The sequence below is a fragment of the Sarcophilus harrisii genome, chromosome 6 (genome assembly GCF_902635505.1).
Source record: "Sarcophilus harrisii chromosome 6, mSarHar1.11, whole genome shotgun sequence".
NCBI lineage: Eukaryota > Metazoa > Chordata > Mammalia > Dasyuromorphia > Dasyuridae > Sarcophilus > Sarcophilus harrisii.
This window is the reverse complement of record NC_045431.1, coordinates 144655006-144717489: the sequence shown is the minus strand read 5'-3', so window position 1 is coordinate 144717489 and position 62484 is coordinate 144655006. Positions and strand designations below refer to the sequence as shown.

General features: G+C 35.9%; 1 protein-coding gene and 1 pseudogene across 1 annotated transcript; both read left to right on the top strand.

Annotated features, from left to right (window-relative positions):
• Positions 1 to 13910: 13910 nt before the first annotated feature.
• LOC100927969 (all-trans-retinol dehydrogenase [NAD(+)] ADH7-like) lies at positions 13911 to 27493 on the top strand. Its single transcript, XM_031941906.1, is given in 8 exon segments — positions 13911 to 14159; positions 15595 to 15682; positions 15781 to 15997; positions 18937 to 19197; positions 22220 to 22289; positions 22292 to 22354; positions 25031 to 25169; positions 27299 to 27493. Coding segments are annotated over 8 exon segments (999 nt in total). The 5' UTR covers positions 13911 to 14023; the 3' UTR covers positions 27324 to 27493.
• Positions 27494 to 52097: 24604 nt separating this feature from the next.
• Positions 52098 to 53477, top strand: LOC100926337 (annotated as a pseudogene).
• Positions 53478 to 62484: the final 9007 nt, after the last annotated feature.

Here is a 62484-nt window from a genome sequence, read left to right as displayed (position 1 = left end):
TCTCATTCTCAGTTTTTCATCTGCATCAATCTTACTTCCCTTTGTGATTTCCTCCAAAACTAATTTTTGTTATGAAATACCTATGATAAATTTAATATTATTTTCCACAAACACCTATGTGTTATTAAGTGTCTTTGTGTTTTTATCTTTAGAACTCAAGTGGGAACTAAAGGAACCCATTCCTAGCATAAGGCTGTACTCCACCCACCATCCCTCTTTCTCTTCTCCCAACATATCATTAAAGAATTTTTCCAGTAGTCCTGAAGTCAGGAGGACCTGAGTTCAAATCTAGCCTCATACACTTAACACTTTCTAGCTGTGTGACCCTGGGCAAGTCACTTAACCCCACATGCCTCAGCAAAAAAAAAAAAAAAATTCTCCTCAGCTGGGAGACATTAATATCTTTTCACAACTACCCTTCTAAGTGCAGACTCACTATAAAAGCAGGCTCTATATAATCTACTTTGTAGACATGAGTCAAGGATAAACTATGATATTCTATGATTTCTAAGATTCTACATCTTAAAATCAAAGGTTCTTCTAAATCTGAATAATGTAATTTAGTCCAAACCACTCTCTTTACACATGAAAAAAACTAAGGGCCCTTAAAAGGGAAATTTGCTTTTAAAAGTCCATAATGTTGTTTTTTTAATCAGCCAAGCAAAAAACTGTTATTTCCTTTGGGATTATCTTATAAGAGAAATCCCTGTATTTAAGTTACTTGCTTCAATTTCATTATGTACTTTTTGAGGGAGACATTAAGTGATTAGCTTAGCATCACATAGTAGGGTAAGCTATTGAGGCCACATTTGAGCTCAGATATTCCTGACTTCAGGGCCCTTGCTCTATCCACTGCCCCATCTAGCTGCCCCACCGTGGACTTTAGAAAAATGCATTCTAACTAGTCATTTTGATTTGGAGACTATTAATTTAGCAGGGAAAGTTTCTGGCTAAGTAAACCTTTTCAGAATAGCCTCATCAGACTCTATTTATTCCAGTATTTCCTTCTATTGACTCTAGTCTTATCTATTTTGGCATTCCTTGAAATTCCTAAGAGTAATGTGGAGATCTTCATAGAACCTTAATAATGTAGAGGCATTAAACAAAAAGCCCATGGCCCACTCAGGCCTATAATATTCCTTACTGAACCAGATTAAAATGTAATTGGGAAATATTTTACAAAATAAAATATAATAAAAACAGATATAATATTAATATAATCAGTGTTTAATTTTTGGAAGGCACTGTTCCTAGAAAATAGTGAAAAAGTTAAAAAAAAATGTGAATTCTGGAAAATAATACTAAACTGTAATCTTTCTCTAGAAAATACATTTTTTAGTATACAATCCTTTATAACAAAACACTAATTCTTATAATATGCACTTTTCATAAGATAGTAACTATGAAGTAATTTATTTAATGTAGGGGAAAGGAGAAGCATTGGAGGATAGGACATGATATAGAAGTGGTGATGTCAGAAGAACCCCAAGATAAAAAAGGGGGAAAAAAGGGAACTCTCTTGGTTCTGTGTTTAAATTTAAATGAGTTGGGGTGAGTCCCTAGCCCAGGTCCAAGCGGGGACTTCTTATAGGGCAGTTAGTGGGGTATCACTGGGCAGACTTCATGTAGCCAGATGGCACAAGCAGCAGGATAGGTAAGCTCAGGCAAAAAAGCAGAGGTGAAAAGCATTTCATTTATCCACAGACTTAGCTGCTTTTCCCTTTTCCCCTCAATTCCCCCATCACACACTTGAAAAAGTTTAGCACTTTCTAGAGTGAATTCAGGAACACTTTATAAATATTTTCCTCCTTTTTGCAGATATAACCGTTAAAACAAATCACTGATTAGTTAACACCCAATTCTCAGCCAACACTAGGTGCAGACATTCAAGCACAAAGTGGATTTATTATCTTTATTTTTCTCATAAAGGCATATCACTGACTTTGCACCCTTGGGCTTTGAACTCAAAGTTTTACACTAGATTTTGGGGGCGTAATACAATACTAACTTGGAATTTTAAAAAGCAAACAATGACAACATGCAAAGAACACATGAGGCACTCACTCTTGGCAACGGTTAAGGCAAACAAGACCTATGGGAGTGCCTAGAATGATATGAGACCCTTCACAAACTTGCACACATCAGACGTCTTATTCTTTTCTTTCCTGTACATAACCACAAATTGCCAAAGTGAAAGAGAAATGAAGTTACCAATAAATCCTTCCAATGTTTGAAGTGAGGAAAGTTAGCTGGGTGGAAACATTCACCCAAGATTGACTGTGGTTGGTTCTCTGCTGTTTGTGCTTCCTTCTCAAAGGGAACCAGGACATCAGGGAGGTGTGCCATGACATGCAGGTGAATTGTTTTTAAGAGAAGGAGGGCTGGGCAAGGTCACCAGCTCTTGCCAACTAAGGCTGTGGCCCTGTTAAATGGTACAATGGAAAGTGATGAGAGTATGAACGAGGAGACATCGCCAAATGCTTCATTTCTACACTCTAAGGACCATGGGATATTTCCTTCTGACTTGCACCTGAAACCTCTCACCTAGTTGTCTCCCCTTTAGAAAGTGATATCAACTCTGTGGCTCTTTTCAACAATGAAGAGACTCAGGTCAATAGACATGATTGAGAAAACCATCTACATCCAGAGACAGGACTATGGGGATTGAATGTGGATAACAACATAGTATTATCACCTTTTTTTGTTATTGTTTGCCTGGTTTTTTTTCTCATTTTTTCCCTATTTGATCTGATTTTCCTTGTGCAGAATGATAAATGTAGAAATATGTATAGAAGAATTGCACAGGTTTAACATTTACCTGCTGTCTATAGAAGAGGGTAAAGAGAAGGGAAGAAGAAAAATTTGGAACAGAAGGTTTTGCAAGGGTAAATGTTGAAAACTCTTTGTATATATTTTGAAAATAAAAAGTTATTTTAAAAAGTTTCTTTCTCTAAGACTATGGATTGTTGGATTATTCTTTTCATTTTCCTAGTATTTAGTACAACTGTTCTTACATACCAAGGTCTTAATTTTTGTTTTACTGATTAATTCATTCTCCTGATTATGAACTCTTCTTTAGAAGAGTATAAATTATTACAATATAGAATTATTCAGCAGAAAGGCTAAATATTGTCTTTGTAGCATTCATCCATCCTTTCCCATTTTTGTATTGGACCTAAAGTGTCCATTGTACTCGTTAGCTTTGTCAGTTTGTCAACAGAAAATATCTCAATTAAATCTTGCTTTGTTTGTTCAACACCACCCATGCTGATACTAACCTTTGCTCATGAACAAACAACTTTCAGTTGCTAGGATTAATTTGTATATCCAGGTTCATAAAGTGATCCCTACCTCTTTGTATTTATTTCTCTGACTCTCTCTTTCTCTGAATCTCTGTCTCTCTGTCTCTGTCTGTGTGTCTCTCTCTGTGTCTCTCCCTGCAAGAAACTTTGGGCTTGGAGTGCCTTTATTTTAAAAACATAGTTGCTCACACATAAAAGCAGCTAGTTTATTTTGACCATGTAGCTTGGCTTATACATTAGTATGATCGCAATATGTCACATAAATATGTGTGACATTGAATATGTAATGAAATAGTACAAGTTTCCTAAAACTTAAGTTAGTGGAGGTGGTCTGAGCTACTATTTTTCAGACATTTTCAGACATAGTAGATTCTTGGTGACCCCATTTGGGATTTTCTTGGCAAAAAATACTGGAGTTGTTTGTCATTTCCTTCTCTGGTTCTTTTTACTGGTGAGGAAACTAAGGCATACTGGGTTAAGTGATTTGTATAAGGTCACAAAGCTAGTAAATGTCTGAGGTCAAATTTGAATTCAGGAAAATGGGTCTTCTGGACTTCAAGTATGGTATTCCATCTACTGCACCAGCTAGTTGCCTGAGCTAGATCAAACTTATCTAAATTCCAGATGAGCCTCCATAATATCCCATCTTTCCCCAACCTTAATGAAATTGGTTTCCGGTAGCACAATAGAAATACCACCTGAATCTGATAGATGAGTTCAAATCTAGCTATAATATCCTGACCAAGTCATTTAATCCTGTTTACCTCAGTTTCCTCACATGTAAAGTGGGAATAATAATAGCATCTACCCACCCAGGGTTGTTGTGAGGATCAAATGAGATAATCACCTCAAACACTTAGCACAGTGCAGTGCACGGAGTAAATGCTAGATAAATATTAGGTATTTTTGTTTTTGTTATTAACCAGGTTCAAATGTGGAGACTTTTAATAGTATTTTATCTTTTTGGCTGACTCACCAGTTTTAAAAACTTGAGAGGATCTAAAGTTATATCATGTCTCATTGAGAGTTGTCATGTCAAAAGTCACAGACTCAGAAGAATACTGAAATGGTCAAATAGCTAATCAAGGTAGAAATTGTTTATAAAGTTACAGGAAGAACAGAATTGGCAACAACACATTCCTGAGTTAAGTACAATCTCAACTCCATTCCCCCTTCCCAGAGAATAGTGAACATACTCATCGAGAACCAGAATAGGGGAATTGGTCTAAGGAATTCTGAAAATATGGTCAAAAGAAATCCACCATCTCCAGACACAGCAGATCCATTCTGAAGATAATCATGCTCATATTTTCCTCATTTTAATAATCCTTTGTTGAGCAGGATTTCCCTACATGATCCCCTTTTCCTATTTGGTAAATAAATGTTATAATCTTATGTTCATATATATGTATATATGTATATATATATATATATATATATATATATATGTGTGTGTGTGTGTGTGTGTGTGTGAATGTATGTATGTATGTCACACAGTCTGTATATTATAGTCAGTGGGAGCTTGAGGTGAATGACTGCAATAGAACAAGAGGAAACTTCTCTCAACATTTGATACTCTTAAAAACAAACTGTTGAAGAAAATCCCAACACAAGTTCTCAGAGTGTGCTCTGAACTGTTTTGGCTTATTCTTCAACACTATAACTAAAGTTTTAGTTCCCTTAGATGCATTAAATCTTGATTATTGTTTTTTTTTCTTTCTTTGCAAAATTTCAATATTTCATGGGGTGGGACTAGATATTGAGAGAAAAGGCTTGAGGGCTGTGAGTCATATTTTTGAAGACGTTGCTTTGAAATAGAATATTTTTCTAAAGACATGCTAGTTCACACACAAGGGAGTAGAGACATTGGTCAGAGGACTACTGAAAGCCAGAGCTAACAAAGAAGCAGAATGAGCACTGCAGGAAAAGTAAGCAAAGTTTTTCTGTATCTTCATCACAAACTAGAAAGAAGAGTAACTGCAGCCTTCTAGTATCTGAATTATTTATTTAGGGAAGTAAAATTTCAGGAGAGGTTTGCCTACGCAGACAAGTATTTAATTGCTACAGGATGAAAATGGGAACTATAAGTGGAATGATCATGGAGAAATGGGTCCTTTCTGACTTTGGCAGTCACTGAAGGAATATATTTTAAGTTGTTATTACTAGAATGTTAACACCTTCTGCTCTGACTGTTGTATTCTGATAGTTAAGTGATGTTATGCAAAATATAGAAATTAAATCTATAACAGCATCAAAAGACTGGGTGTGGCCATGAGATTACTTAAAGATATGATTTTTATCAATTACCTATGTGAGGATAAAAAGTAAGGATGGTTCTCATTAAAGACTTGTTTATGTGAACAAAAAAAAAAAATAACCGAGCATGTGAGAGAAGAGGTTTTTAATCTTTTTGGGATGTATGGTAGACTTTAGGAGTCTATGAAGCTCATGGACTTCTCAGAATGGTGTTTTTAAATTCATACATAAAAATACAAAGAATAAAAATATAATTATATTGAAATGAAGTTATTGAAATGTAAAAAAAAAAATACCAAGTTGAAAACCATTGATAGAGTTTTAAAGTTTACAAAGCTTTCTCAGCCATTAAATATAATTCTAAAAACAACCAGGTAAAACCAGTAGACATTCTATTTATCTCACTTCAGAAGTTAGCAACTTAAGGAGTTTAAGTGATTTGTCTAAGAGCAGGCCAATGCTTTTTCTAAACTGAAATAAGGTTTTTCTGTCATTCTATGCTGTTTCTTGCACGTTTGTATAATTGAAAAGAAAAAGGTGCTCAAATATCAGAGACTGGGTCCAATTCAAAAAGATTTTCCTTATTTGCTTCTTTTGGCAGAATGGACTAAAGAGATCTAGAGGGACAAAAACACAAGAATACCTCAAAGGACCAAATAATTTTTTATGCATCAGTTAAAATACTCATTTATAGGACCAGAGTTGTAACTGAAGTACAAGCAATTTAGCAAGCCAATTATTTTCTCATTTTGACATGGATCTATTATTTGAAAAACTAACTTATTTTTTCTTCATAAATTCTTTTTATTCCTTGCAGATATATTAGCTAACATATACTGAACATTAGTGTTTGAAATGTTGAGAATGAGTTTGATGGGAGGATGGTTTCCATTATTCTTCACCATTTATTACTAAAGTCTTAGTTCCCTTAGATGTACTTGGTTAATTTTGAGACTAGCTGATTAATGTAAAGATTAGATGAATCTGGTAACTGCACCCTTACCTCCTATGCTAGTTTTCATGAATTAATTTAAGCTCTTCTGAATTCCATCTTTTTTGAATGAATTACTAACCTAAATAAAGTCTATAATTTTATGAGCAGATCTCCTGATGACCCTTAAATCTCACCTAATCTTAAACTTTGTCTACCCAAGGTTACATACAAGCCAATGAGACATTTTTCCAGGGCACAGGCATCAAGGCTTGTCACCTTTCAGGAAAGGAACTATGGGATTAACCCCCTTGGGACCAGCATGGAAAGCAAGCCATAGTGGCTGCTCTGACACTTTCTTCCATGAGGAATGTTTATGCAGATCCTCCATAAGCCTGACTTTTCCAAATTTTCCCACCTGTTGCTAAGGTGGATTTAGCATGGATGTCTCATCCCTTCTGCCTTCTCCTTCCACTCTTTTATTTTTGGGGAAATCTCTCGCTTTGGATTTTGAAGGGGTGTTTTTCATTTATTTTTGTTCATTTCTTTCCCTTTACAGCCCAGAATTTCTTGGTAGCTCCCATCTATGTGAAAACTAATTCTGAAGGCCCTAAAACCAGACCTAAGCATCCCGTAGTACACCTGCCATTTTCCCCTAATTCTTTTCTTCCAGGAATGCACCGTCTTGTAGTTCACTCAGCACAACTTGTGCCTTAATGCACCACATAATCTTCATGGGCACAAATATCACTAAGACCAGGGGCAAATAGGAGAAGTCCTTATTGAAGTGGCTGAGGAGACAGAAGGACTAGAAAAAACGGCTGAAGATGATGAGCAGGGATTCAGACATCTACCAGCAGCACATACCCCAGCACCTCAAGGATTAGGAAGAATGAACACTAAGTGACTGACTGTTGACTCTGACATCAGCCAGCTTACTTGCTTCAAATAGTGTGATACCCATCACTTTCCTGAGAGCTTATGCCAGGGTCTTTTCCATACCCCAAAAGATAGGGCTGGCTTTGGTTCCAAAGTAGGTAAAGCTTCTTCCTGCCTCAGTTTCAGACTCCTTCTTTCTCCTAAATCACCTCTCAGTAAGACTTCAGTCACCAATTCTCTCACACCACTGCCCTTGTGTCTCCCACATAGTAACCCACCTGGACCACCCTTTACTACAAAAGGTGCCAGGGTGCAAAAATAGCTGTTAACATTCTGCAAGCAAAAGCCCAGTTCCTCCAAGGGTGCTGACCTTTGCTGGAAGCTAGGAGGCAAGAAAGCTGATTGAGGGAATTCACCTTACTGCACTGTCTTGGGGCTTCTCTGACTTTTGCCCAGGAAGATCATAGGGGAAAATCTCATTATGCAAGATCCCATCTGCCTTGGGGTTCCACCCCACCATCATTCTCTGTCCCTCCTATTGTGGAATGGAACTATAAACTTTTAACCTTCCATTTAAACAGGGGGAAAAGTTCAGGACTTATTTCTCACATGGCAGCATTATGCTTGAACTTTTCTGACTTTTTTCACCACACACCAGTGATGGGTATTTTCTGTTTTCTCCTTGTAAAGGGCAGAGACTGACTTTTTTCCCCCTTATTTCTATCTCTAGCCTTAACACAGCATGTAGCACATGATAGGCACTTAATAAATGTTTGTTGATTAAACAACTTTAATATATTAATGATTGACAGTATTTGCATTTTAAAAAGAAGTTTTCCTTAACCCAACTGAATCCCTAATTGTTGAAATACTGTGTCAGCTAATGGGACACAAAGAAGGGAGGAAATGCCCTGTGGGGACATGAATGGGGTGAATGCTTTGTACCTAGAAACTGCCACCTGGTAAACTAGTCCTTTCAGGGAGATAGCTCCATATTCTAAGCTGTTTCTGATTTTCAGCCTCTTTCTTTCTTCTACTTCTGAGCCCATGATTATACTGAAAGTTATGAGGAAAATTTTCCTTTCTTCCAATGCTTTCCATGCCAATGTTTCCAGCCTTCAAACAGATATGTAATTCTACAAATGTAGTTATTCTGTAACTCAAACTTGCCAATGATGGGAAAAGTTCCAGTCTTGAGGAAGGGTATGCTGGACAGCTCACCTTGATTGAATGTTTCTTTTTCTTTTTTAAAATTTTTATTTTCTCCATTTACATGTAAAACTTTTTTTTTTGGTTATACACGTACATTCATCTTTTACATATTTCCATGTGAATCATGTTGGGAAAGAAAAATCAGAATAAAAGGGAAAAACCAAGAGGAAAAAAACAGAAAGAAAAAAAAAGTGAACATACCATGTATTGATTTACATTCAGTCTTCATAGTTCTCTCTGGTTGCGGATGGTTTTTTCCATCCAAAATTTATTTGGGATTGCCTTGGATCACTGAATTACTGAGAAGAACCACAACTATCATAGTTGATCATTGTACAATCTTGCTGATGTTGTGTATGTTTTCCTGGTTCTAAAATCAGCCTGTTTAACATTTTTTAATAGAACAATAATATTCCATAACTTTTATATCCCATAATTTATTCAGCCATTCCAAAATTGATAGGCATCTTCTCATTTTCCAATTTTTTTGTTACCACAAAAAAGAGCTTAGAATGCTTTAAAAAAGAAATTATTTATTTATGGAATAAAATAAGCCCTTCCATAAAACAGTGTTATAATAATAAAAAGATGATTGCATATAACATCCAAATATATTACTTACAACTTGATATTCCTTTTAAATATATAATAAAGTTACCATGTAAATTTATTTTTTTCCCTTTTTTCTTCCCTCTTCCCCACTCTAGAGATGGCTACATAAGACACAAATATGTGTGTATGTATATGTGTATGTGTATAACTATATTCACACAGAGAGACATATTCACCTATGTGTGTGTGTGTGTGTGTGTGTGTGTGTATATATATATATATATATATATATATATATAAATACATATGAAAAAAATCCTATACATCTATTTATCAGTATTTTTTCTGAAGGTAGATAATATCTTCCTTCACACGTCCTTTGTAATTAATTTGGGTATTGATAATAGTCAAAATGACTTAGTTCCTCAAAGCTATTAAAACAATATTACTATTACTGTATACAATGATGTCTTTTCATTATTTAATGCAATTCTATCCATGTTTTGCTAAGATCATTGAGCTCATTTCTTATAGCACCATATGGTTCCATCACAGTCACATACCATAAGTTGTTTAGTCATTCCCTTCTTGCAATGGAGTTTCCCATGCTTACATTAGATGCCGATGTTTATGGGTATATAGAAATATGTCACGTGGACATGTTCTTGCTATTTTTCCTAGGTGATTAAATGCAAAGCTGCTGTGTTATGGGGCCCGAGGCAACCCTTTTCTATTGAGGAAGTGGAAGTTGCCCCACCAAAAGCCGGTGAAGTTCGAATTAAGGTACACACACTGCTAACTTGGACTTTTTTTTCCTTAAGAGAAGGCCTGAGATTTCTTTATGGAGAATTGTCAAAAATCCAAAGCAGATCAGCAACCTCCCCTCCCCTCCCTTTTCCTCCCCTCTCCTCTCCTTTCCCTTCTTCTCTCCTTTGCCCTCTCTTCCTTTCCCTTCCCTCCCCTTCTCTCTCCTCTCCCTCCCTTCCTCTCCCCTCTTCTTCCCTTCCCCTCTCTTCCCTCCCTTTCCTTCCTTCTTCTCTTCCTTTCCCTTCCCTTCTCTTCCCCTCCCCTCCCTTCTCTGCCCTGCTCTTGATCCATGAAACACTTTGTGCTGGACCAAGGCATCTTTCTTTCTCTTAATAAATATTTATTGAACAAGCACCCTAATAATACTGAAAAGTAATGGTTTTGTTGTTGTTATTGTTTTTTGCAAAATGTCCTCAGATTCAACTAGCCATAAAATATTTCCTATTGATTGACATTAGAAACATAACTGCACTGCCCTCTATACTTGAATTTCTTGCCCCATTATCCTATCATTCCTCATCCTTTTAGCTGATGTTTACAAACATTCCCACTTTTAGTGCTTTAAAAGTTAAAACTAGACCATGCTATTCCCCAAGCTCTTTTTATTTCTCCTCCCTCGAACAGCCAAGCTGTTAGTAAATTGTTGATACTTTCCCCCTCATTTCCTGTCTATTTCAGCACCCCTTACTCTGACCCCAGCACAGTACAGTTTTCTTAAAAAAGAAACCGTCTAGCTTTTTCATTATTGTTCCGTTTTCAAATGATTTTAATTACCCTTTTTCTTTCTAAAATACCTTGCTTTCTCCTGTATCCTTTTCCTCATCTTTCGAGAGAGCTTTCTTATTACAAAGAATTCTTCAAAAGAAAAATAGCAAGAGAAAATAAAATATTTAACAAAACAGACCCATGTATGAAAAAAAATTCAATCTTACATGCAATGCTCAACTGTCAGAGGGCCCCCAACTCTGCAAAGGAGTTGAGGGTAGGAGGAATTTATTTTTTCATATCTCTTGTCACTAATATGGTAAGATTTTGTAATATTAATTTTCTATTGTTCAGAGGTGATTATTCTCTTTACCAATAAATCTAAGAGTCATTTCTGCTCCCTAGCTTTCCTGACTTCTCAATAGCATTTGACACTGCTGACCACGTGCACATTCTGGATACATTCTCTTTTTCTAGTGTTAGAAATACATTCTTGACACTGAAAAATCAGAAACGGAGGAAAATTCATTAAAAAAGAATTATAAGAAGTCATCTTAACCCTCCTGGCCCGAAGCAGGTTCTGCGCCTCTTCAGAAAGAAGAAGCCCTGAACGCAGAATCGGAAGAAGCTTTATACTTGCTAAGGTGGCGCAGCCCCTCCCTTCAGAGAGCAGATTGGTCCATTCCTTCCAGATTACAGGCTTTCTGATGCTTCCACCACTTGTTTTCCTGAAATACGTTCTCCTCCCCACCCCCATTATCCCAGTTCAGAAATAGCGGAAAACTCCTCCTATGGGGTGTGTTGTTTACTAATCAATTAGCCTATTAATCCGGCACAGTAATGATTTGGTCAAGTCAGGTCATTGATCCCAACTAGTTTGGGCTGGATCAGTTATTATCTTAAATTTGTGGTTTTCTCAAAACCACAAGAGTCTTTTTGATTGGCTGAATCCACCTGTACCTTCCTAGCTCCCTAATTCCTTATTTGCTGATCTATTTATCTATTGATCACTCAATTCTTCTGTGGTACCTTAACCTTTGTTAAACTCTCACATTCTGTCAGGGGTACCTACTATCCCACACAACCTCGAGGCTTTCAACACTGTGGAAACCCAGCTTTTCAGCACCTCTCACACTGGTTTTTCCTAATTATGGCTTTCATCTGATTCTCCTCTTCTCTCTCTGATTGCTCCTGTTCAGTCTTTTGTGTATGTTCATTATCCATTTCTATGGATGGCTCTGATCTGGGCTTTTTCCTCCCTTCTCACTGTAACCTCCTCCTCCCATGTGTCAATTTGTATTCAAATCTGTATGCAAATTATGTGAAAATTCATTTACTCTGTTAACTCTCACTTTGCATTTGAGTGCTATTCCTGTAATATCCACGGAACTCTTATTTTGTGTATCAAATCAACCTCTTGTCCAAATCTGAACTTATCTCCCCCTGTTCTAATACCATCCTTCCTCTTCATGCTTCTATTTCTGTCTTAATTCTCTCTCAATAACTTTCCACAAAATTGTTCCCTTTGCTCCATTTGCATATACCACATAATTATTCAGACTTTCTTCATCTACTTCTTTGACAATTACTAGAGTCCCATTATTGAGATAGTTTCTCCATTATCTAGTTCATCCCCCAAGGAACTGCTGAATTTACATTTCTAAAAACTCAGTCTGATCATGTCACTGTCCTGAAAAAGTTTTAGCCTCTATGATAAAATACAACATTCTTCTCCTTGACATTTGAATTGTTTCACAATCTGGCTCCAAATAATCAAGCCAGAATGATTTCACATTGTTGCCTTGAATGTATGCTATGTTTTGTAATGCCAGAGAAAGTGAAGCAAGCAGGAGATTGTTTTTTAATCTTTAATTTAAGCTATCTGACCACATGGGACTCTTGTCCAAAGCAAATCAGTCCAGATAAACTAAGGCAGGAAACTTATATAGGGTTTTAGCTAACTAGGGTTTACAAACAGAATACATAACCTGTGTATGCAATCTTATAGGGGAAACAGGCAGATAAGGGGAGCAGGGACACTGGGAAGACCGAGAAGTCATAATTCCAGGAAAGGATCATAACTTAATCATGACAGGATGAGGGTCAAAATAAGAAGTTCTAGGGCAGGAGACAGCAAGAAGTAGGGGCAATACAAAAAGGGGGCACCTGGAGTTTATGATCCAATGGTATGTAAAGGGGGTCGGAGCTTCAAGATTTTTCCTGGCCTCTTTTTAAAACTCAATTTCCACTCCTAATGGCAAGGAAGAGAACACAGTGGCAGTTTCAGTCAAACTGACCTAGTTTTCATTTTCTTTACATAATGTTACATCTCCTACCTCCTTGCATTTGTAGAGGACCTGTATCTGTAACGCCCTCCTTCCCCATCTTCTCTTAGGATTGTGACGACCCCTAAAGACTTAGTTCAAATACTACCTTTCTTGATCACCTTTTATATCTCCCTCTCACTTCAAAGCAATTTATATTCACCTACTCTTTTGTATTTACTCATTTATATTTATTCATTTCCTCTCAGTGGAATGTAAGCTCCTTGAGAACTGAGATAGTTTGCATTAGCACTGAGCATTTTATCTTGGATATCTTAGCAAATTCTTATTTAGTTGAATTGGAATTTATAAAATAATAAGACATATCTTTACATTTACATTTTATAGTAAAAATAAATTGAAATACAATCATATGGATTTATATTATCTTGCTTATTTAAAAAATATTTAGGAATTCTGTGGGCTTTGAGTAAAGACCAATTTCCTAAAACCATTCTTATTTCTTTTCCTGGCTACTTTCTGTGGTTCATTCTTCAGTTATCTAATCCATAGCCTTGGCACTGTGTTTGAGGTCAAACAATCTTTTGCAGCTTGCCGTCCTTGTGACAAACAGTTCCTTATGCCTATCAATGGGATGATTAGCACAGGTAAAAGCTTCAAAAAGAGCTCACTTTTGTGTGACCTTGAGATCATCCCAGGGGAAAATGTTATGTGAGATAAATCTAAAAAAAAATCCAAATTATGTAGATCTTTAATGAGATGATCACACCTTGGCTGGTTCCTCCATTTGAGCATGTCATGTCATGTCATATACCATATTCCCACCCTGTTGGGTCATATTCCTTCATGATGAAAGCACCCTCAGGACAAGAACTTTAGAGTTGGCAAAGCACCCAACTCAATGGAAAGCACTGACATGTGTGTGTGTGTGTGTGTGTGTGTGTGTGTGTGTGTTGTGTGTGTGTACACAAGAGGATTGTCTTTAAATATAAACTGTATTTCACTTTAAAATGATCTAAGTAACTCCTCTCCTGCTCTGCCCAGGATGTCCTGTTACCTACAGGTTCAGTCATCTTTCTCTTTCCTTGCAGATCATGGCCACAGGGATCTGTCATATAGATGACCACGCGATCACTGGAGCGATGCCTGCTAGATTTCCAGTATTTGTGGGACATGAAGCAGCTGGGATTGTAGAGAGTATTGGAGAAGGGGTTACCACTGTGAAACCAGGTGAGCAGAGGTTTTTAACTCTGGTACTATGAGTTTCTTTTTTCCAAAAACAATTTTTAATGACTATTTCTTTTTTTCTTTATTAAATTGTGGAACAAAACAAGAATTTCCATAACATAATAAAATAAAAAAGATTGCTCATGAAATTGTATTTCAATATAATTGGTTTCCTTTGTAATCCTATATATATTTTCTTTTATGCATTTAAAAACCTTATCCTGTGTTATAATGTCATGAATTTACATTCTGCCATTAGTATATATTTGCTATGTGACTCTATGCAGGTAATTAATCCTCTAAAACTCTCTAAAAAATGTAAGTTGTAAAATAGTTTTCTTGAGACTTACTTGAATTGATGCTGAGTGAAATGAGTAGAACAAGGAGATCATTGTACACATCAACAACAAGATTATACAATTATCAATTCTGATGGATGGGCTCTTTTCAACAATGAGGTGATTGAGGACAGTTCTAATGATCTTGTGATGAAGAGAACCATCTACACCCAGAGAGAGAACTGTGAGAACTGAGTCTGAATCACAACATACCATTTTCATTCTTTTTGTTGTTGTTCGCTAGGATTTTGTTTTCTTTCTCATTTTTTTCCCTTTTTGATCTGATTTTTCTTGTGCAACAAGATAATTGTATGAACACCAATACATACATATATTGAATTTAACATATATTTTTAACATGTTTAACATATATTGGATTGCTTACCATCTAGGGGAAGGGGTGGGAGAAGAAATTTGGAACACAAGGATTTGCAAGGGTCAATGTTGAAAAATTATTCATGCATATGTTTTGAAAATAAAAAGCTTTAATAAAAAATTAGTTTTCTCTAATGGTTGAAGCTATTCTCCCAACTTATGTTAAATTGTAATTTCAGGTGCTCAGAGTATGGTTTCTTTTCTAAAAATTTATCCATATTTATCTATCAATATATCTACTTGAATATATTTTATTACTTTGGTGATTAAGCTATTAAAGCATTATTTAGTTATTAAAGCATTGTTTAGAAAATATTGCCATTTTAATAAATTCATATATATGCATATACATCAACACCATACACAAATACACACGAATACAAACACAGAGAGATCATTTTAGGTAATTGGTATTTATGCATTTGTTTATTTGCTTTGTTCTACTGAATAAACAGGGCCATGTCATTCAGAGGATTAAATTTAGAGTCAGTGAGCCTGAATATTAAATACCAATTCTGCTGCTTACCTAAATTTTATTTATTTTATTCCAAACTTAAAGAAACATAGCCTACATTATATACTTCTTCATATCAGCCCAAACATACATGCAATCCTCAAACACCTAAGATGGATGCCAGGCATATGGTAAATGCCCCCAAAATCTTAATTAATTTGGCTATTTTTAAAGGCGGTTCTTAAGCAATGTTTCATATAATCTTTTCCAGGAGATAAAGTCATTCCACTCTGTCTGCCACAGTGTGGAAAATGTTCCACATGCATGCATCCTAAGGGCAATTGGTGTGTGAAGACTGAGTGAGTATCATTTCTACTGAGATTTCATTTTAATTTTTCTATTACTAATGAACATTTAAGCTGCATTTACTTACTGTAGTCTTTAATGTATTGAATAGTGTAACCGGTAAGGGAGTATTGTCTGATGGCACAAGCAAATTTACCTGCAAAGGGAAGCCCGTATACCACTACTTGAGCACCAGTACCTTCTCTGAATACACAGTGGTGGAGGAAAGTTCAGTGGCTAAAATCGATGCTGCTGCTCCCCTGGAGAAGGTGTGTTTAATTGGCTGTGGATTCTCCACCGGCTACGGGGCTGCAATGAAAACTGCCCAGGTAAGAATGTTCATGATGTAGTTCATGGAAGATGCTTTCTTTGGCATAATAAACTTTTGCGTAGATGCTAAAAGTTTCAAAACACAAGGCTTTTTATCATTTTGTTACTATCTGTACAGTATTAGACACCTGAACATTGAAATATCCAGCTAATCATCCAAATGCCTTTGTTTCCACAAATACAAACATATAGAGACAAAAACATTTAGACAATTGGAATTGTTATTCTTCAATGGGAGATAATTTTGGCTTTAGGAATGGTTTCTAATACATTATATCAACGATTTGGATGCATTTCTATTGTCAAATGAATAAGTGAGTGAATGAATAGATTAAAAAACATTTATTAAACAGTCACTATGAGCAAAATATAAGGTAAATATATAGAAAAGAATGCTAATCACTGCCCTACAGGTGCTCATATTTTAATGGGGAAATCAAAACCTATAACAGGTTTCTATTACAAATCAAAAATGTGCATTAGGAAATGAAAATAATACATAGTGAAATTTCCTCTGTTTGGATGTCACAAAGTTGCATTTTCTATCGATTGAACACAATGGGCCTGATTTTTTTAAGCTAAAAATTTCCTCCATTCAATCTATTCCAAGAACTCTCCCTAATTTGAGGTAGGCTTTTAAGAACTATACCAACAGAACTGAAGGTCTGATAGGTTGTACCATGGAAGAAACATTTCTACTACAGTTCTGTCAACATACAGACTATCTTTTCCAAAGACCTGCCTATCTAAGTACGGAAAATCTCATCACGAGTAGGCAGACCATTTGATGATGAATTATTTTGCCACCGAAAATAATTTTTGAAAGCACAAAATAGTGGCTATTGTAGTATAGAAGCTATCTCTTTCTAGTGACAGTATGAGAATGGTGAACACTGGGGCACAGGGTGCTAAGCAACACAGTTTTTAGAAACTCTATAGATCATATATGACATCCGAATACAATGATGAATAAGAAAAAAGGAAATAAGCATTTGTGAAGTACCTACTACGTGCTAGGCATTATGTTAAACACTTTATAATATTTAATCCTTATGACAACTCTGCAAGGTAAGTGCTATTATGATATCCATTTTACAGTTGAGGAAACTGAGGCAGATAGCAGGTAAATGACTTGCCTACCTCACACAGCTAGTGAGTGTCTGAGACCAGATTTGAGCTCACATTTTCTTGACTCCAGGCCCAGTATTCTGTGTATTATACCACCTATTTGTCTTAGATAGGATATATTAATAGACTTATTGAATCTGAAAATTTTCAGTTTCAAAAGAATTTCACATTCTCCTTGGAGAAAAAAATGAAGAAGTTTGTGGATTCAAGTTTGTTTGATTCAAGAGTGAATCTAAAGGCATCAAGAAACATCACTTTGGGGGTGTCTTCATTATACAAATACTTCTGTGTTTGTTTTTGTGCAGCATCAGTGGGTATTCATAGTTTAATTAGGAAATGGCAGCAAGAAGCATACCTCCTTACTAGGAAGTATGAAATGAGAGGAATGATGTCTTCTCTTCCCCAATACCTTTAAAATAATAATGTTATATTGCACCTGTGAAGCATATTAGTGAAGTAGAACATTGAAGTGAATGATAGTAGGCAGTATATAATCCACTGAACTGGGGTCTTGACCTGGTTGCTCTTTGGGAAGGAGGTCTAAAAGAACTGTATTTGGTGGGTATCTCAGCACATTTTCTATAGTTAATGATCCAGTTAATGATCCAGACAATGCCAGCAAAAAATTATTTCTGAGGTATGATTGTGTTTCAAAATGTCCTCAAGGTATATTCTAAAAAATAAGATATGATTAAGTTTTTTTTTAATACAATTAACAAATTCCCCCGAAGGTGTTTTCAAAATTTTTGGTTCTACATCTACACTAATTACTTCTTTCAGAACTATCTTTTATGGATGATCTGATGTTAATGGCCAGTCACTTCTTAACAGGTTTCAACATCATCTTAGAATAACTCAAGAATAATCTATTCTAGTTTTAAAATGAACACAATTCCTTTGCTTTCTATTTTCCTAAATTCTTGCTGCTTTCCATGCAGTTGATGTTTAATTAATCTTGGCTATATTTGAATTTTTTGTTCACTTGTGTTCAATACCATATAAAAAGATATCACTGAGAAAATGTATGATTGGTAAAGAAAGTAGGCTGGTTACATGGTGAGAAATGTTGATTACAGATAGCTGAAGGGATGTATTGGTCTCCACTGAATGTAAAGAGACCCAGATAAAGTCCTTTGGGGCATTGGATAGATTTTTCCATACAGATTCAATCATAAGATATGGGCAAGAATCTGCTAGAATAATCAATTATAGTTATGCTGTGATTTAACACCATAGTATTACCATTATTGTTGCTTTCATAGCTTCAGTGAAACATGGTTGATAAGCAGAAGTCAACCAATTAATCAACAAGCATCTGTTAAAGGTCTACTGTGTTCCAGGCACTGAGCTAGATCCTGGGGGTATAAAAAGAACAATTGAAACATCCCTGTCCCAAACAAGTTTACCTTCTCTAAAAGGAAATAATATATTCAGAGTAAGCAAAAATACTTGGGTGGAGCAGAATAAAGGAGACACTGGGATAGAAGAATCAAGGAATATCTGATGGAGATTTAAGTAAGGTTCTTGTGGTAATGATATGGTTATAAATTCTTCTTCCTCCATAAGTACCTACATGTGTTCCTTTCATGACAATTTTTAAGGTGGCAGATAGAATGTAGATTGCTCCATCTCTAATATCTGAATTGTCTATGTTTTTAATCCTGTGAAAATATCACTATCAGAATCAGTTTACTACTTGCTATAAGCTGGTTTGCTCTAGGTTTCATGTTTCTCAATATTTTCAGTACAACCTTGTTATTACTGATACAATCATTAATTTCTAAAGTTTTATCTTTTTTCATGACCATAGGTGACTCCTGGATCTACTTGTGCTGTTTTTGGGCTGGGAGGAGTTGATCTCTCAGTTATTATGGGCTGTAAAGCAGCTGGTGCTTCCAGGATCATTGGAATTGACCTTAACAAAGACAAATTTGATAAAGCCAAATCTGTAGGAGCCACTGAGTGCATCAGTCCTAAGGACTACACAAAGCCCATCAATGAAGTACTGAATGAAATGACTAACAATTCTGTCGGGTATACCTTTGAAGTTGTTGGGCGCCTTGAAACCATGGTAAGTCAGCAAGAATGGAGGATTTGGAGGGGCTCAGCTAAATGGTCAACCTCAGGTCAAAGTTAAGCAATAATAGACTTTACCTTCCAATAATTTGATTTATTTAAAAGGATCCTTAGGACACAGATCTTATCCAGACAAAAACTGAGTTTGTAGAAACAAGTTTTAATCAGCCAATAAGAATTAAAGAAGCATGTGCAAGTATTGGGCTAGTTTCTGGACTTCCAAATCCAAAAGTGAGTCAGTGTTTGTCTTCAAGGAACTTATATTATACTAGAAGGAGATAACAGCTATATCAGAGTGAGAGAAGGGAGTATTGACTCATATGGATTAAGGATGGAGGCTAGATTGTCATGTCATTTCTAGGGGGAATGGTAGTATTGCTATGATTGCTGTTCTTACAACAGGAGCAAGACACATAAGGTTGGAGATGTGGGTTCAATCATATTGGTATTGGGCCAGATACAATTTGGAGTGTTATCTGACTAGATATGATAATTGAGGGTAGTTCTCATTTGTTTAACCACTGACCAGTATATTTAGAAATTGACCAATTATATTTGAAGTATAAGATCAGGCTTTCATTATTGAAGTCAAGTAGAGAACTGCATTATCTTCTTTTAAAAATTTTAATTTTGATGTGAATACTCTTTTTCTCCAATGCATGTAAAATAGTTTTTCACATTTTTTATAAAAGTTGCAAATTTTTTCTCTTCCTCTCTTCTCTCAAAGAAATTCCAAAAATATACATATTTTCCTAAATAATGATAATACTTAATAGTTGCATACTGTTTTACTTTCTTTTAGGTACTATGTTAAATACTTAACAATTATTATGTCATTTAATCCTCACAACACCCCTAGGAAGTAGATGCTATTTCATACCTGTTTTATAGATGAGGAAACTGAGGCAAACAGGTTAAGTGATTTGTTTAATAAATGTCAGAGGCTGACTCAAGGCCCAGCACAAATAATTTTCAAAAGACTTCATCCTATCAGGAAGGTGCTATTCTCACTCACATTTGACAGATGAGAATTTTCCCTGGATCACACGGCTAGTAAGCATTTTAGTCCAGATTTGAAATCAAATCTTCTGCACTTCAGGCCCAGCAATTTATCCATTGTCCCATGCAGCTGTCTAATGAGGAGAAAAGAAGTCCATTCATTTGACTTGAAAGAGTTTAACCTGCCCCACTGATCTCCCTGAAAGGCACAGGAAAGGAAAGATGGAGCCAGGGGCCATCTTGGTGGTTATATGTTCCCAAGGAATCCTTGCCCTTTCACTCCTCACTCTCCCCATCTGGGATTTCTGCTTGTTGATGTGTAAATCAGCCTTGGCAAAGGGACTTTCAGATTAGCTCATGGACCCTGACCTCAGATTACCAAGCAAGGACTGAAACCCCAGTCTCAGTAAGTATGTTTGTTCCCAGATTCAATTAAGGGGCTTTAATGATGGCCCAAGGGTGGTTTGTAGGAAAGAGAGGAATTTAGAGGGGTTGAGCTAAAGTCCCTGGCAATCACTGTTGGACAGGAAAATTTTTTTTACAATCCCACTGTTGATGCTCTTCAGTGACTTAGTGTATGTAACTCCTAATTAATGATGGTTGCCTGTCCTTAATGGACTTTGCTTCAATTCTTACCTAATACCATTTAAATTTATTATGAGGATAATTGATAGCATGCCTAATTAAACTTTTACAGTAGTAATATATTTGCACTAGGTATTATTAGGAGTCGAAATAAATTTAAACAACTTCTGCATGATCTCTAGGGAATGCTGAGAACAATTGCATTAGTAAGATCAGTGATTAAGTTTTGGCAAATACCTTGGAGAGAGAGGGATGAGAGAGAGAGGCAGAAAGAAAGACAGACAGACAGACAGAGACAGAGTGAGAGAGAGAGACAGAGAGAGAAAAAGAGAGAGAGGAAGAAGAAAGTAGAGGAGGGAAGGAGGGAAGAAAGAAGAGAAGGAGGGAAGAAGGAAAGGAAGGAGGAAGAAAAAAGGAAGGGAGGGAGGAAGGAAGGGAGGAAGAGAAAAGGAGCGAATACTCATAAATGCCCTATATTAATCTCAGTTTATAAGAAACAGGAAATTTCTTCTCCAGTGCACATATGTTTCCTATTTCTTTTTAAATCTTTCATGAAAAATCAACAGAGAGAATGCCTCAAAGATTTTCAGTACTGTTTTATTATTCATTCATCTTAGGCTGTGTGATTCATGGAACTTGTTTGAGAAGTACTGGAACCACTAAGAAGAGAAATGAAAAAAAAAAAACCCACAAATTCCCAACTCAGAAAAACCATCAAAGTTTCCATACCTGAGTTTAAATCCTGGCTCTGCCACATGTTCCCTTGAGACCTTAGGAGAGCTGCTTACCTCTCTAACCATCAGTCTCTTCATCTTTAAAATGAGGGGCATTTTCTCAAAGAATCCTAAAGTCTTTTCTAGCTCTAAATCTGTGATCCTATGACTCTTAACTTCTGTTTCCTACCTTGAGGGAGAAAATGTTTATAGCAGGAAGACCACAAACTTCAGGGCCTATGCAATATTTAAAATGGGTTTCATTTTATAAGAAATTAAAATTATGTAAGCATGTGGAGGCATGCTTTAATTTTTAAACAAATGATTCCTCATGCCTGGAATGGGCTCCCTCTTGGTTTCTACTTCATAGAAATGCAAATTCTCCTAAAATCTCAACTTAAATGCATCATTTTTCATGTTACCCCAGCTGCTAGCACCTCTTCCACACCACAAAATTAACATTTTTCTTCAATTATTGGCTCTCTACATCTTCTCATACTTTAAGCGAACATGTCATCTCCCCTCTACACATATACTAAAGTAAGATCCTAAAAAGCAGGAATCATTTCACCTACTATCTGACAAACAGTAAGCCCCAAAAAGAAATTTGATTCCCTTATTTAGGAGACTACTCATTGATGGCGATGGATAAGGCATAGATCCTTTTCCATTCTGATAGACACTATAAGGAATACATTTTTCTCTTTCACTGTACATCAGATTGATGCCCTGACTTCCTGCCATATGAGCTACGGGACGAGTGTGGTGGTAGGAGCTCCTCCATCATCTAAATGCTCACCTACGATCCCATGCTGCTATTCACTGGGCGCACCTGGAAAGGATGTGCTTTTGGAGGTATGTGCACAAGAAATGGGAGGTATTCATTCAGATATGTGTGAGAAATTGTACTGAGCATTGGCCATATAAATACAAGAAGGAAAGGGAAGATAATAAGATGGAACAGAACAGAAGGGGAAAGAAAGTCCTTTCTCTCAAGTAGCTTCTATCCTAATGGGGAATAATAGCACATAAAAGAAAACTGGAGAAGTGGGAAGTGCAGGGGTAAAGGATAGTTCCTAGTCAGAAGAGAAATGAGCGTGGATGGCATTGGCTCCTTTTTAATAGTGGTCTTGAGCAAGGAACTCAAAACAGAAGAGGGGTCACAGATATGGTGACAGCTTTAGAATGAGAAGAATATTGGAAATAGAAGAGACTTGACATTTCCATATGTCCCTTGCCAAGTGAGAGAAAGCCTATAATGTCATAATATTTTAACAAGCATGTCATTGCCAAAAAAAGGAAAATCTTTGAGATATTTAGAGAACTCTTTCTATAGAGATACATATATATATATATATTTAGAGCAGGAAAAGCAGGGAGAGAAATAGCTAATTCTTCCACTGATTGTCTCAATACCATCACTCAATTCAAATTTTCAAAATGTTTAATTCATTTTGAGTTAGTTCATAGACATATTTTCCCTAGAAAATGTTTTTGTGGCTATAATTAATGTTTAGGCTAATTTTTATTTGATTTCTTTTATCTCAATTTCACTTCTAACACACCTAGAACAAGAGAGCTACCTCCTGTAACAAAGAAGAAAAAAATAAAGGGAGTTGGGAAGTTCACCAAATTAACATATTAAAAAGTTTGACACTATAGGAAAAGCTCTGCACCTGACTCTTTGTGATCTCAGGTCCATGGAGTTTTCTTTGTTCACCATATTCCACAAAAAGTCTTAAACTTTGACTTAAAAGCTTCAAAAACTTTTATCCTCTCATTATTTTTAAGTTTTCATTTTTTACATAGTTCCCACATTGACAAACTTCACATAAGGGGGCTCTGGTGATTATAACATATATAAAAACCCTTTATTCTTTGGTTTCATGAATGATTCTCTGCCTTCAACTTTCAGCTAGGCTGTCAGTTACAGTTACAATCACAGTTACAGTTACTGGACAATCACTTCATTTCTATTTACCTCAATTTCTCAACTCTAAAATAGAGATCACAATAGCACTTACCTCACATGATTATTGAAGGATCAAATGAAATAACATTTAGAAAAAGCACTTAGCCACAAAGTCTGGCACATAGTGGGTGCTGTATAAATGTTTAATCACCTCCCCTTCTCTCTCCTAATTGTTCAAATTATCTAAGAATACTTTCTAAAATAGCTATTTAAAAGACATGAAAAAAACTCCTAGTGATCAAACTAGAATGAGAGATTGAGTTGTAGAATCTGTTTCTTGACCTGGATGAGGAGAAAAGAAAAAGGCTAATTTTCATTTCTAATAAATGGTGATGATATTGCACTAACTTATTGTTGGGAAGATGAAATGAGACAGTTTACATAGAGCATTTTGTAAATTAAAATGCATAGAGACAAAACCCATCAAAATCATGTCAATTCATCAGAATCTGGTGTGATTAAAATGGATATAGGAGGAAGTCCTGATTCTGATATTAACTAGTTAGGTGACTGAGAAGACATTTATCTTTCCTGAACCTTAGTTTCTCAATATTAAAATAGTTGAAGAAGAAATCAGTCAGTCAGTCAGTCTTAGTGCTAAGAGCTGAGGTTACAGTCTAATGAAGATATTGGGAAAAACCTGTCTATATAAACAAGATGTATGCAGAATAAATGAGAGATAGTCAATAGAGAGAAGGAAGTAGCATTAAGCACAGCATGAAGAGGAATCAGGAAAGACTACTCATAGAATGAGATCTTAGCTGAGAAATTAAGAAGCCAGGAAACAGAGGGGAGGAGGAAGAGTATTTTAGGTGTGGAAAAAGACCAGTGGAAAATACCCAGATGGAGTGTCTCCTGTGAGAAACACTAAATAGGAAAATGTTATTGGATCACAAAATGAGAGTATGTGGGCAAGGAGGTGTAATAACTAAATATTTTACCAAGTTGTTTTAATATAAGAATTTTGCAAATTATAAAGATCTATATAGATATGAACTATTTTTCCATTACTTAAGTTCCCTAAGGACATGATCAGTATAAGGAGGATTCATGATGGCATAAAACTTTTGTTAGTTGGTAAAGGATATGATAGTAAAAAGCTTGGGCTGCCCTCGCCCCCAATTTACTCTTTTCTTGCAAAAAAAAATGTTTTATAGAATCCAAGAATGTCATTAGAAGTTTTTTATTCAAAAAGATATCATTCAAAGGTTAAGTCTAGGGAAATATACTTAAATGATCAATGGATTGTTAATTCTATTTATTTAGGTTTGAAACTAGTACAGATGGCAACTTTCCTCCTACTCCTGCACCCTCACACATACACAATTTCTCATCCTGGGTAGTTTTTATCCATTTAGTCCTGTAAATCCTAACTAGGCAAGCCCATCCACATTGTGTTTTGAAGGACTATGGAAATGTTTAATCTTTTTGAAGAGATCCTTTGCTTTCTATTGTGCCCCATCACCATGCCTGGAACATACTAAGCACTTGATTAATGTTTGCCAACTGATTTTTAAAAATTGTATAGATAATAATATATTGGTATTTAATTTTTTAAGGTTGGAAAAGCAGAGATGATCTCCCAAAACTAGTGTCTGATTTTATGGCAAAGAAATTTGACTTGGACGAGTTAATAACCCATGTTTTGCCTTTTAATAAAATCAAGGAAGGATTTGACTTACTCTACAAAGGAGAAAGGTAAATATTTTAATGTTGGTCATACCAAAAATTTCAATGTGCATAATATATCTTTGTATGTTTCATCATCCTATATACATGATATTTGAGATTTCAAAAATATAAAAATCCTTGTGAGATTAATATTAAGAGATACATACATATATACACATGTGTATATACATGAATGTTTATGCCTATATCCCTATATACACATATGTATATGCACATATATCCATGTGTATATATATTCATAAACACCTATATGCTCTCATGTACATTATATAAACATAATACATATACAATGTTTATTTATGTATATATATATATATATATATATATATATATATATATCCCTCCCCCTTGGTAATTTGTACATTTTTTTTCATTCATTGGTTCTATTAAATTCTGTTGTTTTTGTTTTTGTTTTTGTTTTTTCACAAAATTGGAGGTCACTTTGATGATGTCAACTAGGTTCAGTGTAGTAAAAAGGATGCCAAATATAAAGTCAAATGACCTGGATTCAAATTATTTACCTTACCCCTTACAATCATGTGACTTCATGAATGGTGAGTCACTTCATGTCTCTGATAGGGTTGGTCTTGAAGATGGCTAAAGTCTCTGAGTCGTGATTTTATGGCATAACTTGTGATATTTGTAGTAACTAAGAATTCTTGACATTGTACCCTGATACTCCTAGGAAGATGAAAGTGATTTTCCTTTTTTTTTTTTTTTTTTTTTTTTGCTGAGGCAATTGGGGTTAAGTGACTTGCTCAGGGTCACACAGCCAGGAAGTGTTAAGTATCTGAGGTCAAATTTGAACTCAGATCCTGGTGACTTAGGGATGGTGCTCTATCCACTGCACCACCTAACTTCCCCAGAAGATGAAAGTGAACAAGGATGCAAATGACTTGAATGTAAATAACTCAGATTTTATTTAAATTTTTTAAACAATTGACTCAAATTTCCTTTTTGTCCTTTTAATCTCCTCACAATTGAAAAAAGAAAAGTAAAACAAAATTCTTGTAACAAATATGCAAAGTCAATCAAAACCAATTTCTCTAGTGGCCATATCCAAAAATTTTGTCTCAATCATTTGCACTCTTGAGTTTTTTACCCTGCATCTCATGTTTCATTATGAGTGTTCTAGAATTGTATTGATCCCAGTTTTTAAGTCTTTAAAGCTGTTTTTTGCAATATTGATGCTATCAATTATTTTCTTGGTGCTGCTCATTCTCCTATATTTCACTTCCTAAAAGTATTCCAAAATTTCTCTGAGACCATCCCCTTCACTTTTTCTTACATTATAATGCTATTCTATAATATTCATATACCATAATTTACTCAGCCATTACTCAATTAATGGGCTTCCATTTTATTCTCAATTCTTTGCCACTACAAAAAGTGCTGCTATAAATACTCTGTACATAAGGAATTTTTTCCTCTCCTTGAATGCAGACTTAGTAGAAGTAGCACTGGCTCAAATGGTATGCAGAGTTTAGAATCTTTTCCCAATCCCTTCATTTTACAGAATAGGAATAAGGCTCTAGAAGACCAGAGAAGTGGCTGAGTTTGATCTTTATGCTTTAGGTAAAAGCCAGCAATTTGAGGCAAAAGTTCCCATTTTGAATGTCAACATTCCACTTGCATTTAATGGCATCTCATGTAGGAGATTATAATCTCTTACTTGAATGAGAGAAGAAGAAAGCAATTTTTATGAGAAAAACTTATTGCTCTGTCTCAGTTCTTCTTCTTTGCAAGAACAGCTGTACATTGTGTTTTCCTGGTAGCAAAGGCTCATGGGTGGTAGATTTAGATATTGGACAGACTTTAGAGCTCATCTATTCCAAACCTTTCACTTTCTATGTGTGAAAACTGAGCCCTGGTTGTGGATCTAAAATACCTCCCTTTTTACAGATCTGGAGACTAGGAAAAATGGCATTAGGCCTCACCCCCCTGCATCTCTCAGACTTCTAAAGTTTCCCACTGGGCTTCACTAGTTGATCTTCCAGATCCCTCCTTTATTTAAAGAGATACTACACTTATTATCTATATGCATACATAGTTTTAATCAGGACTTGGTACTAAGTTCTCTTTATTAAAAGATATAGAAACAAGATATTAACAGCATTTGACATCTTCTATTTCAGCATTCGAACAGTGCTTCTGATGTGAGCTCCTAAGAGGCAGGAGGTATATGTGCATCTATCAGCAGCTGGCTCTTTCTCGTGTATTTTGCTTTCCTATAATTATGATGGAATATGTGTGCTATCTTATATGAGTTGAACACAAAACAGAAATTGAGTACATTGGAATAAATAAACTTTTTTTTCCAAAATAAGTGATTAACATTGTCTTTGACACCATTTAATTTATCTGGGATAATAGTAGGATGTTCATGTTGTTATTTTTTTAATTTGTAGAAAATAGGCCCTAGATTGGAATATCAGTAAAAGACATACGTTCACTGATGCTGACTGAAATAGGAATTTTAAGTGAAATACCAGATTCTTGGATAAAAAGTAATAAAAGTTTTAAAGATTATTCAAGGATTGGAAAGGATTCCCATCACCTATTTTCAAGCTAGTCATTGGATGGAGTGGGACAGTGCTAAAATGAAGCACTGGGAAGACTTTTCAAGCCATATTTATTCCACAGAAAACCTAGGCCTGACTTCTCCTTTCTTTTTTCCTTTTATGTATCAAAGTAGATGGATACTTATAAAAAATACATTTAAAAATAAATTTCATCTAAGTAACATTGTTTATCACATGAAATAAATATGTATGTACACATATATACATATGTAATACAAATGCAAATATATGTATGTTTTAATTCAAGGAAAGTATGTCATACATTTCAATTCAATTCAGTTTAGCATGCCTTTAATAACCCTTTGTTTGTGCCAGGTGCTAGACTGAGCACTGAACATATAAAAGCAAAAATGAAATAATTCCTGCCCTCAAGGAACTGATTTCATATGCATTGAATATTTTCCTAATTTACTCCAAAAGACATTATGAAATGATTAGATGGAAATGAAAAAGGAGAATATAGAATTGGAGAAAGAAAAATATTTCTATAAGGAATGACTCACAGAAAAAAAAAAATAGCTGCCTTTTCACCATTTGGAATTGCATGTCAGAATAGACAATTTTCAAATTAAGATATGCATATAAACTTTTCTGGATGGGAAATTCAGCATGATATTTTCACAAATACTTGCCTGTGTAGAAATTAATCCACTCTACAATTTTTGGGTACAGGATTTATGTGTCATAGATGACTTTTGAGTTCCTTCTTGCTTTACTATTTTAAGAGATAAGGCATTTCATTCATGCACACACTTCCTTCTCTTTTGGAGAACACACTCATCCTACATTGTACTGTTTTCCATGGACTAACAATTCTCTGATGATGAAACTCCTTCATGCGCAACTAGAATGGTCCTTAGTTGATGGCCACAAAATTAGCCCCTAGGTAAGACTCTCCAGCTTGGTGAGACCTACGAAGTAAGAAGCAATTATAGAATCCTGAGTCAAGTTCAGATTGTAATGAAGCAACCAAGTGGGACTTTAGTATATATAGTTATTTCTTCTACACGGTAGGGATTAGGGAAAGGGGCAACCAAGCATCTCTTACCTCCCTCTTGTCTTTCTGGTTGAACTACTCCAGGATAAAAAGAAAATAAGTTGGGGTTTACTTTAGCATTTTCTAGAATGAATTCAAGAACACTTTTACAAATATTTTCCTCCTCTTGAGAGGATATAATAAATCACTCATTAGTCACCCAATTCTCAGCCACCAACAAATGCAGACATTTTGCATAAAGTTGATCTAATATCTTTATTTTTCTTATTTCTTTGCCAGAAGCCTGGCAAATGTCCATTTATGCCTCTGGACTTAGTTCCTAATGGCTCACCCTATCACTTCTTTCAAAGTAGAAATAACAAAATACTGAGTATAGCTTCCTAATTACCTTCTGAGGTGAATCAGCTTTACCATCCTTTTATATTTTAAGCTCCCTAAGGATAAAAACTGTAGTTTATTTCTCTTGTCAGTTAACATAGTACTTAATGTGTTGTACACTACACAAGTACTATTTCCTCACTGGTAGAGTTAATAAAATATCTTTGGCCCCAGTTGAAGGGATCCACCCATTTAATTAAGGAATTATTTAACTGAATAAATAGTAAAATTGCAAGTCATAGTCCTAAGAACTGAAATCTTTGCAATCTAAACCTTTCTTTGGATTTTAAAATCCATCTATTTATTTGATTCAGCAAATGGCAACTTGGGTAAATAGGAACTTACCTCTGCTGGCAACTTGTCACTTTGAACTTGGCAGGATATTATATTTATATAACAAAGTGGCATATGCTACATGGATGGATTCTTTGTGCAGAAGGATTTCAAAATGGAAAGCAAAGAGAGACAGTGTGGTGCACTAGATAGAATAGTGAGGTCAAGAAGATTAGAGTTCAAATGCTACCTTTGAAATATGTGGCATCTGTGACAAATCACTTAACTCTATGTTTTCCAATAGGTCTGTAGCATTAGAAATTTCAGGACAGGTACAGATTTGTACGGGTTTGAGGAGCTTATAAATTGGTGCTCCCTCTGCCTGTGAAATCACAGGGTTGGTTTAAAAAAAAAAAGGAAGCAAAATTCAAATATTATTGCAATTTGCAATTGTATAATTATGTATGTAATTACAATTATAATAAAGGAATCCATATGTAATGATAGAAAGAATTTAAATAAATGGGTGAAAAAAATTGGTTGTGTGATCTTAGATCTATCTTGGCCTTGGATTTCTTCACCTGTAAAATGAGGAGATAGGTCAAAATGATTTTCAATGTCCCTTTTGCCGCTAATATTCTAGGATACTGAGTTAGAGTAATAACAATGGAAATAAAAAGGAAGGGATGCAACAAACAGGGCCCATTGTGCTAGTATGTATGGCTGCTTCCAATCCACAGAGACTCCCACCCATTCCTCAGGTCCCTTATTTTGCTGGGATATCATTTCAGCCCAATTACTTTGGTCCAATGCTTCCAGGATCCCCATGGGGCAGCTCTCCTATTCCATTAATCTTCTCTCTGTTGAATGTACTGGGTATTGTATTGATAAATGTTTAACAACTAGATCTCTAGAAAACGTGTACAAACAACACACTTTTTAAAGTTTAATCTGCATCATTTTCTCAGATCTCAAAAACCCATCAAAATAACAAATCAACTTCTGATTTGTAGAAATTTCTGAGTTATAAATGCTCACACTGAAAATTTAACAATTAGTTCTCCAAAGAGCAAGCAGCTAAGTGACACAGTAGAGAGGATGTTGGGACTGAAGTCAGAAAGATTCATCTTCTTGAGTTCAAATCTGGCCTCAGATACTTAGTAACTGTGAGACCTTGGGCAAGTCATTTAGTTCTGTTTGACTCAGTTTCCTCATTTGTAAAAATAAGCTGGAGCAACCACTCCAGTATATGTACTAAGAAAACTCCAAATAGGGTCACAAAGAATCAGATATGACTGAAACAACTAAATAATAACATGACTCCAGAATACCCCTGAATATATCTCCATTTTCTGATTACATCCCCTTCCCCCATCCTATTCAATTAAATTTGCTTCCAGTGCAAAGAAAACAATGTAGGAACATTCTGAATAATAATAGCACAACTTAGTGATGATATAGGTCCCATGGAGAAGGTACATTTACTCAACTACCTGGAAACCAATGTACCTTCTCCATGGGAGTGAATAAATAAGCTCATGAATATGTCCAGCTTGTTCACAACATTAGCAAAATAAAATTTTGGTATACTCCTTTAGGTATACTCTGGTGATTTAGTTCCTGAAGGGAATACATGGGACCTCTTAACCTGATTCTTCTGGGAGGAATAACAAACAAACAGTAAAGAACAAGACTGGCTAGAACTTCTGGCCCACTTAGGATTAACCTCTCCTTCCATTTGTTGACCTATATCTAAAGGAGTTTCCTTGGGCTCCATTTTGTAGCTTCTGCACACTTTTTTGGTCCACTAAGTACTACTCTAGTCCTCCAGTCCCATTATAGTCATTATGTAGATGCTCTGTCTGTGAGAGTATAATTTTTGGTTGCTTATTTTTTGTAAGATATTTTAGATTTGGGGCAGCTACATGGTGCTGCGAATAGAATACTGGCTCTGGAGTCAAGAGGACATAAGTTCAAATCTATCCTAAAACACAATACTTCTTGGCTGTGTGACTCTGGGCAAGTTACTGAGAGAGTAACTCTGACTGCCTCATCACACTCCCCAAAATGAGAAAAACAATATATTTTAGGTTTGAAAGCTAGATTTTTATTTTAAAAGTTGGAACAATTTACTTTTTTGTTTTGAGTGATTCTTATTTTTGTGATTTCTTGAAATATAAGCTAACTTTTAAAAGAGTCCAATTCTCTGAAACAGCCCATTTTATTTCAAATGGACCTATTTGATTATGCCTTAAAACCCAAATCACTCTGGCTTTCATCAAATGGCCAGTAATAGCCTCCAAGCAACAATGCCAAGCACAGTTTGGGCATTAAGTGGCTATAAGGATCTTTTGTCATTCTTCAATATTATTTAACTAAAACTCTGGTACTATTGAGTAGTATCTACTAAAACAGAGCAGCTAGGTGGTAAAATGGATAAAGTTCTGGGCCTGGAATCAGAAATTTTCATGGGCCTTGAGTCAAGAAGATTCATCTTCCTGAGTTCAAATCTGGCATCTGTGCAAGTCACTTTACCTTTTTGCCTCAGTTTCCTCATCTGTAAAATGATCTTAAGAAATAAATGCCAAACCACCTCAGTATCTTTGGGTCATGAAGAGTCAGACATGATTAGAAACTACAGTACAAGGATTGTACTGCCTCAGTTTCTCTGAATTGTTCTGCCTCGGTTTTCCTGAATTATACTACCTCATTTTTTCTGCTTCAGTTTCCCTAAATTTTTCTGCCTCAGTTTCCCTGGTGGCAAATCCCCCTTCCTGGCCATTAGGACTGAGAGAATTAGGGCTTCAGAGCTCTAGCCACTCTAGCATTCCAAACAGTCACAAAACTCCAGATGGCTTATCTCAAATAACTAGATGGCACCCCTTATCTTTCTGGCTCAGACTTACTATCTCCTAGCTTTTCCCCTCCCAACTTAGCAGAATTTATGATCTTTCCTTCTTTACCCCCAACCTGTTAGAACTAAAGTTATGGTCCTTCCTGGAGTTCCCGCTCACAGTGCTCTGCCCCCGGCCTTTGTTTCCCTGATAGCTGGGGCCCTATAAGCATCCCTTGCTCATTGTTAGATGCTTTGAGACAAAAGTCCCATCAAGCTGGCTGGCTAATATGGCTTCTCCAGTCCTAATCTCTACTATTAAAATATTAAAAACTATCTAATCTCTGTCTTGCTCAGTTTCTCCAGAATTACAGGATAAAACTCTCAGTTCCCTCACATGGTTGCTGATTTTCTTTTCTTTCCTTTCAAAAGTTAAATACTGAAAGAGTGGGTGGCACCTGTCTGCATTTGGGAAGATATTGCTTTTAAATGGAGCTACTTATCTAAAGGAATACTGATTTGTAAAAGACAGTCAAGATTTTGGTCAGAGGATTTCACCATTTAATCAACACCAGAAATAAGAGAGAAGCAAGATGAGCACTGCTGAAAAATGAAGTATTTCTGTTTCTTCAACACAAACAAGCAAGATTTATAATCACAACCCTCTATTATGCTAATTATTTGTTTAGAAAAGAGTATCATAAAGAGAGATAAAGATGAAAATGAGAGCTTTTCTCTAATACTTTGCCAGTAACTAGAGGATATAGTTTTCCTTAATTTTATTATAAAGTTGATTCTTTCTCCTGTGAATATTATATTTTGAAAGACTTAATTGATGTAATACTAAACATAGAAACCCACCGTTTCTTATATTAAAACCAAAAATTGAGCATTTTGGGGTTCACTATTGATCTTTTGTGTATGTGTTGGATGTTTTATAACTTCTCTGCTGATCTACTGGTTTGCAACCAGAGCAGAGTGACCAACTCTGGTGTAGATTCCTGTGGATTCCTCTCCCTAGATTCTCTGCCACATCTTGGGGAGTGTGCACTGCTTGCATTGCCTTCCTCCCTCCTTGCCCTGGTTGCAAACCAGTAGATCAGCAGAGAAGTTATAAAACATCCAACACATACACAAAAGATCAATAGTGAACCCCAAAATGCCAGAATCTCAGGGACCTGACCACACCCACCCAGCACTGAGAGTGAATCAGCACTGACCCAGACCATTTGCTGCTGCTTGAAAAACCTCCCCCAGCCTAAAGTCAGATCTTAACTTTTTTTTTTAATGAGTAAAAAAGTAAAGAGCACTCTGACAATGGACAGCTTGCTTCTATGGTGAAAGAAAAGAACAGATTTCAAACCCTGAGGAAACTAATGGCAGATTGCCTCCAGAAGGCTGATAGTCTCCAGATAAAGCCTCAAAAGGTGATATAATTTGGTCCCCATCACACAAGGCTCTCCTAGAAGAAATTAAAAAGGATCTTAAAAGAGAACTAGAAGAAAACTGGGGAAAGGAAATGAAAAATTTGCAAGAGAGTTTGGAAAAGGAATATAATTTATTGGAAGATAGATTTGATAAAATGGAAAAAGAAAACAACACCCAGAAAAACAGAATTTGTGAAACAGAAAAAGAAAATAACTCCTTCAAAAACAGAATTTGTGAAATGGAAAAAAATCCCATAGAATAAAACAACTCACTTAAAAATTCAATTGGACAAATACAAAAAGAAGTTAAAAAAAGTAAATGAAAATAATTCACTAAAATTCAGAATTGAACAAATGGAAATCTCTGTTCGTATATTTGGTTCAGACTCAAATTAAAGGACTATAGTACTGGCCTAAGGATCAAGTTTGTAATGAAAAGGAGAATATGGAGGATTGACCCAAAGTCAATCCTGATGGCTATTTTTAGTTAGAAAATCACCTTGCAATCTCACTGTAAATATTTGAGGATCCTTTGCTGCCTAAGCATTATTTCTGATTTATGATAGTTGTCATTATTGGCTAGCCTTGCTTCATCTCTTACCTAATACCATTTAGATTTATTACCAGGGAACTGATAACATAAGTATACTTTTACAGGTTTTTCATTGTATATAATTTCTAACTTTAATAATAGTAATAAAAGTCATAATACTGATTATGATAATGGCAATAATAAATCAAATCAATTTCTAGATAGTTGCTATTCAACACTGGTCTCTGAAAAAGATTACAGTATTTTAGCTCTATGTGCTAAGCAAATATAATGAAGGAAAGAAGGGTTGGGAGAGAAAGGCAGATAAAGAGAAAGGCAGACAAGGAAAAACAGAGAAACTGAGGGACAGGGGGGTAAACAAAGAGATAGGAAGAAGGGAGGGAAGGAAGAAGGAAAAGAAGGAAGAAAGGAAGGAAGGGAGGAGGGACATTACATCATAACTATTAATATTCTAAAGGAATAGTAAATTGTATATAATGGATTTGCAATTTCATTTGCAATCATCTTTTTTATTATATTATGTTATGGACATGCTTATTTTATTCCATAAATTAAAAACACAACAAAAATTTTTAAATTTGCAAAAAAATTTTAAGACATGTAACGCATACATTGTCCCATTTTACCCAGAACACTCAAGCTCAGAGGTTAAATAATTTACCCATAATCAGATACTTTGTAAATATTGATTTCTGTGGTCAAAACCAGATCTCCTATGTCCTAGGCCAGTGTCATTTCTGCTGCATGCTGTTGTCCTAGATCAATGGGTACAGGCTAAGTTTTAGATTGCTTCAAATGGTGGAGGAGGGGAGTAGCTGAGATCAGATCACTTGGATTAAGCAATTGAGTAAAGATCTAAGTTCCTGATTTCCATTACATACCATTTCAGTGATTCACCTCACATCAATCAAATAGGCTAACATGACAGAAAAATAAAATTATAAATGCTGGAGGGTGTGTGGTAACATAGGTACATACTGGGAACATAGTGTTTATGGAGCTGTGAACTACTCCAATGATTTTGGAGAATGATTTGGAACTATGTCCAAAGGATTGTAAAGCTAAGCATATCTGTTGACTTAGCAATCCCATTAGTAGGTCCATACCCCAAGGAGACCAAAGTAAAAGGGAAAAAATTAATATGTTCAAAAATATTCGCAGCAGCTCTTCTTGTGGTAATAGAGAATTAGAAACTGAAGAACTCCATATCAATTAGAGAATGACTGAACATGTTATAGCATATGAATTATGAAATACTAATGTGCTATAAGAAGCGATGTTTTGTAAAGACAGGAATGGTTATATGAACTTTGCAAAATGAAATTTTAAAAATCTACATAAGAATAACAATAATATAAAGATAATTAACTGTGAAAGAATTAGTAACTTGGATCAATAAAACCATCCCCCACGACATCAAAATAAAACATGATATAAAATGTACTATTGGAGTCAGAGTTCAAAATGAAACATAATATTTTTCCTTTGTTTTTCTTGTTTTGGGGGGTAGGAGCATGTTTATTATGGAAATAGACTTTTTCATGACTTTCTATGTATAAAGGATATATTTCTTCCTCTCTCAATAGATATCATATTTCTTGCTCTCTCTTGTGGGAAAGGGTCAAAGGAGGGAAAGAATTTAGAACTGAAAATTAAAATTAAAAAATTTAAAGTATCCCTACCACATTATCTTTTTTCATTAAATGCACTATCCTTCTGTCTTCTTTTTCCCTACTAATGCTTTTGCTCACACTAAAAACCTCAGGAAGCCAGGATGATACAAGTGATGGGGCAATGGACTAATTTTGAAATGATTTAGGATGACTTTCCACTGCCATCATGGTCTTTTCTGGAAAGTACCCAAAGAACCAAATGTGCCTGCCTCATTTCATGATTTCAGAAATTAATTAGCCATTTAATTAATTATATACTTCCTTTCTAGACTTCCTTTCTTCCCACCATGTTTAGCACATAGTAAATGCATACAACTGTTTATGAACTGACTTTTAAAATTTTACTAGTCTTATTTTAAGGTTTAAAATGACTTCCCAAAACCAGTTTCTGATTTCAGAGCAAAGAAATTTGACTTGAACCAGTTAACACACTTTTACCTTTTAATAAAATCACAGAGGATTTGATCTCAACAAAGGAGGGAGGTATGTAACTTTCATTTAAAAAATTCAATTTATATAGTGTAATATTTGGACACATCTTGAACATATGGATATTTTGTCTAGCTCTGCTTCCCAAAAAATATTATAGGACTAATATTTCATTGTTCCAGATGGACATAATTTTTTTCCTTTTCTGTTATGTTGTATCTATTTTCATTCAATGGGTAGTCCTGTTTCCCTCACAGAACTGAATTCCACTTTGTTGATGTCACCTGAGTTCATAGCCTCTTACTACATGGGCAGCTACATCTCTTGGTGTCTCAGTTTCTTTCTCTGTAAGATGGATTTCTAAGATCTCTAAGCCATAATTTTATGAGATAATGTCCTATATGTATATGACATTATATGTATATTAATCTTGAGAAGTCTTGGGATCGTTTCTAGAAAGATGAAGGCAGAGCATGGATAGAAACAGTGAATAACTTGGGTGTTAAAACCAAAACTGTCTCACTGGGCCCTGTAACGTGTATTCTATGATTCCTCTCAGACACAGAAAATGCTTAATGGGAGAAGGGATGATATGACAGGATAGAATCTCTTCAATTACTGTCTATGCACATTAGATAGAGAAGCATTTAAAACAGTTTTAAGAAAGATCTGTTGATAAATTAATCTTGATTGGAAGATATGGAAACAAGCTGTTAACAGAAACTTACATTTTCCACCTCAACATTGAACAGTCCTGACATTTTGAGCTCCTATGTGGTTAGAAGTAACTATGGATGCATATTAAGCTTTTTTTCCAAGATTTCATTTTCATATAATTGTATCAGAGCTTGTGTGACTGTCTCCTGTGGGCCAGGCTCCAAAGGGAAACAAAGTATATTGGACAACATTTCCCGAAATAACAGATTAAAACTGTCATTATTGTAATTCAATTTACCTGGGGTAATTGAAGGTGCCAATGTTGTTGTTGTTTTAATCTTTATAAAGTGAGTTATACTGGACTAGAACACCAGCTAAAGGGTTTTAATTTTTATTACTTTTGACTGAAGTGGAATTTTAAAGTAGACTTCCAATATCTTTGTGTCAAAAAGTATTAAGAAGATTCTAATCACCTACAAGGCAGTGTATGACTTAAGATGATGCTACTGTAATATCTTAAAAGCAGATATCTTTTATATGAAGTTCTGATAACAAAACTCTTGGAAAAATTTTTCAGGTTATGTTTACAGAAATTCTTGCTTTATCTCTTTTCTCTTTTTGTATTTCAAAGGAAATTAAAAAAATTTAAATCAGCTTTAAAAAAAAAAAACACTACCAAATAAAAGTCTGTGTCATCATATGATAGAGCTTATTTCATTCTATTTTGAAATATATATTTATATTTTAAATTAAGAAAGAATTTATCTATAGTATTCTCTGTACCAGACATTATGCTAGTTATTAGGGATACAAAAGTAAAGATAAAATATAAATGCATTTTTTCATAATTCACTACAAGAAGACTTGTCATTTAACTTGAGGGAAATTTAAAAAGTGACTGTGGAAGAAAAGAGAATGTATTTACTCCAAGAGGAAAAGATTTACCTTTTTACCATTTTGAATTAAATGATAAAAATGTAGTCAGATTCCCACTTTGACAATTTCCAAATTAATGTCCAGCTTGGCTTTAATAAACCTATTTCTATACGAATGCTGCTTTATTGACCTTCACAAGTACCTTCTCTTTAGAAATTAATCCACTTATCACTTTTGGGTATAGTATTTCTGTGTTATAATTATTTTTGTGTTCTTGATATTTTGAGAAATGTGGAATTTAATTTATATGTACAGTTCATTTACTCATGTGGAGCCCGATCTCTCCACACTGTGTTGTATTTTATGACTTAACCATCTTCCTAGTTGTAAATGAAATGCTTCCTACATGAAATGCTTACTTAGAATAATCCTCAACTAACAACCAGGGGAGAAAGATTTTCCAACTTGGTAAGACCTGAAACATATTTTAGAATCTTGAGTAATTTTTATACTAAGAGAAGTAAAACTATAATCCAAAATATGATTTTATTGTTAGACGAAAGAGGACAGAATTTTCTGTGGACTCAAAATCTCCTTGTATAGAAGATTCACAAGGTGGAAATTTTCCATAAAATGTAAATGAGCAACTATTCCATATTTTATACATTTAGAGATTTTCCTGGCTCACTGGTATCCTAATATCCTTACTGCTAATGGTGGGAGAAGGACATTTAATCAATTTTCCAGCTTGATCTTCTTGGGAAGGAAGAGTAACACTATTCCTTGTGCTCCAAGTATTTGCTCCAATTGCCTATGGCTCTAAAAGGACTCTACTCAAGTCAAAATCCCATAAACTTTGAAAATATCTCTAAAGTCTTCCCTCATATTTAACAGTCCTCCCTGCCCATACTCTCTCCATCCCAGTGAGTCTGAAGCTTCATTGGTAATCATTCAAATTCTATTCCTTCTCCCTCACTGCTGGATCCTTTATTCTCATTCCCCTCATCACCACGCCTAATGAAAGTCCTAATAAAAGTTACTCGCACCTTTCATAGTGCCCTCTGCTTTCATCTTTTCCTTTCCTATTCCTTCCATCTTGTGGTTCTCACTGAGACCTGGCTCCTTACTCATGGCTCCTTTGTAGGCAATGCATTTTCATTCATTTCCTTACTCCATGACAGTTCAAGATATGGGAGTTAGAATACTCTTTGCTCCCCATATCCACTTCCAGGTTCTTTCTTCATCACCATCACTCAATTAGCATTCCACCTTAAGGTTCACTTAATCTATATCTACCCAACAAACAAAATTCTGCTGGCTGATGTATACTACCCATTTAGGACATGCTTCTTCTTTCATAAATGAGTTCAGTGTCGCCCACAATTTTTCTTCTCAACTCTGACCTTTCTACAAAAAGACTCCAACATATATAATGGTAATCCCACAAATATCCTAACTTTCTATTTCTATAATTTATTTAATTCCTACAATATACTCTCTACCCCATCTTAACTACAAAGATAGTCATACTTTTGATCTTATCACCTACAAATGTTCAACTTCCATGTTTATAAACTCTTGAAATTCCTTTATCTTATCACAATCTTTTATCATTCCACCTCTCCCTCTCCTTTCCAGTTCCCAAAACCTGCTTATCATCCATAATGTGACCTCTAATCCCTCAAACTGTCCATTCCAGGCCATTACCCCCAGAGTAACTATATTCTCATTTCCCCATCTTGACACCTTGGTAAATCATCTCTATGCTTTATTGTTCTTTTCTCTTAAATCCTTTGATCCATCATCACACTGTTGATCTTTTCTTGGCAAGCTGCAGTCTCATATCACTCTCATTATATTCTGATTATTCCATTCCATGAGCTGCTGACTGAAGCTGGAGAAAAATCTTAGAAACCTATTGACTGGGTCTACTACAAATTTATGTTATATAAATTCCACTAGACTATTCCTGCTACAAGGCAATACTTTCACACATCCCTAATTATCTCACTACTGCTTTTCCAAACACTCTTAAATATCCAATGTCTCTCCCTATCCCTACCCCCTCAGTCAAGAACCTTGACTAACTGATGTTTAATATTCTTTATTAAAGAGGCTATAGTTCAAAATGTTTTATTGGTAGGTTAGGAATGAGGTGTGGCTTTGGTTTATCTTGGACTGGGCTGGAGATTTCACCTGTGAAGGTAATCCTATGGTATGAAAATTTCCTCTTTTTACATACAGGTATGAAAACCTGTAGTACAGACTACAGGTACTTAGTCTGTAGTTTACATAATCTTCTCTATAAGTTTTGATAATTCTGTTCTCCTGTAGGACTGACTGCTGCCCAGACTTCTTGGTTGGAGCACCATCTCATATAAAAGTTCCTAATTGTGGGTATCCTTTAGATGTTACCAGGACATTCAGCAAAATGTGAACACATTTGAAGGAGATAGAATGACTTTTAAAAATTATTTAAAATGTAAACACAAAAGAAAAAAAATTGTCATTTGCATAGCTGAATATAGGAAGGGATTCAAAATGTGAGACAATAAATTTCCATTCCAAGAAAGTCTATATAATAAATATCGCATGGAACTGTTATTTGTTTTCTTGTAGGTTTTCTTTTATTCTCTGCTGTGTACTTTTTATCTTATTCTTTTTTTCCCTGTTAACTTCTTCTAACCCTCCCCCAAAAAGACTACAATTAAGCATAGACATAAACATATACACATAAATATATAACTATAAATAGCATATAGTGATTAACATAGTGTAATAGTATACATATACACATGTACATCTATGTAAGACTATCTATTATGTTTGTCCTGTGTTTCTGTGAAGACAGATAGCATCATTGCTCATAAGTCCAAGTCTTTCCATATTTTTCTAACATTACCAACTTATCATTTCCTACACCAAAGCTGTATTCCAATTTTATACTGTTTAGTTATTTTAAATAATCTAAAACAATATTGATTAATATGATTAACATGTAGTGCTATTTCCCTATTTTTCTCTTTAACTTTGTCTGAGATCAATGATAACTACCCTTGATTTTTCCCCTAATACATTCTACTCCTGATCATTATGATGTTTGTTTGTATTTCTTTACTTCCAATCCCTGCTGACTCCTCTGCTTTACTTCTACCTAATACCTTTCGTTGCTATTACTTAAAACTATCTCCACTCCTATGATCCCTCCCTTATTCTCTCCCCCATCCTTTCCCTTTCACTTTATCCAATTTCCATTAATCTACATATTCTTCTATAACTTCACCTTGTCTTATTATCTCTTTTTTTTAAATTTAGAAAACATATATATATGCATATATACACAAATGCATATATATACATGTATGTACATATGTATGTATATATTGTTCCTTCTTTAATTCATTCCCAATGACAGTAGGGTTCCAGAACTACCACCCCTAATTTCTCAGTGTCAGTTCTTCTTCTTGCACCTCATTTATATAACATAATTACTCTTTTTATCTTTTCCTACATAGTTTTGCTTTTTAGAATCACTTGTACTCAACTCTACCCCAATCTTTCTTTTGAACTACCCATTGCTAATGACAATCTTAGATATATGGTTTCCATTTCCTTGTATAAAACAGTTTATCCTTATTGAGACCCTTATAATTAGTTTTTTTTTTTTTTTTTTTACTTTCTCATCCATAATGTATGAGGCTTCCTTGCTCTAAGACCTATTGCTCTTTCTCATACATTGTGCCCTATTTCTGGTGTCCTCTTCTTTGCAAGGGTTATCCCCTTCCCCTCCTCATCCTCACTTCTTAGAATCTCTAGCTTCCTTTATGATTCAGTTCAAATGCTACTTGAGCAAGGAGGCGTTCCCAAATCCTATCTCCATCCCAGCTTCTGTGCTTTCCTCTTTAAGCCTGCTTTCCATGTAGTATGTACATAGTTATTTGTACAAGGTCTCTCACGTTACACATTATAAAGCAAAACAGTCATTTCTCACAAGAAGGCACATTAGGATGTGAACTTCTTGTGAGAAATGACTGTTTTGCTTTATCTTTGTTTTCCTCAGTGTCAAATAGTAAACGCTTAATACTTATTGACGTCTACTGGATAGTTGCCCTGGGAGGACTGAATTGGCTTTAAACATCTAGTTTCCTAGTTGGGAGTGTTCCACTGCTTCAGGTTGAAACAGAATTTAACTGAGAAAAATATGACCTTAAAGTAAATAAAGTGAATGGATTCCAGATCATTTATTTAATTTTTTTAATTGAAGCTTTTTATTTTCAAAACATATGCAAGGATAATTTTTCACCATTGGCCTTTGCAAAACCTTATGTTCCAATTTCCCCCCTCAGATATCAAGTAATTCAACATATGTTAAACATGGTAAAATATATATAAATCGAATATAGGCATACATATTTATACAATTATCTTGCTGCACAAGAAAAATCAGATCAAAAAGGAAAAAAAATGTGAGAAAGAAAATAAAATTTAAGCAAACAATAACAAAAGAAGTGAAAATGTTATGTTGTGATCCATACTAGTTCCCACAGACCTCTCTCTGAGTGTAGATGGCCCTCATCATCATAAGATTGTTGGAACCAGACCATTTATTTTATTCCACGAGGGTACACAATTTTTAGTTCTAAACTTCTGCCCTGAAGATGGCATTCAACAGATAGGTGGTACAGTGAATAAAATGGGCCTATATCAGGAGGACTCATCTCCTTGACTTCAAATCTGGCCTCAGACATTTACTAGCTATATGACCCTGAGCAAGTCACTTAAGTTTGTTTCAGTTTCCTCATCTGTTAAATGAGTGGAGAAAGAAATTGCAAACCACTCCAGTATTTTTGCAAAGAAAACACCACAGGAGTTCATAAAGAGTAAGACATGATTGAAATGATTCAATGACAACAAAAGATGACATTGTTCTCCATCTGCAGTTTTCAGGAATCTTCCTACCTAAGCAAAAGCCTAGCAAAAGCAATATTCCATAATCTTTGAAAAGCAATTGACAGCAATCCCAACCAAAATGGAGTAATGGATTTAAGACTGCATAATAGGTACTAAATAAATGTTTGAAAACTGACTGCCTAGCTGATCATTCTGCTTGCCATTGTTGGAGTTAGGATCAAAAAGCAAGGATCCCTGGGTTTGGTATGTTTCTGGCAAGAAAATATTTTGTTAAAAAGAAATGTTCAGCAATCTCCATTTCAAATTATGGAAAAATCTAAGCCAGTGCAACTGGAAAATGGCCAAAGTAGGTGGGTTATATAACCGAGATGGATGAACTCATTTGCAGAACTTCAGGGTACATTGCTTAATTATAAATGTTCCACAGAAGAAAGCCTGGAGGGTTATGCTCCAGCTCTCAAAGCTCATTCTTGAACTTTGACTGACAGTTTAATCCACTCAGAGCAGCAAATGTCAATTGTTGATTTATGTCAGCCCTGGTTAGGTGTTGAGAGAAGCAATAAAATAAAACTGAGATTCACCTAATAATTTCATCTTCTGGAATCTGTTTTCTAGATAGTATAATGTATAGTGTATAGAATCTCAGAACTTAGTATGAGAAGTGCCTGAGTTCAAATCCTATCCAAGATATTCATTATCTCTGTATCCTATGGAAAGTCACTTAAAATCATAGCCTCAATTTCCTCATCTGTAAAATGAGGTTATGTAGGAGGCACAGTGGCTAAAGGACCAAACCTGGAGTCAGACAGTCTTATTTTTGTGAGTTTAAATATGGCCTTGGATACTTCTTTGTTATTTGATCCTAAGCATTTTACTTTACCATGCTTGCCTCAATTTCCTTAGAGAAGGTTATGGCAAAAACCACTCCAGTATCTTTGCCAAGGAAATTTCAAATGGGGTCACAAAGAGTCACATATGATTAAACTACTGGACAACAACCCCAACACCATGAAATTGGGTTCAAATGTAGAGGCTTTTAATGGGCCTTTTATCTTTTTGGTTGATTTACTATAATCCAGTGGGAAAAAATGTGGGAAAATCCAGTTACCTTAGTCTGATTATTTAATATCTTATTAAAAAAACATAGCACAGAAAAGTCTAAAATTTAATAACAGCAAAAATGGATTACAGATTTATAGGAGCAATGATATAGACTAGTACATATTCTTGAAGAAATGCAGTTTTATTGCTTTTCCTTCATCCCAAGAATAGTTTGGCAAACAAACGCATCCAAAAGCTCTTGGCTCCAGAATAGAAGAATTGGAAGAGGGCATTCTGAAGATTTTGTTTGTCTCTGAAACCCAGAGCTTCAGGAACAAACTCAAGATCCTTAAGTATTCCTACCCTATGCCTTCCTTCCAGCAATTCATTAACCCCCTGGTCAGTTAGCGCAACCCGTCAAGGCATATTTTTCCCACCATGGGCAGAAATAAGTTATTACAAAAACTGACTAAGAGACAAATTGCAGGAGTCCCTATTTAAGTGAATCAGGAGACAGAGGAAGTAGAAAATGGAGTGAGGATAAGGGCTAGAAATACAGGCTTCGACCAGCCCCAGACACTCCAGCACCCTAAGGACAAGAAAGGAGAATTTCTGCAGTAAGTCACTGACACCGTCTATTTACCATGAACCAGATGCAGGTAACTGGATGCTTGATTCAATACAGAATGTTCCTCATAATTTTCCCTGAGAACCTGCCTAAACCATGGCAACCTCCAGAATGAAAATTCTAAGGCAGACAAGGTCTCTGGTGTCTTCTCTCCAGAGTTTCCATGTATGGTCTGCCCACTGTTCTCTGACTAGTAACTTTTACCACCATACTCCAGTTCTCAGATCCTCAACACTGCACCCCGTAGCACCTTCTCCTCTACCTACCCCCAACCAAGGCTACTTTCTACAACAAAAGATTTCAGGATCCAAAGTATGTACAAAATTCTTTAGTATAGGTAATTCCCCAAAGGAAATTTCTTCTACCAATGCAGAAAGGGACCGAATTGCCCATGGATATAAAGAAATGCATTGACCTGCTGAGAGTCACTTAACCTGAATCTAAAGTGGAGAAAAATGAAAGGACTGGAATCCAAATATTAAGTGCATATAATACCAAGCAAACGTATCATTGAACCTGTGAGCCTCAAATTGTTAATGAATCCCTATTGTAAAGGAAAAGCATGTTTGGAACTATACCACCTGTTGGGGTCCCCAGCTAGTGCAGACCTGCTGACACCAGCTGGAGTCTGAGCACTTACCCAAAATTATCGCCTCTCTGACCTTCAGACGTCTCTGGATATGACAGAGCAGTCTGACACCACTTATGCAGTTCAGAGAAGCTTTATTGCTTGGTTACATCATTTTTCCCTTTTTTTTACTTTTCCTTCTGATGTCCTGTACTTATACCTCTCTCATCTGCCCTTGCCAACGTGCTCCAACAACAACTTTGTGTTTAGCTTGTGTATCCAGGAGCCCAACTCCTGAGACAATGGAAGCAATCTCGATTTGGTGTGGGCTCAATGCCTGTCCTGACATGTCTACAGGGTGTGTACCCTGGACCTGTAGCCAATGAGGCAGAACTCACACCCAAAGCCTCAACATCCATTCCCAAGAGTGAGCTGACTGAGATCCAACCAGCCAAAGATTTGATAAGGATCAGGTAGCACAAGACTTGTCTTTGCACAGACTTGTTGCCTATGCAAATGGTGCATTGTGTGCAAGGTACCCAATGGTCACAAGATTAATGCAGACTCTTGTTATTCTGTTCCCTAGCATTCTTGTTGCTAGGTTCCCTAGTATCTCCCCCTTTTTGTTTTCTATGAAGGGGGTGCCACTCGGCTACCAGTCCCACAAGGGACTGTCTTAAGAGAGAGAGAAAGCAAGCATCGGAAAATATAAAGTAAAAGCAAAAGCAATACAATAAAAAAAGCAATTAACAATACATTGTGAGACAACCATGAGGGTATTGGCATATGTTGGTATATCCAATCAATTAGATCATGAGAAGCATTTTTAGGGAGGCTAATATTTTTCGCTAATACATTAATGTCAGCTACAAGCTTTGACAATTCTTAGATTTGATTAGAGCAAGTCCACAACACAGCCATTTCAGTCTTCTCTTCTGCTCTCTTTTTTCTATCAACTGGCATGTCCTGGTCCTCCTTTTCCATCTCCTTTTGTTCTTCTTCTTGTTCTTGAGGTCCCTGGAGTCACAAGGAGCGGGTTAGCACCCACTATCTGGTTTCAACAGCACTTGGAATGATATAAGCACACCCTCTCCCCCATTTGTGCACCATCCCTGGCCCCTTCCATGACCCATCTGATGTGTCTTTCCACATTGCTCACCATTGTGTTGGAGCCATCCTGGTATGGGGAGAAACCTGTGAATCCTTGACCTGTTGCATAGCAAAGAAGCGTAAAGCTGGTGTAAGGGTATCGATACCTGAAAATTTTAAAAATTTGAGTGTGTAGAGAGCGGTATCCAATTGGGATTAAGTTAAACATCCCATGCCTCCACTTCCACCTCCCCCTTTTTTGCTTTTGCAGCACGGTCTTCAGTGTGTGGTTGGCACATTTAACCACTACCTGACCTGTAGAGTTATATGAAGGCCTGTGAAGTGACAAATCCCAAATTCCTGTAAAAAGAGAGCAAAACCTCTAGAGGTGTATGTGGGGCCATTGTCAGTTTTAAGGCATGATGGAGTGCCTGCAAGAGAGAAAGTGATACAAATGTGAGATGGCATGCCTGGTCACCTTGCCTGGTTGAATAGTTGCCCACAGGAACCAGGAAAAGGTCTCTACTGTAACGTGAATAAGCTGCTTGCCTCAATGGGTAACATCCATTTGCCAGAGGGCATTAGGACGGTCACCACGGGGATTCTGCAGAGGGGGAATTGAAGGAGGGGGGTGGAAGGGAGCACATATAACACACTGGCAAATTAATGTGGCCACTTCCTCTCTGCTAATACCATACAGTATTCGCAGGAATCTAGCAGATAAATGGTACTTCTCATGAATGGCCTGAGCTGAAGAAGAGGGAGAGATTTTTTCTACTGAAAAAGAAGAGTATAGCAGAGCGTCAGCTGCTTGGTTGCCTGAAAAAAATGGGACCAAGACCATCAGTATGAGATCGAACATGCATGATAAATACAGGAGAGATTCGGGCAATGTGCATTGATTGAACTGTTTGAAGCAAGAAAGATATATTAGTATTTCTATCTTCAATGAAGGCAGAAGGCAAATGAAGAAGAGCCTTTACAGCATAGGCACTGTCCAAGACAATGTGACATGCCTAAGGAAAGAATTCCAGAACTTTAATTAGAGCAAACAGTTCATTCGTTAAGTAGACTCATAGTGGGTGTGGAGAACCCATTGTTAATTAGTATTAGGGCATACTGTCCAGCTTTCCCTGATTTAGTGGCATCAGTGAACATTGTTGGGCCCATGACTGGTTCTGTAGATATTATCTTAGGAGGGACCTATAGGGGGCTGGTCATCTGATACAGACTATCACAGATAGGTTTAAAGCTTACAACAGACACTATGGAGGCCCACAACAAATTGTCCTGTGCAATAATTAAAATGTGTTGTTCTGATATGGGAGCATGCACAATTGGGTAGGTCCCATTAAGCCATAGTGTCCTTTATATGCAGGACCAAAGAAATTCAGCCAGCAAGTCTGTCCAAGACACTATGACCTTCGTAGCTCTTCGAGGGTACAGCCACTCGATAGGGTCCTCTCTTTGATGGAACATGGCATACATGGGGGCATCTTTTTGTATGGTTAACTCATTTGGAAGGGTGGGATCTATGCGTGTGAGCCATTTAGACCATAATTGTTGAATAAAGTAAAGACTGTCTCAGACTGCTGGAGTCCACTGACGGGGGGACAATAGTGAAGGACCACTGGGTAAAATGTCATATAAGGGCTTCATTAGCGAAGGTAGAAGAGGAACTACTGACCTCATCCATTGTATCAGCCCAATCATATTGTGAAAATCATTCAAAGTCTTCACTTTGGTCATATCCAATTGGGGAGGACATAGAGAAACATACACTGTCCACCACATAACCCAAATAAGAAAAAGGAGATTGTGTTTGAGTTTTATCAGATGCAAGGTATAAGCCATTAAGCTGCAGTGCAGTGAGGATTGTTTGATGCACATTTTGTAACTGAGTTTCATCGCTAGATGCCAGTGGCAGATCATCCATATAGTGGACAATCAAAGCGTTGGGAAATTCCTGCCTAATGGGTTGTATTACTCTGTTAACATACCACTGACACAAAGCTGGACTGTTTTGCATGCCCTGTGGACAGGATGAATTATCATGCTCAATGAAACTGTACAACCCATGGGGGAAGTTTTAACTGACGCTTGCTGTAAGAAAGCCACAAGAATGTTTTCAAGCCTATCTATCTGCTCTGTTCCTTCTGTTCCCTTATGCTCTGTCTCTCTAGTTTCTGTAGAAATCTTTGTAACACTGGGAGTGGGATACTCATACCTTGGCAACAATGGATACAATCATGCCAGTGGGGAAGGAAAAGGTGGAAGCGGAGGTAAGGTTTCTAACTCTGGCTCTGCCACTGCTTCTTCCCCATACAGAGATCCTCCAGTCTGGCATTGTGTACTCAGCATGAAGGGACAGCGAGTGGGGCCTTTAACAGCTGCTCTGACTATCCCAAAGAGCATAAAATCTGTGTCTTCTAAGACACCAGGAGTTATACCCTCATAAGAGGTCATTTGATACCTATAGTGTCAATTTTGTCAGGGTCAAGTCCCATGTATTCCAACCATAGAGACACTATATCAGAAGGGTTTTTACAAACTTTCTGCATTGTTTAAGATGTACTGTGATGTATTTCTGTTTAGTCAATTTATATACCTGTTTACTGTGCACATCAACAGTCAAGGGTGTCACTAAAGGGAAACTGAAATCAGATCCCATCCTGGAAGGCTTATAGCACTTCCCTGGCCTCAACTGCCCCACTTAGCTTAGACTAAGCGACTATTCTGTCTTTCAGTGCCCAAAACCTGGATTCCCCTAACTTCTGTCTCTGTTCAGGCACCAGTTGTTGGGGTCCCCAGCTAGTGCAGACCTGCTGACACCAGCTGGTGTCTGAGCACTTACCCACAATTATCATCGCCTCTACAACCTTTGGATGTCTTTGGATATAACAGAGCAGTCTGACACCACTTATGCAGTTCAGAGAAGCTTTGTTACTTAGTTACATTATCTTGTCCCTTCTTCCTGCTTCCTCTCCCCCTCTGCTATTTTGTACTTATACCCCTCTCATCTCCCCTGCCAACTTGCCCCAGCAACAAGTATGTGTTTAGCTTGTATATCCAGGAGCCCAACTCCTGAGATGGTGGGGACGAACTGGATTTGATGCGGGCTCAATGCCTGTCCTGACGTGTCAACAGGGTGTGTACCCCGGAACTTTAGTCAGTCACATAGAACTTACACCCAAGGCCTCAACATCCATTCCCAAGAGTGAACTGACCAAGAGTCAAAGACCACAAGGGCCAGGTAGCACAAGACTTGTTTTTGCACAGAGTTGTTGCCTATGCAAATGGTGCACTGTGTGTAAGGTACACGGTGAAGGGGCACAAGATTAAAGCAGACTTGTTATTCTGTTCCCTAGCATTCTTGTTGCTAAGTTTTCTAGCAACCATCAGCACACCTACTCCTATACAGTAGAGGGAATCTACAGTACAGAATCAAAAGCCAAAGAATTTTACCCAGACCCCAAGTGTTGGTCAATCATTTGAGTTTTGTTCTTTCTTGCATAAGCTTAGATCTGGACTTGACTGTAGCTGCCAATATTGTTTATTTTTTCCAGTACTTCTCAGTGACTTCTAGGACTGTTAGCTTAGCTATATGGAAACCCTCCAACTAGGTTAAATGCATTTACATCTATGGAATCCTCACCCATAAGGACTGTGGGACAAATTTCTTTTTTTTTTTTTTTAATTTAATAGCCTTTTATTTACAGGTTATATGTATGGGTAACTTTACACATTAACAATTGCCAAACCTCTTGTTCCAATTTTTCATCTCTTACCCCCCACCCCTTCCCCCAGATGGCAGGATGACCAGTAGATGTTAAATATATTAAAATATAAATTAGATACACAATAAGTATACATGACCAAACCATTATTTTGCTGTACAAAAAGAATCAGACTCTGAAATATTGTACAATTAGCCTGTGAAGGAAATCAAAAATGCAGGTGGGCATAAATATAGGGATTGGAAATTCAATGTAATGGTTTTTAGTCATCTCCCAGAGTTCTTTCTCTGGGCATAACTGGTTCAGTTCAATACTGCTCCATTGGAAATGATTTGGTTGATCTCATTGCTGAGGATGGCCAAGTCCATCAGAACTGGTCATCATATAGTATTGTTGTTGAAGTATATAATAATCTCCTGGTCCTGCTCATTTCACTCAGCATCAGTTCGTGTAAGTCTCTCCAGGCCTTTCTGAAATCATCCTGTTGGTCATTTCTTACAGAACAATAATATTCCATAATATTCATATACCACAATTTATTCAGCTATTCTCCAACTGATGGGCATCCACTCAGTTTCCAGTTTCTAGCCACTACAAAGAGGGCTGCCACAAACATTCGTGCACATACAGGTGTGGGACAAATTTCTATCAGAAATCTCAGAGAATAGCCCAGGCTCATACATTTACAAAGATATTTAATAGTGATAATGAAAGGTGGTCCTCATGACATATGGCAAAGAATTGAAAATTGATAGGGTGCTTATCAATTGGAGAATGGCTAAACAAGTTATGGTATATGACTGTGATGAAATTCTATTGTACTACAAGAAATGGTGATCAGGTTAGTCTCAGAAAAACTTAGAAAGACTTACATGAACTGATGCAAACTGAAATGAGCAGGAACAGGATTACATTGTATGTATTAACAGTGATATTGTAAGGATAATCAACTGTGATTTAGCTACTCTAACCAAGACAATAATCTAAGATGTTTCCAAAGAACCTATGATAAAAAAAATACTAGACACCCCCAGAAAGAAAAACTGATGAACTCTGAGTGAAGAAATGATGAGCAGATTAGTTTCAGAAAAATTTGGAAAAACTATGGAGCATTAATGAACTGAATCAGCTACGCCCAGCGAAAGAACTCTGGGAGATGACTAAAAACCATTACATTGAATTCCCAGTCCCTATATTTTTGCCCACCTGCATTTTTGATTTCCTTCACAAGCTAATTGTACAATATTTCAGAGTCCAATTCTTTTTGTACAGCAAAATAACGGTTTGGTCATGTATACTTATTGTGTATCTAATTTATATTTTAATATATTTAACATCTCCTGGACATCCTGACATCTGGGGGAGGAGGTGAGAGGAAGGAGGGGAAAAATTGGAACAAGAGGTTTGGCAATTGTCAATGCTGTAAAGTTACCCATACATATAACCTATAAATAAAAGGCTATTAAAATAAAAAAAAAAAAAACTTGGAAAAACTTTTTTTTACTTTCTTTCTATTTCTTGTTGTGTATGTGTTTTCTTTTTGCAACATAATGGGAATATGTTTTGCATTACTTTGCATGTAAGATATATTGTCTTCTCAAAGGATGAGGGAGGCAAAGAAGGGAGAAGGGAGAGCAATCATTTGGAACTCCAACTTTTAAAAATGAATGTTAAAAAAAATTACAAGCAAGTGGGAAATATTTAACAAAATAAATTGAAATATATATTTTAAAAGAAATTTGGAAAAGTCAGTTTCTAATGCAGAACTAGGGCTCAGGGTGGTAAATCAGGCTGGATAGGTAAATCTGGGAATGATCTGCAAAAAGATCTTGGGAGTTAACCAGGCTGGATAGGTCAATCTGAAAATGATCAGCAGAAAGATCTTGGAAGTTGATGAGATTGCTCAATGAGGGAGGGAAGAGAGAGAGAGAAAAGAGAGGTCCAATATAGAGCCTTTTGGAGGAGTTAAGTGACTTGCTCAGTTACACAGCTAGTAAGTATTTTGTAGTGGATTGGAAACTCAAACTTTTATCAGAAAAAAAGTCAATTATTTCTCAGATTGTAAAAAATGGATAGATCTTTAATAAGGAAAATTAGTCTGCAATGTCTTGAAAGCAATTCAACCTGTTCTTTTCCTCTGTTTGACTCTGGAATTAACTGTTGCATTCTCTGTACCAAATGTAGATATTGTAAGTGTATATCTGTAACGTATACGGAAACGGATAAGTGTATATGTGCGCTGATGAAGCAGCTCTTAATGGTCAGCGGTAGTTTAACTGTTATAATCCACATAATTGCTAAATGGCAGACACTCAACATAACAATTCTTTTAAAATATAAACTATACTTCACCCAAGAATGATAGAATTGAGCACCGTGGTGACAGCCGGTGCTCCTGCCGGCCAGTTTTTTGTAAAATCTAGCCGAGTTGCCAAACGCTCGGCGTGCTGTGCTGTCGCGCGCAGGGACTCAAGAACCACCTAAGCTATGGCCGCCATCCGTAAAAAGTTGGTTATAGTTGGCGATGGTGCGTGCGGGAAGACGTGCTTGCTGATTGTGTTTAGCAAAGACCAGTTCCCTGAAGTTTATGTACCCACGGTGTTTGAAAATTATGTCGCAGATATTGAAGTGGATGGAAAGCAGGTGGAGTTGGCTTTGTGGGACACGGCTGGTCAAGAAGATTATCATCGCCTCAGACCTCTTTCCTACCCAGATACCAATGTTGTACTTACGTGCTTTTCCATCGATAGCTCCGATAGTTTAGACAACGTCCAAACCAAGTGGATCCCAGAGGTGAAGCATTTCTGTCCCAACGTGCCCATTATCCTGGTTGGGAACAAGAAAGATCTTCGAAATGATGAGCGGGTGAGAATGGAGCTGGCCAAAAAGAAGCTGGAACCGGTGAGACCTGAAGAAGGCCGGGATATGGCTCATCGGATTGGTGCATTTGGTTATATGGAGTGTTCAGCCAAGACCAAAGATGGGGTGAGGGCGGTTTTTGAAATGGCCACAAGAGCGGCTTTGCAAGTTAGACTCGGAAAGAAAAAATCCGAATGCCTTGTCTTGTAAACATAGTGGGAAGCCCAAGTCCTCACCGGGTTAATTTTTGAAGTGCTATTTATCAATCTTAATGTATTCTTACTGGCTTTTTTCTTTTATGTGTAATTTTACTTTAAGATAACCAAATCAAAACTCATCTTGCTACCTGTATTTAGAAGTCAACTATGATTGTTTAATGACAGTGTCCAATACATCTGTAAATATCAGGGTCCCTCTGACATTATTCTTAATGATCTTCCTCATTTTCCCACCAGCACATCTGACACTAATTCGAGAGAATTCTTAACTTTTTGCTTCTTTCTAGAAAGAGAAAAGTGATAACTTTTGTGAATTGAAATTTTAATTATTTTTACACTAAACAATATTTGTTGCTGTCCACTGTGGTACCCTCTGGGGAATGCACAGTCACTTCAGAGCAGGACCTTTCATAAAGCTTTTTATAAGGTCTGTGATATTATTCAATTGTTTGAAAATGGGACCTACCCAGAAATGGCAAGGCCTCAGCTGTGGCAAAGCTATAGTTCTGTAGTTTCCTATTAGTTGCTATGTGCAATTAGTACCATTTAATGTATGTTACCAAAAAATAAATATATATATATACATACCCCAGCTTAGATGTATTAATTTTTTATAATTGAATTTCCTATTGTTGTTTTCTCTATAGAAGGTTTCTTTGGTTTTGTAATGGAAAAACATTTGAAATCCCTATTTATTAGTTTCTCCCATGAATGAGAGCCATTAACAGTTTCTTTTCTGCAGAATATCCCCAGTATCTCACCCCTATTCCTGGAGCTGGAGCTAATGAATGGAGAATTGGTTTCACTCCAAGTCAATGAGGTAGTTCAGAAATTGGAGTGATTTGTCTGAATTCAAGCATCTTGATAATTATAGTATTTATTTCTTATTCTTATAATAATGACTCTCCTTCATCTCCTGCAGGAGCTTAGTATCTATTCTCTTTGTTGGTGGTCAAAATCTCCTTGGAACTTCTCATTCCCTACAGCTGTCTAAACTTTTTTTTTTCTGCATCAGTTAATTTTTTTACCAATTACTAGTAGAATAAACACAGGTTTTTTTTTTTTAAACAAAAACAACAAAAATGATCAAAATGCTCTTTTCTTGCTACTTTCAAAATGTCCTGTTATGTTCTGAGTTACTTCTCTTCCCATGCAGATTTTGGCCACAGGAATTTGTTGCTCAGATGCCTGTAATAAGGGAACCCTATTTACTAACTTTCCAGAAACTGTGGGGATTAAGTAACTGGGATTTTAGAGCATTGGAGAAAGGGCATCTAAATGAAACCAGGTTAGGGAGGGGTTTTTAGTGTTGGTGTCTGTGAGTTTTTAAAAACATATTGATAACTATATCCATTTTTCTTTGTAATCTTCTATTTTACATCAAAAATTTAAAAACTTTATCTTGAGAAAGAATTCATGGGTTTCATCAGATGACAGCTGAAGGTTTGAATACAAAAAAATTTAAGAATCCCTCAAGATTTGTGAATAATAAGAATGATCCTTAAATGAAGACTTTCATTTAATAATAAATCACCCTAATTTTTGAAATAGGGATCTTTTTAATTAAATAAAATTTAATTTTATTGATGTCTTTTTTCATATCATAATAATTTCTAGATGTACATCAATCTCCAATCTCAAAAGAAACAACTATAACTGATAAGATAACTATTTCTGAAAATGAAGCAGTCCGCCCTATTGGTGTCTAGCAGAATAAAGGAGATATATTTTATTCCTTGTTCTCTAGGAGCAATATTGTTTTTTATAGATACTGAGAATTTTAACTTCCCTTTACAATTATTTTCATTTGGGATTTATGGGGGTGTTCATGAAGAACTGGCACCTCTTGGGGGGAGAGCTGTTTTCAAGGCTGCTTATCCACCTTTAGTGTCCATCTTTTACCCAACTCTCACTATGGCTTCAAGAAGCTATGGTGTCTGCAGCAGCTGCAATTCAGTAAGCTGCAATTCAGTAGATCCTCTTGGCAGATAGTTTAAGCCAGGTTGAGGGTAACTGACAGGCCTCAAACTTTCCTGTGAATTAGAGGAGTGTCGACCCAAATATGTGAAGACTTCCACAGGCAGAATGGTTAACTGAAAATAATTTGTTCCAATGATCATAAAAGCAACTGAAGCAGACATTGTGTAGTGCTTAGAGCTTGGGCGGACACCAAAGATGCCAAGATCATCCACAGTACCCTGGGCCATGACCACTAATCCTGAATTTTATCTTGCCACTGGACTTCAGTGACTGGAAAAAAGAAGGGGAGCTGATGAATTTGTGTACCTCTATCTCACTTAAAATTAATTGATGTTCAAGTCAAGCTATAACACTATGATGTCATTGGTCCTCTTCAAAAACAAAGGATGAAAAATTTTCATTAACTTCACTGTAGCTGGTTATAATATTCCTCCAGGACTGTTTTTTTCCCCTATCCATTCTGTATCAGCTCATACTAATGTAGCACCTAGTACTTAACTGTAGCCTGTTTGGGGAAAAAAGGGGGGATAAAATGGGGACAGAAAGAATAAAGTGTGCACCAGACAATAAAAGAATAACTTAAAAGGAAGCAAAGAAAATGGATACTCATGAATAAAATTTCTCCTATTATAAATGCTTTGTTGAAATGGAAATTTATTGTTATATATTTTGAATCCTCCCTGATGTTCTGCTGGGCACGCAGCACTTTGTTTTGTTTTGTTTTTCTTTTGTCTTTTTTTCTATTCTGTTTTTTCTTATTTTGTATTTAGTCCAATATATATATATATTTAAAATAACAAGTGTAGCACTTACATCTGGATTATTCACCAAAAGTTGACTGATGCTTCAAGTTTTAGACCTTTTGGGTCTGCTCTCTAAACACTACAGCTTATTAGCCCCCAACAGTGTTTTGGGTTTTTTCCCATTAACAATCAGCCAACAGATACAATTAGCTCTTAACAAAGGCACAAATACCATTGTAAGAAAAGTGATTCCAAAATATTACCCTTATGTCCCATAAAACTGTTGCATGACTCTCACAAATAGATTCAATATTCATGGGAAGACTAGGTTCATACCTAGAGCATAATAGTAATATGGTATATATGTAGAATACACATGGGGCAAAGGCAAGTGTAGACTTTCTCCTAGTACTAAAGGGAAGTCTTTTCTCTCGTTGTAGGGTCTTAATGAAGTTTACCTTGTGCAGATTGAGCAGCTGAGTTCTAAGGGAAGGGTACTTTTCTTAGTCCTACTTTCTTTTCTGCTGCTAGGGGTCACATTGCTGAAAAATATTCCCTCTTACAGGTAACTAACACTAAATCCGTATCTATCCCTGCTCCTTGCTGGATTTAGTGTCTCTAGTAACAGTTAAGTAGGTCCTTCTAAAAACTATGTAACAAATATGAATTTAGGGGTAGAGTAAAATTATATCTCTTTCCTCTCCCTAATCCTTGATCTCCTCCAAAAGCACCTGTCTGATTTAGATTTCCAAGTCTGGGATATTTAAACTTAGATATTTAAAATACCTAGAGATACAACTAATTTGTTTACTTATTCAATTACTTTGCTCCTTTCTCAACATAAGAGAAGTATTCACATCTGATAAAAGGATGTAGACTCGTCTCAATAACCTAGTTAACATATTAACTGGGTCAAATCTCAACTAAGGTTGGAGGAGAGGAGGAAGAAACTCCCTTTTACATAATTATTATATTTCTCTGGATTTCTCATATTCATTTCACATGGAATTATTATATTACATTACGTGTATATGCCACAATTATTTAAGCATTCCCCCAATCAATAGATAACTTTTGTAGCTTGCTCTTTGCTACCACATAGTTATGACTATCAAACGTAATATGGTGCCAGCTTTAGCATCAGGGTGACCTATGTTCCAAAACCTGCTTCTGGGATATATATACTAGCTATGACAAATAACTTAATATCTCAGTCACACTTTTAATACTCAGACTTGCATATCTCCCAGTATATCACTTCCTGATATATATATATATATATATATATATATATATGAAAGTTAATCCCTGTGTTCCAGGAGCTAATATCTATAAGTTTTCCACCACAAACTAGAAAAATGGTATAGAAAATAAATAGAAAAATAAAATATAATTTGTTGGGTTGGATTGTGTTTTGATTAGAACATAAGATATTAAGTAAAAAAATTTCTCCGCCAAGTTTCATTACAAGTCATCTAAATATGGAAGTGACAGTGGATTCTCAAGTCTATAACTGTAGGTTCCAAGGTCTTATCTTGACAGAAATATTTCCAGATTGGTCTTGACAGCCCCCTGCTTATCCTTTTCAAAGACTAGCCTAACACTTGAATTCCTTTGGGGGGTAGAAACAATTGGGTTTAGGTTCTACTTAGCAAGAATAATTAAGCTAATAATATGTCTAAGAGTGAATTTTCTCCTCCTGACTACCAAGATTGTTTTTGCTCTGATCCACTTACTCAATCTGCTTTATCCCCAAATTTCTATTTATGGGATCTGGTGTTCTGGCGTCTCTCTCCACCCAGCATCTTAATTCTTCTTTCTGAAGTCACGGTGTAAATTCTCTCCTTCCACAACTAATTTTGATTGCATTGCTATTGGTCCAGGGCTTATTTTATGTTGTCTAGGCTCCAATAATGGAGTTGTGACCTTGCTCCTCTCCTTACCTTCCTCCAATGGTCAGTCCTTTCTAGTCATGCAAAATTGACTCCCTTCTACATATCTGCATTTCTCTAAAGTATCCTAGTTTTCCACCATTAACTTTTCCTGATCTCTTAGGTCCCTAATCTTAAATTCCCAATGCTGGAACTTCTCCTTCTCCTTCTCCTAGATATGAACCTAATTAAGAATCTTCAATCCAATTTGATTCAAAAATCATTTATTAAGTAATTATCATGTGTCAGCCAGTGTGCTAAGTTCTTAAACACCAAGAAAAAAAAATTAACCATCCCCGCCCTCCAAGGCAGAGACTATCAATAAGTTATTTGATCTGGGGAGAGAAGGGATAAAGGAGGCTTCATAGATAGGGACAAGGGAGCTAAGGCCTAAAAGAAGTCAAAGATTTTCAGAGGCATAATTCAATGAACAAGAAATTATTTAGCATCTACTATGTGCCATTGTGGTGGGCCCTGGGGATACACTACAAAAATGCAATAATGTCTGCCTTCAAGGAGCTTATGCTCTATTGGAAAATGTTTGCCTCTGTCTGAATGCATACTCTGTATGCTCTTGTTTAATCAATCATTGAGTGCTGGATCTGACATATTTTGGGGTGAATGTTGAACTCTAGGTACATTATATAATCCCAAAATAAGATAATTGGCAAGAACAAATAACCCTTAAGTGAATGTTTCACCTCTATTCTGCTGATTAAACTATTTCCTAGGCCTTAGTTCTTGATACTTCTTACACCCAGTTCAGAAGGGTAAGAATGATCATTCTGTATGCTAATGTCACCTCAATAAAGGTTGTATTTCCCTAAAAATAATGAAAGCAGTCTAGCTAAGTACAAAAAAGTTCAACACTAGTAGGTTTACCATTAGATGATGAATTATTTTGCGATGGTAACCCCTTGAAACAAAGAATACAAAATGAGATTTGTCAGTGCTTTTCCTAATATGATGGTCATTTGCCGCTTCAAAAATAATGAGTGATGAACAGAATAATTTTTTACCTCTTTTACATCTTAATTTGATAAAATGTCCTTATCTAACCAAATAAGTGGTTATAATATTAGACTTACTGAATTAGACTCATCTTGACATTCTATGAATTGAAAATAAAATAAATTTTAAAAAAAGATCTTTGCCTCTAAATGGAAAGCAGAATCTCAGCTTCTCCTTAAAGAGACAACTGAAGGAATTGGTGGATTTTTGTTCTAAAATGAATCCAGACAGCAACAAACATTACTTTGGGGTGTTCTGATTTTACAAACACTTCTGGGTTTGCTTATGTGGACACTATAGTCTAATGAGAAAGTAAAGACAGCAAATTACATACATCATTAGTAGGGGGAATATCATTTAGAACATTGCAAAATAGGATTGCCTTAATTTGAAATCAGAGAATAACATCTTGTATTAAAGTCTCATTGGGTTGAGGAGTTGGCTGGCCTTTTGTTTTTCTGATAGAAATATTTTAATAAAACATCAGAGTAAGCATTGAATCCTCAGCACACTGCCTTAGCATCTGGACAAATTTTCAACTGATTTATGAATGCATTGTGTCTTTCTCAGAAACATAGATACCCATCACAAATTTTTTGGATATCTTTAGTTTTTCTCTTGTGCTGTGATGCCCTGATCAGGGCAGTGGAGTTTGATACAAATTAAATATAATTTATTTTAAGAATTAACTCATATAACTTACATGAACTGATTCAGCAAAATGAAACGAGAAGAATCAGGAGATCATTATACATGACAACAAGAAGACTATATGATGAAGAATTCTGATGGACGTGGCTCTCTTCAACAATGAATTGATTCGGATCAGTTCCAACTGTTCAATGATGAAGAGAGCCATCTACACCCAGAGAGAGGACTGTGGGAACTGAGTGTGGACCACAACATAGCATTTTCACTCTTACTGTTGTTGCTTGTTTGCATTTTTGTTTTCCTTCTCAAGTTTTTTTTTTTCTTTCTAGATACGATTTTTCTTGTGCAGTAAGATAACTGTATGGATATGTATACATATATTGGATTTAACAAACATTTTAACATGTATTGAAATACCTGCCATCTAGGGGAAGGATTGGGGGGAAGAAGGGGAAAATTTGGAATAGAAGGTTTTGCAAGGGTCAGTGTTGAAAAATTACTCAAGCATACGTTTTGTAAATAAAAAGCTATAATAAAAATTTTTTTAAAAGAATTAGCTAATATTTTGGGGCTTGAAGAAAAATATGAACAACACAAGCTTTTACATATACTCTTCCAAGTTATTTTGCACACAAGAAGTTTCTGCTCTCAAGAAGTGAATTATTCTGTTGAATAACAATATTGACAGGGGAACTGAACATGTACTGGCCTCTTCCTCTATCAAATACTCAGAGTAGCATCTTTTATCACATGATTACAAATTGTATGAAGTGTTTTGAGTTCTTTTTAATTTCCCAACTCTTTGTCAATCTAACAGTTTTTATTTTCTTCTTTTTAAAAAATCTGAGATAACATTGACATGGTTGAAATTCCTTTATAGGATATCTTTGGGGCTCTTCACCATAACTACTGAGCTTTTCAAGAAAGAAATCAGCATTTTCTTGGATGTTAACAATGTGGTTGTTTAGAATGATTTTCATTCTGATCCTGGATGGATCAATTCATAGAACTGTCACTGGGTTTTTAGAAGATATATCCAATAGACTGCAAATACTGATAGATTCAGGCTGACTCAAATATGTTATGGTAGTTTAGATTCAAGATTGGAATGAACTAAGATAATTGTAGAATATTTGACAGTTCACACAATTAAAATTATTTAGTCATAACAAGGAAAAGCTATTTGGTGAGGAAAAACATTGATTCAGTAGGATATGGCTTCCCTGTATATATGTTCATCTGCCAATCAGAAACGTGAGAGAGTAGATGATTTCTTGTGTCCTCACATTTCTGTGGGAAACCAAAGAATTTATGTCAGTTTTCCCAGGATTAATACCTCAAATTTGGGGTTTTTTGAGGCAATTGGGGTTCAGTGACTTGCCTAGGATTACACAATTAGTAAGTGTCTGAAGCAGAATTTGGATTCAGGTTCTCCTGACTCCAGGGCTGGTGCTCTATCCATTGGGCTACCTAGTGCCCCAATGAAATTAGATTTCTTTAAAACATATATTGATATTTTAAGGGTAAAACAAATTGTATTTTGTGAGTGTCTCAGGTAGCATCATCTGACAATTTTCAAATTAGGCTAAGACAATAAAAGCAGAAAATGACTCTCTATATACAATTTGGTTTCAAAAATCCCTATAGGAATTCTATACAATATAAATATAGTTCAAGCTTTTAGAAAATCCCATTATTGGGTCTTCTTGAAACTATTCTAAAAAAACTTGTGCTCTTACACACTTACTAGTTATTTATTTTTGAACCATCTTTATAGCTGATTCAGAATTAATGGCTATTGACTTCTGAATATGATAAGAGACCAACTTTAAAACCATTTTAGCATGACTCAATAAATAACCTATTCATTGCCAAAAATGATAAAAAAAAAATCGTTTGTTTCCCATTGTCCCAAATTATCTGTTCAGTATCTTGCATGCAGGAGCTAGCTCCTTAATCAATATTGATTGTATTTTAATTTTTTGAATTTTATCAAGAGGAGTAAAAATATAACACTCAAAAAATATATGCTTAGCAAAAAAGGCAGGCAAATTTTGATGTGAAAGGGAGACAACAGAGAGTTAAAATGATGTGCTGATCCCCACCAGAAGTTAAGAAATCTAGAAGTCTTCCTGTACAATAGGTAAGTTTTTTCTCTATATCTTGAGAATGATAGAGAAAATAATACCACAGAATGACCAATTATGAATGATTTATGATATGCAACAAGAAAGTACCCACATTATTGAGCACATTGATCCACTAAAGTTTTGTGAGATCAAAAATCTATCAATTAATCAATCAATAAGCATCTAGTGAAATGACAGAATAACAGAAATGAGTCTATTATGCACGATACATTGAATTAGAACTGGAGATAAAATGAGAAGAAATTAAACCACTCCTGGCCAAAGGCTCTGGTTTGTTCTATTTTTTTGTGTGTAATGTCTCCACAGTCATGCAGACAAATTTCCTAGATAGATACACAGCACTTTCAGTTCCAAATTAGAATAAATAAGTAGTTACAAAAGTCTGTAAACTCACACTGTTATAGAAGACCTGAACCTCATAATATTAACATATTTATAGCATTTAGAAGTATTCAAACATTACAAAATGCTTTCCTTGTTAAAAACAAAAAACAAAAGACAGGTAGCATAAGTACTGTTCCCATTTTATAGATAAGAAACTAAAGCTCAGAAAGTTAAATAATTTACCCAGAATTATATAACTTCTAAATATCATTTCCTATATTCAAACCAGGCCTTGTTTAAGGTCCTGAACAGATAAGGACAGGCTGAGCTTTACTCTATTGCTGCTGATGGGGAGTGAGTTTTATTGACTAAATTTTAAAGTTTAACTTTGTCTAAAATCAATGATTACTAGCCCTAATTTTTTTCTAGTAAATTCTACTCCTGATTTTTGTTGTATTTCTGTTTCCCTGATAACTCTACTACTTTAATTCTGCTCCTTAATTTGCTTTGCCTCCTCCCATGAATCCCTTATATTCTCTCCCTACCCTTTCCTTCCCCCTCTCTATCCCATTCTCAGTAATCTACATACCTTATTCCACACTCAGCATGGCTGATGCTCTATCCACTACTATCTATCTACTACCTGACTCCTTTGCCTCCTTTCTTACCTAGCTTTAATCACTGATTGGATGGGCATTGCCTCAGTCCACTCAAGACCTTGGAAAGACCTTCACTTAAAAAGCCAATCTCCCATTGCATCCAGGGCCATCTCCAGTCATTCTGATATATCTCTTGCCACTGG